Source organism: Lonchura striata, chromosome 5 (assembly GCF_050655825.1).
Source record: "Lonchura striata isolate lonStrDom1 chromosome 5, ASM5065582v1, whole genome shotgun sequence".
NCBI lineage: Eukaryota > Metazoa > Chordata > Aves > Passeriformes > Estrildidae > Lonchura > Lonchura striata.
The window spans coordinates 56910229-56982317 of NC_140707.1; the positions used below are offsets into that span (position 1 = coordinate 56910229).

The following is a 72089-nucleotide window of genomic DNA, read 5'->3' on the forward strand; positions in this document are numbered from 1 at the left end:
AGAAAATGGGGGGGGGGGGGGGGGTGCGGGGGGAAGGGAAGTGGATGTTATAGTTTGTTAACCTGCTTTCTAAAAAAATATATGTAGGTTGTCCTTCCCTGGAAAGAATGTGCTTGTATACTATTATGTTTAGCAGAACTGAATTCCAGCCCCCAATTATTTAAAAGTAAAATTCAGCACTGTAGCAACTACCAGATATTGCTGAATTTAGCTTTTTCTTCTTACAGTGAGAATGATATTTCCAGCAGATTTGGATCGACAGCTCTGGACTTTGAACCGCAAATAACGCGTTTTAAAATCACATTGCAGCTGGAGGCTGCTTCTCTCTTCCCTAAACAATTTCCCTTCGACTACCATGCGCTGGAGGACAGAGATGTAACACCTCGTCGGGAAGGGAGTGGGTAACCACTCCTGTGAAGAAGGAGGTGCCCTCTTTTGGCAAAAGGCGCTAATTTTTATGGCTTTGATGAGGGGCGTATAATCGGCTGACGGGTTCCATGCCCGGTCTGTGAGAGGCCCGGTTGCCTCAGGCGCTCCTCGGCCCCGCAGCCCGGGGCCGGGTACCCGAGGGCGTGAAGGGGGGCAGGCTCCGCGGGGCAGGCCCGCTGCCAGCCCGCCCTGCCCGCTGCCGCGCTGAGCTCCGCAGGCGGCGGCCGTGCCTCTGCTGGGAGGAGCTGCCCCGCGGGCACGGCCCGGCCCGGCCTGCGGCTCCCCCGAGGCCATGGTGCGGGCGGCCCGGGGGACCGGGCGGCGGAGCCCCGCGGCCAAGCGGAAGGGAGGGAGGGCGAGCTGCCGCCGGTCCCGCCTCGTCCCCCCCGGCAGGCAGGAGGCGCCTGGCGGTGCCTGTCCCTGCGCCCCGCTCCGACGTGCTCGGGGCGGGGGCAGGAAGGGGATATGAAAGTGGCGGGCACGGGAGCCCCGCGCAGCGGGCGCTGGGGCTGAGGGGCTCCGCGAGACGGGACGAGCGGTTCCCTCGCCCTCAGGATGCTCGGCAGCCCGAAGCGCCTCCGCCGCGGGGCCGTGCCGGGGCCGCGCCCTGCCCTCGGGGCGAAGGTGCCGGCCGGCTCCCGGGAGCGCCGCTCGCCGCCGCCGGGCTCCGCGGCGCCCTGAGCCCCGGGCCCCGCGTACGGCTGGCGGGCGGCGCCGTGATGCCCGGCGGCGGTGGCAGGGCCCCGACGTAGCGTGGCGGAGCGGCAGCCCGGTCCCGCGGGCGGAGGATGGCGTGTCGCGGCGCCTGCTGCTGCTCCAGCGCGGGTCGCCTCAACGCGGACAACGCGCGGTTCCTCCTGCTGGCGGTGCTGATCGTGCTGTACATGCTGTGCGGCGCCGCCGTCTTCTCGGCCATCGAGCTGCCCACGGAGCGGGAGGCTAAGGAGCGCTGGGAGGAACGCCTGGAGAACTTCACCCGGCGCCACAACCTCAGCCGTGCCGAGCTCCGGCACTTCCTCCGCGAATACGAAGAGGCGAGCGTGGCCGGCATCCGCGTCGATGACATCCGGCCCCGGTGGGATTTCACCGGCGCTTTCTACTTTGTGGGCACCGTCGTTTCCACTATCGGTGAGCGGCGTGACGCGCGGGCACCGGGCGGGCACCGGGGCCAGGGCTGGGGGCCGGGGATGCGCTTTTCGTCTCATCCTCGCCTGCTCGCGGGCTCACAGCGGGCTCGTGTCGGTGCCCGGGCATGGTCCTGTCTCTTCGCTGCTCTCTTTTTTTGCCTTCTTGCTGTCCAAGAGCCGCTGCCACGGGCGCGCCTCTCGCGGGGAGCGCTCAGCTCCGGGAGCGCCGCGGAAGCTCCGGCAGCCCGGCCGGCCCTAGGGGCCGAGCTGCGGGCAGGCAGGGCAGCGGACACAAGGATGCTCTCCGCGGCTGTCATTCGCCTGCGCGCATCAACCTGTGCTCGGGATACGCTGGTAGACTTTGTGAGAGACCAGTCGCATCCGAAGCCGAAAGCTTTAAACAATCCTGTATGTCTTTAAATTCTGGGAAATGTTAAAGAAAATCTTAGATCTGGCGGTTTCATAAGGCTGTATGATCAAAGCCCTTTCTGAGGATCGTCTGGTCTTAACGAGAACCCTCAAACACATTTTGTTGTGTTCAGCTGCGAAGTGTACAACTTGGAAAGACTGAGTTTCAAACCACTTGGCTTTTTGCTCCTTCAGGCTTTTCAAGGCAGAACCATCAAGTCGATGGGCACAGTTTATTGCACCTGTGAATAAACCCAAGTTTATTCAGGCTGAAGGAGCCTTCAGGGTAAGGTGATACTGAATAGAAATTCCGAGCAGTCTGACATGTGTACATTAAGATGAAAAGGGATAGCACCAGGAACTGACATAAGCACCCCAGGGAGCCCATGGGTGTCAACAGAAAGGCTTCATTTAGGCATCTGCAGACAGCTAAAAGCCTCAGAGGAAGGGAGCTTTCTTTAGTTGAAGACAGGCAATCTGTATGCAGTTATCACTGTGCAAATGGGATCACTAAATCTTATTAATGGTATAGCCAGTTCCCATCAGTCTCTCTCCACGAGTGAAATGTACATTGAGGTATGGTTGTTTAATTCTTCAGGAAATCTCCACTTACAGGTTTTTGTTTTTTTTTTTTTTTCTGAAGAGGAGATTAGAGATGCCTTGCTTTATGTGGAATGTGTAAGAGTTTGCCCTGTCCTGCAGCACACTTCTCTCCAATGAGGTTTTTTTAAGTCTGGAGTTATCCTATTGTTAAAGGTGTCATTGGGCTGGTTTTGTAGTTCCTCAGGGCTTCAAACTTCGAGTGGCTTGTGTCCTTAGACTTTAAGACCCAAGAACTGTGCTTCAGTGTTCTGCTGAACTGGCAATTGAAAGTAATTTATAACATTGCTAAACCCATTTTTGTGGATTGCTGTAGTTTGTTTGCCATTTTAACGTGTCCCTTGAAGTGTGCTTCTTGTATGATTAAAATAAATAAGCAGAGTTTATGTGAACATTTGCTACAGTCATAAAATCGTAATAAAAAGATCATATCAGATTGGACCAAATCTCAAAAGTTCCACCTGCTTTCCCTCTATTCCTAGGTCAGTTATATGGGACTTTTTTTCGTGATGTTTGTCCAAGATGCCATTTCAAACCTGCAGTGTTGGAGATTCCACAGCTTCAACATGGAATGAACCCTTGTGCATTGTTACCCTGAGGTTTTCCTGATGTCTGCCTTACTGCAGTTCAGTGACTTGCGTTATTTTTGTCTTGCCATCCTTGTACTCAGAGAATGGCCTCTTAGTTGCACAAAGACCATTGTCAGTGTGTCCCTTCAGCCTTCTCTCAGTTCAGAAAATTACAGTGTTGTAACACATTTTGCAGGGATACAGTTACTTTTCACAGGTGTCAACTGATGCCAGTATTTCTACATAATGTATGTCTTATATAAATAGGATTGTTAGGGAGAGAAGATCTGTGATCCTGTTAACTGCAGATGATCCCAAACACAAGTATCCACTTATACACTCATACTTTTTAGTAATTTCTATGACTTGCTGATTTCCATTGCCCACATTTTACAACTCCTTTAATGTTTCTGCAGAAATGTCCTCAAGAATCCATTTTTCTTCAGACTGTGTATGGTCTGGAGACTTTGGCAGTTTACATCCTGTCCCTTCTTTTGACCTGACATTGCTTTTCTCAGTCTTATCAGTGATGACACTTTCTCAGTGGGTTTTATGAATTGTGTAATTCTTCCTTAATCTAGTCAGTGGCATTGCACTCCTTCATCATATCGATAGCATGTCTCTTTTTTAATCTTCTCAGTAGAACTTCTGCTTTGTGGGACTGATTGTGCATTTTAATGCTTTAACTTAGCTTGTGCTGCAGGCTGGGCTCTCTGGGCATTCTCAGGCTTGTGCTTCGACCAGGTCTCCTCAGATCTGCCACTCAGGAGTGTTCTCCTGAAGGCAACCACACTCTCATTTGTATCAACCATATTGGCATCCTAACAATAGATTTTGTTTTACACCTCTGAAATCAATACTTTGTCTCTCTTCGCAGCCCTTTCCAAATGGTTCGTGTCTTCTTTCATGCCCCAGTACAGTGCTCCAATATTAATGTATTATTCTAGCTGCAACCTTGCTAGATCTGAGGAAAGTATGAAGGCTTATTTCATGTGTTTTTCAGTCTGTACTTCTGGTTGCTCTGTACATTCCTAAGCTAAACAAAATTTGATGTCTTCAGTTAAAACCAGTTTTTTAGGAATAGGTGCTTATGACATGTTCTTAATATCAGCTCAGCTTCTACACTCAGTATTGTGTGCTGGTATAGAAGCTTTATATTTAGCAGGTAAGTTGCTGTAAAAACATTTTTTTTAAAAAACTTTATGGGGTTTTATTTCTCTTTTGCATAATAGGAATTATTTTGCTACTCCACCAGAATAAATTTATTTCTTTTGCAGTAAATAAGGTGAACCTAGCCATTTTGATTTACTGCTAAAGCATCAGTCAAACATTACTTGTCACATCAACTGCATTTCTACTTTAGCTAGAAAGAAATACCATAATATATTTCAGAGGAAAGTAGAGTGTTGCAGTAACTCAGGAAATAATCCTGTCTTTCTAATTAAGATTTGCATTAAATGTTTGACACATGGATTTTGGAACATAATATCAGTGCATCATGTCAAGAGGCCTATTTTCATTTGTTAAGAAAATACAAAGCTAAACAGAGCTGAACTAGTACAAAATAATTAATTTCTCAGGTTAGTAATTAAAGGGTTTGTTCCATAAGGGTTTGTTCCTATCACTGCTCAGCCTGTAACCCCTAATCTTGATGCATCTTTTGAGCAGTGATGTCCAGAGCATCCCAGTCCTAAGGTTTCCTTTGCAGTAAGGGAAATGTTAGGAATGAAGGAACATAACCACAAATACCTGCCCAACTAGGAGTCTACCTAGACTGTCCAGGAGGTGACCCCAATGAATTAGATGGTGTCAAAGCCTCTCAATCCCATTAAGGCAGGTGCCTAACTAATCCACACATGTCCAGTGGGCTCCTCCAAAAACTCACTTTGCTTTCAGTCTACCCTTTGTCACATAATGTAGTGTCCTTTTTGCCTAGAAATCAAGTGGTCAGAAATCAACTTCTTTCTCAGTCAGGATTTAAAGCAATTCCTGTGTCTCATCCAAGTTCCCTGCCCACTAGTCTGGGGAATAATTTTAAGGTGGGACTCTCAGTGTTTTCTGTTGAAACTGTTGCACTTTGCATAGTCAAATAAAACATCTGCAGACCAAAAAATAAAACAAGATCTAAGTGCCAATTTGCACTTCAGTGAATGTTTATGTATTTTATACAGAGACATACAGCATTAGGTAGGCTCTGGGTGTTCAGCAGCATCAGACTGTAGGCTCACAGTCATCATTAGGTGCTCTGATATTCAAGGACTTCTGTGGTACCTTGGCACAATAGTGCCTCCAAGAAGTAGGGAGCTGGAATAAAATGTATCTTGTTAAAAACACATAACATGAAGCAACTTCTTAAATGTACTTATGGTATTCCTGCCCTTTTCACAGGCTGCTGGAAGTTGGAGGGGATCTCTGGAGATTGTCTGGTCCAACCCCCAAACTCCAAGCAGGGTCAGTGACAGCTGCTCAGGGCTTAATCCTGTTGGAGTTTGGGTATCTCTCTTGATGGAGACTTCCACAATCTTTCAGGACACCTTGTGCCAGTGTTTGACCAGCCTCACATTAAAGAGGGTTTTTTCCTCCTATTCAAATGGAATTTCCAGTATTTCAATTTGAACCTGTTGCTTCTTGTCTTCTCTGTGTGAACTGTGTGAGCAGTGAGGCAAAGGAGGAAATTATATCATCTTCGCAAAATGAGATCACATTTTCTGGATAAATTGTTAAAATTTGCATCCATCCTCTGCAAAAGTTTGCAGCAAATCAGGCTGGAGGTGTAAAGTCTTCATACAAGATCAGAAAATAAATTTGTCAACTGATACATTACCTGAGGCCCAAAATATAAAATTGCCTGGAGTGAAGGCTGGGATTCTTACAATAGACAGCAATGAGCAACCACATGGTGCACTGTACTGAAGGGATAGAAGGAGTCATAGCATCTTCTTTAAGCAGTCTCATAGAAAGGGTTGCTCATGCAAGTGTTGTTTGCTAATGGGAAAGTCTGTATGGGGCGAAACAACCACAGTGTCCATGCTACAGCCGTGTCATGGAGTGAAGGAAGGAGTTCTGAAAAGTGTCAGAAAGTGCCTGTTTCCTCATTTTCACCTGTCAGTGCAGTTCCTGCTAAGTGGAGTTACAGCTGTGCAAAAGAAAAGTGTGTGTGATAATGTCCAGCAAACCACCAAAGTTGTTAAACCCAGAGAGGTGGACTACTGCTTGTAGCCTTGAGGTCTCCCTGTCTTTCCTGTGTACAGACTGAGCAAAGAGTGGCAGCTGCAGTAAATGCTCCACCTGAGGCCATGACCAAACTTACTCCTGGTGTCACTGAGACCAAACGATCTGCCCTTACCTAACAGTAACATGCCTGAAGTATTTAGAACCATAGAATTGTAGAACATTCTGTGTTGAAAGGGATCCACAAGGATCATCAAATCCAGCTCCTGACACTGCACAGGACAGCCCCAAGAGTCACACCGTGTGCCTGGGAGCAGTGTCACACATTTATTGAACTCTGTCAGGCTTGATGCTGTGACCACTCCCCTGGGAAACCTGTTCCAATGACCAACCACTCTCTGGGTGAAGAACCTTTTTCTAATATCCAATCTAAATCTCCTCTGACACAACTTCAGGCCAAGCTCTCATTCCAGTCATTGCTCATGAGAGTGAAGAGATGAGTTGAGTGCCTTACCCTCCCCTTCCTTTCACAAGGCAGTTGTAGACTGCAGTGGGGCCTCCCCTCAGTCTCCCTCCTCCCCTCAGTCTCCTTCAGACTGAATAGACCAAGTGACCTCAGTTGCTCCTCACAGTTCCCCTCAAGGCCCTTCATGATATTCATGGTCCTCCTTTGGATGCTCCCTAATAGCTTAATGTTTTTTTAATATTGTAGTGCCCAAAACTGCACACAAGCTGCAAACAGCTGTAATAATTCAAAATTGCCTGCTTTAGCCATTGAGCCATAAGCAGAGCAAAAAGGACATCTCTAGAGCAAAAGGCTTTTTAGGGAAGCTGCAGGTAAACCGAGGCCATTTACTTGCCTTACAGAGACTACCATGTAGTTGTCAACTCACTGAAGTTGTAATTGTAACCAGCCTTGGATTGCATCTGTTAATAAACTAGAACATTGCCCACCTCTGAAAGACGAGTTTGATGGTTTACTCTAACTTTGCCAAAAGCTTTCTATAATGTATGGCAGATCTGTATAAAGCAAAGATGTAGAGAAAACGTGAAAAGGAGAACATTGGTTATAATGATAGGATTGTCACTAGTCTCTGCTATATGCAGAACAGTGTAGAAAACTTAAAGCAAATCATGTTGTAGAAAGGAAGTACAAAATTAAGGCAACCTGGAAATCTTGTAATAAGCAAGATCTAAAAAAGGTACATGTGTGATAGCCTAGCATGTTCTCTCTTGAACACTGGTTAAAATAAAAGTTAAGCCATATGGTTATAATCCACAAGGCTGGGAGAAAGGCCAGGTCCGGTCTCACATGTAAATTTTCTTACTTCTGTTACTGCAGTAAAACTGTTACTACAGTTTTACAGAAGACATCTAAAATAAATTACATTAATTTATATGTCTTAATGTGCCTGTTCCCTGACTAGAATAAAATAGCTGATGTGTCAAGTGCAAAGGTTCATATTTCTACTATTAGTGTTGAAATTTTGGTGAAATAAATCCCACCCTATCAATCTACAGATGGACACCCAGGCAGCAGCAGAAGCAGATCAGCATGCCACTGTTGGCAGTACTGACTGTAACTTGTGCCACAGGTTCTCTCTCTCTCTCATTTAAAGAGATCAGTAAGTAGATAAAAGCACTTAACTCTGTGAAGGAAATCATGTTATCAGTTACGCTCTTTTAAGAAGATCGAGATTTGGTTTTTTGTGAGGAGTTGGCATTTTCCAGGGCATTTCTTTATAATAATATGGGGGTTTCTCTGTTTCCAGGTGAATACGCTGGGACCTGAGCACAAATTCCCTAGTAACTTTCTGAAATATGTAAGCAGCTTAAGGAAAAAACCTTTCTGGATTTGACTTTAACCTAGTAAGCGTAGAAGGCAACTTCTATGACCGTGCAGTGGCAGAGTTCATTATTCTTCAGGGGGAAAGGAAGAAGTACAGAAAACCAGGGGATTTTGAGAGCAAAGCTTTAAATATAGATCTGCAGTTTGGAATCTCAGAGAAACCAAAACTAAAGAAAAATTATTTAAGGGGGACTTTCAGTTTTCTGGATAAAAGATATGAATTATGCTGGCTCAAGGGATCCAAATGTGAAATATAGAAGGAAGACAGGAACTATAGTAAAAGACAAATGTATAAATTTTAAGTTAATTTCTGTCACAAGAAGAAAGCATACAGAAAAATGGATAGAAAATTAGATCAGTGAAGACAAATAAAAGGAATAAAATGGAAATACACAATCATATTCAAAATCGTGCTATTAGCAAGGGGCATCATGCTGTTTCATCAGCAAAATAGTGATGAGAAAGACTAAAAAAATATTGTTCTGCTGTACAGAAAAGAGGAAGAGCTCTCAACAAATGATTCTAAGAAGGCTGAAATGTGTAATGGATTTTTCTGTATCAGTCTTCTGAAAAGGTCAACTCTGAACTGTTGTATGGTACAATTAACACTTGTAAGAAAGGGGAAAGTAAAATAATAGGTTATAATCCCTAAATCTGTCAGATCTTTTATAATCATTTAAGGTAACTCAGCTGCATTCTAGAATATTCAAAGAAATTACTAAAGCAATAAGAGCACTTTTGCAACTCATAGAAGGGTTTGAAATTCCAGGTAAGTTAAAATTACATTTTGCCGGACTTTAAAAAAGGAATGATGACAGGAAGAAATAAAAAAGAATGGGCTTAAATTGCAATAAAGATTTTGATTCTATATGAAAAAAAGTTTTCTAAATTAAGTGAAACAAGTGTGTAGTCTGCCTAGGAATGACATAGAGATTTCATCACCAGAGTCCTTTACACTCAGGTCAACCAGACACTCCACAAGAATTATGCAGAATCCGTAATTCCCTCATTGTGCAGTGAATGGATATGATGACATTTTTTAGCCTCTGCCAAGGGCTTTTTTTTCCCCCAGGTTCAGTCATAGTATGTGTTCATTATTCCTGTTTTCCTTAATTAAAAAAAAACTCAGGGTGTTAGTCACACTGCATATAGAGTCTTGTTCTTTGGTCATTTTTTACCTGTATTTTTAAAGTGCAGTTAAAAATAATTTTTTGACAAATTTACATTGAACTTCTTACTTATTTTTTTTTACCATCGGGTAATAAAACAACATTTTAATATTAGGGTCAAACAGGCCTTGAGATGTGTCATTATGCTACCCTGGTTGGTATATGTCTCAAATTAAATAAACTTTAAACCAGCCCAAAATAGAACTGATCATGGACTGAGCAGTACTTAATTAAAACAGTGAAATCAGATATTACAATATCTTTACTGCTGCTGGAATGAAAAAAACAAAACAAAACAAAACAAAACAAACCTGGATGAAAAAATAGTAATCAAGAAAACCAACTAAAAATAAATAGAATGTTACTTTGAAGAATTTGGTCCTGCAAGGAATTAAGTACTTTGCTGGAAGTCTCTGTTCTGGCAGCTGTACCTCCTTCTTCTTGATATACAAGTATGACTTGGAGACAAAGAGCATGAGGAAAGTACTGTTATTGTCCATTTTTTGCACAAAACACTGCTGGAAATTGAATTTAGTCTTTCAGGTGACATGCAGCAGGGACCATGTAGAAGTCCTGTATGTCTGAATGAAATGTTTCCAGCTTCTGGAAGGAGCCTCCATCCCCAGGCTACTGCACTGCAGCCCTTGCCAGAAACGGGAGGAGATCAGGGACTTTGCAGAACCCTGGCAGACTGGGCATACAACCACCAGGCCAAGGAAAGCTCCAGGAGGTGTTGCCTTCCTCCAGATGGGCCAGCTGGAGAATGCATCCATTCCCCAGCCGGGCCACTGTCCAGCCTACCGACGTGGTGAGCTGATAGCCCTGCTATGATCCTACTGCTGCTGCCGAATACTTCTAAGGTATCTCTCATTTTCCGAGCCAGATCTCCCTAAGGAGCCTGCTGCAGGCTGAGCTGGAGATCAGTTCTACAGACTAGCACTCAGCACGTGAGGGTTTTCTGACTAGTGACACAATTTTCCTATTTTCTGGAGGACAACTTGCTTTTTTAATTGCAAGCAGGAGTTTAATCAGGGCTGAGAAGATTAGGCATGCCATGAAGTGGAATAAGTAGAATGGAGAAAACAAAAAACACTTACTTAAACAATTACTTGCTGGTTACGGGAGCAGTCTTAATTTGGCCCATGGATGAATTCTAGGAACAAAGAGGGTCTGAGTGTGCAGAATAGTGAGGCTGACAAAAAAAAAGAGACTATATTGACTTAAGTGATTATTAACTAGTTAGTTTAAATAATTATATATTTTATAGTTATTAATATAAAATAATTATTTTGACATGGATTTACCCACATATACAAAGAGAGAGAAATTTGTCCTAAATTATATCATAAATGCTAGGGGAAGGCTTGCAAACTTAAATCCCATTATTGGCTGTCTTTGACTATCTTAACTGAGTTTTAGAATAATTTGGTCAGAATATAAAATACTGAAGATCAAGGCTTTGTTACTGTTTATGTTTACTCATAGATAGTACTTCTGTCCAGTGGAATTATTTCTGCTCTTAAAGATTCAGGTGACTGGTATACCAGCTGTTCATATATTAAAGCTTTTTCAGCACATAAGGAATACTAAAACCAGAATAGTTTCACTGTTAAAAATGAAAAAGAACTATTGTGGCTAAATGCTGAAATATTATTTTATAATTTAAATTGCCAGAAAAAATATTCGCTATTATAGCATGGAGATTTTTATAGCATTCATGAGACTAAAGTGTTCCATTGATTTCACACTGCCATCCCTGAAGGCAGAATATGGCTCATGGAAGTGTTTCAGACTTCTTGACAAGTGAAAATTCAATATATCAGTAGGTACTGTTGATTGCAAATATAACCCAGGCTTTTTGCAACCTCAAACCTGTTTTGAGTTTGAGGCGGTTTTGTTCTCACTGTGAGAATATTAATAAGACCCTAAATGTGATTTTATTCACACAGAACTAATATGCCTATTTTAAGTGTGACTGTTTTTAATAGAAAGTAGTTCTGCTGAAAATCTGTTATCAGTTATTGGAAAACTAAAGAAGTGGAAAGCATGCATTCCTTTAGTGTAAAAATGTAACATTGCAAAAAAACTCCAAACTGAGTAGCAAAATGCTGAATTTAAAACTACTAAAGGCAGGTGCAGACTTTAAAAATCCCAGTTTCCTATTTTAAGCGTGCATTTGCATCCATTTTGTACTTTTGTGCAAGACTCTTTTTTTGGTACTTGGTCAGAACTTCACAGCAACAGCTGTCCAGCCTTCTTGCTAAAATAGACTGTTCCTCATGCACATCTGTGCTGGTGATTCTCTCATTCATACCTGCCTGTAGGGGCAGCTGAGCTTTGTTGATTCTCTCTGGTAGAGGATAATACCTACCAAACAGGCACAATACTGAATTCCATATTCAATACTGAATTCCATATTCTTATGCACACACATGAACTTATTAATATAGTCAAGCTCAAAAATTTTAAACCACTTAGAGCAAAACCATGTTCCATTAATGGCATGGAAAATGAAGAAATATTATAGTCCAGTTAGGGGCAGAAATATTTTTTTTCTGAAGTTATTTCCATAAATCTATAAATAGAATAGTGTTTTTAGGGTAAAATCATCTCTATATATGCCAATTTTCTTTCATATTGCAGAACAATTCCTTTTTATAATATGTCTTCCTTTTGTAGTCTTCCTACATCACATCTCTTTTCCATTCCCTGTATGCTATGTACTGGCACTGTTTTGCTGTTTGTTCTAAGAAAAATATTTTATAATTGCCAGTTTCTCTTATTTTTCTAAGTAGGAGTTAATCTTGTTATACAGGCTGCTCTTCTTCCTTTCATTTTTCATGTATAATGCTTTAAATAGAAATTCTCATCTGCTCAAAGAGCTAGAGTCTACCTCATCCCTCTCAGGCAGCAACATTCCTAGTTTGTCAAGTCAGCATGTCCAGCTGGATTGTGGCTTAATGAGAACGTTCTTAAGACTATCTGTATGCTTCAGGGAGCAGTACTGGCCATTCTTTCCTCTTTCACCAAAAATATAAATATCCTTGTGCTGAAGGAGATGCTGCCTTTCAGACAAGCTGTAAACCAAAACCCTGCAATATTAGAAGAGTCCTGGCACCCACTGTAAAACTTCAGCCTTGCCCATAAGTTTAATTTTTATCCTCCAGGTAAAGGTACATAAAAGGAATTTTTGCCATGTCTTTGCTGGATACTGAATTCTGGCTGTTCTCTGACAGAGAACACCCATGTTGTACTCCATGGGGTACAACTCTCAGAAGTTACAGTATTGAAGTATTGCAAAAAGAAACGTATTTACTCATGGGTGTCCATTAGTGACAGTTTCAATGTTTCTACATTTGTTCCTTCCAATTTCTTTGTCTGGAATCCAAAAGAGCAGAACAATAGAAGGTAGCAGGTAATAAGCTTGTCATAACAAAATACTAAAATATTTTGTAATTTATGCAGATGAAACTGCATTAAAAAAAGCTTTGAAAATTGTCCTTTTATAAGGAGAAAGGTTCCTACTAGGGATGTTTTTTCTCTATTGTTCCCCTAGAATGAATTATCTCCTGCCTCAAGAGCTGATTCAGAAGAGTACTGGAAAAAGAAATTAACTGGATGAGGTTTTATTGTAGAAACTTTTGAACCTTTTGAACTTTTTCCTGATGTGTTTAAAATTGAGCATATAAATAACAAAGTGGGTGAGTTTCAATCACTTTAAAAGCCATCTATTGCACTGTACTTCTATACAGATTGTAAAGTGTTTCACTACTCAAATCAAGGACAAAATACTGAGTTTGGAAGTAAGATTTTATTTAGTCTTCAAGTCTACATCTTATCTTGGAACACTTGCACTGAGGTTATTGCATATAATTTTAAGATTTTTTTAATCTTACCAGCATTCAAAGGAATAAATACTGTTTCATACAACCTGTCTGCAGAGCCTTCTCACCCTGAAAAAAACATTAGTATGACTCAAAATACACACAATCTGCTATGTTTCTAGGCAATTTAACAGTCACGTTTTATAACAAACTTGCACTTTTAATTTAGTTCCCATTAAATAAAAACATCCAATATCAACCATTAATACTTGCTCATGTATTTGCTCTTCCTAAACTTATTTCCCATTATCACTGAAGCTCATCAGCCTAAATATCACATCATGAAAGAAGATGTAAATACTACTTTCAGTCTTCTGTCCATGTTAAAGGCAGAGCTGCAGTTATCTGGATATCATCACCCTTTTTAAGCAGACACCTGGGCAGCAAGCTGGCAGAAATTAGGAGGGAAGAACAGGTAGAGGTGATCAAGGCAACTGCAGACAAAAAGGACCTCCCTGTAATGGGCCAGTAGACAGGCAGGTGTTAAGGATGAGGATCACAAGCTTAGAGCCACCTGCTGAACTACAGCAGCAGCGCAGGTACTCACTATGCCTTGCTCAAACTGAAGTGGTCTATCTGCCACTGAATATTATCCAGGTTAAATGTCTTTGTCCCTCATTCACAGGTGCTTCAGATATTTTGAAGACATAGGCCTGGATAAAGAGCATGTTCACTGTGGACACTTGCTTTTGACAATGAAGCTGTGCTCCAAAACCTTCTGGCTTGTGTATTCCTGGACTACTTGCTGTAATGGTTTAGTGGTGCCCTTGGCAGTGTTTGGTTAACAATTAGACGCAATGACCTTAAGGGTCTTTTCCAACCAAAATGATTCTGTGATTATATAATCAGTCCTAAGATAGATTTTTGTCCCTTACACATGACAAGTAGGGCATTGGACAGGTGCTTGCTCCTATACAACATTTAATTTCTTTATTAATTACCTTGAGCTTGAACCTTTGTTGCTGACTTTCTAAAGATGAAAAGACCTTTAACATAATGAAAGGATCCATTCATTAATGATGTACTTTATTTCACACAGGAAATGCCTGTTTTATTCTCATCATTTCAGTGGGAAGTGTTTTAATCCCTTAGAGCATTTGCACAAAATATCATCATTTGGAGTAGGTGCAGTTTGTGTTTTCTTTGACTGTTGCAAATGCTTAAAATTGGCATAATCTCATTGTAAACAAGAGCTCTGAACTTAAAACTTCATCTACATGTAGAGAGAGGGGAGACACCCATCCTATGGCTCTTATGAGAATTTCTTGAACAAGGTGCTAACGTGATCCAGGAACATATTTAGGATAAAAATTGTCTCTCTATATACATCACTTCACTCTTGTCTCAGCTTCAGCCTGGCATTCCTGCTGAGAACCTTCTCCTGTGGTGTCCTGAACATGCTAGGAACCTTCCTAAGGATGTAGAAAATTATGCAGAATTTCTGCACAATCCTTGTAGCAGAGATACAGCTGACATTGCTGCAGCTACACCATGAGTGCCACTGGTAGGATCTCTCTTGATGGCAGAAAATTCTCCTCCAGGCTAAGGTAAATATCTGAGACTTCATTTTTGAAGTGCTACTATACTCTAGTGCATAATACAGACCAAGGTATTAAATGAAAGAGTTTCTTAGCAGAACTGTTTACAAAGCAGATACTCAAGTTACTGAAGGAACTGCTGGTAATTGGTAACTGGCCCAGAAAAGTCCTCAACTCTGCAGCTGTTGCAGGGCACAGTGTTGGTGCTTAGAGTGCCACAGGACAGTCTGCAATAGCACTGTCTTCAGAGGAGTCGCAGGAAGCAGGTGACCTTATGGAGTTAATTCAGGCTCAAGATACTATTCAGATACAGAGACTCCAAAAGTTTCTACAGATCATACACAAAAAGTTATCTGCAGGAATTTATGTTTCTTCTCATTTTTCAAAGCAGCATGGAGCAGAGAGATATGTAATGTCAGGCATTCTGCGCACTGCCAGGTGTTCCAAGGCCTCCACTTGCTGAATCTAAAAAGGAGAATGCTTTCTGGAACCCTTCTGGTACTGGGACAGTTGGGGACCTTTTCCTGGAATAAGGATAGTTTCTCCCCATGCCAAAGGGAGCCTGAGAAGTGCTGTGTCTGAGAACTGTCAGCACAGCTGGGCAGTCATTAACCTTTGGCTCTGTGACAAACTTGTGCTGGGTTTATGAGTTACTTGTGGCTGGACAAGCCACAGAGTGGGGCTATCCCTGTGCCACACACAAGGAAACCAGGGCTCTTTAGCAGATCTAAAATGGTGATGGCTGCTCAATTGTCAGAATCCTGTTTCTGTTTTGGGAAAAATATGTCAAAACCAAAATGTTTCTGTGAATCACTTGGGTTTGAAGCTTTTTTATATCCCATAAAAAAATGCTTTGTTAGAAAATTCCTAGTTTATTCTATTACGCAGAAACAATTCTAATATAAGTAATTTTCTTTCTTTGTTCCCTTATTGTTTTTCATTTTTCAAAGATGCTTTGTTTTTAGAATTAGAAAATAAGCCACTGGCAGCATGGGCTTTTCTTCACGTCAAGTAACTATTATGAGACTTGGTAAGAAGTCAGTTTGTTCTGCCTGGAGTCTCTGGTGGCCAGCAGAATCTTACTTAAATCCAGAGAAAGCAAACTAACTTTTTTGTTTTATAGAGGATGTCAGAAACCTCTGCCTTAAATACAGCACCAAATTCAAATTCTCCTTGGCAAAAAACCCAACAGTCTTGATCAACATGAATTTAAGAAAGTGAAGTCAGCCTTCACCAGCATTTCTGAGGCTTGTGCTCTTGCAGAGCTCTAACTCAGACTAGATAATTGAAACCAGTGATAAAACATGGATGTAGACCTGCAGAGAGGTGTGTAGCTCCCTTCCATAGCTTTAACAAAGCTTTGTCCAGAGCAAAGCAGTAGGATCCTGATACATTTTCAGTATTTTGAAAACTTGGCTTGTAAGAAGCATCCTGGGAGTTATGAGTTATGCAGACATTTAATCTCTTCATATATAATTGCCAGTTAATAAAAATGTTAAAATGGAAGAAATAACTTTACTTGGCTTGAAAGAAGCATTGTGAGAGTCATAAGTTATGCAAACATTTCATCTCTTCATGTATAATTGCCAGTTAATAAAAATGCTAAAATGGAATAAATAACTTTACTGATTGATGCTCCCAGGAGAAGTGAGGCAGAAAATGTTAGGGTTACAACATTGTGTTAGCATGCAAGAAAGGAAAGTGGTAATGACAAACTAACAATATGCTTTGTGTTAGATGTAAATATAATTGGTTGTCATTACTTCATTAATTAGGAGGTGATCAAAAACCCTATATATAGAGAGGAGTGAAAGCCTCAACTACATCAAAGACAGTTTTTAAGTACTGGGAATACTAATCAATGTACAGCAAAAAGATATTCAGCAGAGTAGATGCATAATCAAACACTGGATCAGACTCAGAAATAACATAACTGGTTAGGTTTTGTTTCCTAAAATAATGAAATTCAATTTCTGTGTCAAATAGCAGCAATAGTAGTAGGGTTTTTAATTTCAGAAATTTATTTCTAAAATGGAGAATGTTGTATTTGCCATTAGTTTGTTTAAAGGAACATATCCCTCTCCGAGCCTTCCTGGGTCTTGCTTTTGTTTCAGGACTCAATAAAGCTGTGGGGTCTGAAGTCAGCAGAATGGTTTTTCCACTTTATATGAAATGGCTTTTGACAGCCACAGACTTTGCCCTCAATCTTCCTTTCCCCCCTGTCGTTTACTTCTTCATTTTTTTGTGACCATTACCTTGCCCCTGATGACAACACAGGCATGACTGAGGGTTTCAAACTGTGTTGAACTGGATCTTGGCTTCCCTGAAGAGTGATTTTATAGGACAGAGGTCTGGAGAAGATCCCTCAGGCTTTACCTGAGCCAGCTGTCTTGTGGAATAAGCTAGGGGGCAGACAGGAATGTTTTTTCTGGAAGCAGATTCATGTGAAGAACCTAATTTTCCTAGGGCAGAGATGAAAGATGACTCCTTAACCGAATTTATAAGTGGTTATAGTCAGTGCCAAAATTTTGCTATACAGGTGAAATGAAAGGGGAGGCAACACAATCATGACCTTCTCTGGCAGCTCTGTGTCTGTGTCTCCTCCCATGAAGTTAGCACCATGGCACAGGTTCCCTAAGAAGGAACAGAAAAGGCTCAGTCCCAGCCTTGTGTTCAAGTTGGTTATTTAGGTACTGCTCTGGGGAATGAAAGCAATGCTTGAAGCCTCCCTGTGGCCAAGCAGGACTTAGAGCTGAAGCTTCTGACTTCCCAGGTGTTTGGTTATTTCAGTCCTTGCAATACAATAAATTCAGGCAACACCACTAGTGCTTTTGAATAGAATCCATAATTGCCAGTGCCTAGTAAAGTCAACAAATATAAGCCAAAGATACAAAGAGAGTTTGGATATCTCTCTACATGACTCCTGGCATGCAGGATTTGAATAGTCTGGCTGAATTGCTTCAGCTTATTCACAGCAACTGATATTTAGGTACTTTGGGGACTTGATGGAGGAGCAATAAAATGCAGTCTGGAATACAGTCCAAATTAATGCAAATGCTTAATCTTGTGCATCCTTAGTCATAACCCTGAAGTAACAACTACTTGTTTTCTTACCTGGGGTAAATAAAACATATAAATAGGTCTCTGCAGAAATGAGTTTTAATTTTTTCCTTCTGCAATTACATGCAAAACAAAAATGTAGTTAAAATTTCTTTTTTGCCTTTTTTTCTCCACTAATTTCTTCACAGGACAATGAAATATTGCTCATTTTCTTCATACTGGCATTTTTACAGCAAGGTGAAACAGAAGAGGAAGTGAGGTGTTCTGTAAAACCTGAATCTCTGGAGAAAAAAAGTAGCTATTTTTTAGATTTATTAATTTCAAGTGTTTAATTTTACATTTAAAATTTTCCAAGTATAGTGGCAAAAATATATAGACCTGAAGTTCTGATGTGTGAAGCAAAAGAAAAACACCAGTACATGCTCTTGAGTAAATCCTTCTAGTGTTGGTCTGAGGACTGCAGAATCTGCCAAAACATCTTACAGCAGCACCATGGGAACCTTTGGGACCATTACAGGTTTCAGTGATTATTTTAAAAATATGGACAAATTAGCAATTAAAATAATAACCCTGCAGCACTTGAGAAATTATTGTGTCCTTTGAACCTTTCTGGATTGCAACTGATACCAGTTTAGTTTCGTTAAATCAAGAGCATTTTGTTGGAAAAACTGTCATTGTCCCCTTTGACATAACATAATAAACCATGGCAATAACAGTTTCATGGTCATTAGTCAAAGCCTTTGCCTGAAGTGTGAAGCCTGAACTGGGAGCCTTTCTGCCCTTATGTCACAAGGCAACGTGCTGCCAAGGGTGCCTGAACGTCTCACCAAGAGACAAAGTGCCAAGGCCACCGTGCCTGCATACTGTGCTGATCTGCAGGTGTAGGGCTGTGATTGGCTTAGTCTTGAGCAGAAACTACTTTTTTCAATGCATCAGTGCTTAGAAATGAAGATTTTTTATCTTAGAGATTGCTTCCTTGCTGAAGTTACAGAGAAGGGCTGCCCAGGCTGTTGTGACACCTCTGTGTGAATGTGTATTTGATACGTGCTATGATATAGAAGACCCACATTCATTTACACACCTACACAAGAAGGTGAAATGATACATAAAAATGAACCAAACCTGCAAATCTGCCTTCAAATTTATCAGTACTTTGTAGGTACAGAGTTTCTGGTAATTGGGAGTGGGGCTGCAGCCAAGCCTCCTCCCCAGTGGGTACAGCTGTGAGAAGCAGGTGAGCAGCACTGACAGCAATGAGCCAGGGAGTGCCCAGGTACTGACCAACCACCAAAGGGAACAGAGAGCACACTGGTGCAATGCATGAACATGAGGGGTGTAAAACGTTGGGCTGAAGAATAAGGGCAGATGTTTGCAGCCTTGTAAATGGTGTGATGTTGCTCTGTATAGGTAGCTGCTTGACACTTTCTGGTGGGGTGTTACTCTATGGGTGAATGCTTAAAGCCTTCTGAAATTGTGTGATGATACTCTTGTGTATTGTGGCCGTCTCAGCTGCAACATATGCTGTGACAATACTTGGTATGACATATGCTGGTTTTCAGATAGGGTGTTTTCATGTAGAAACCATATACATTGTGTCGATGACTTCTGTATTTGTTAAGCAATCAAAATGCAAGAGTGATAACATGTATTGAATGTGAAAATGTGTGTACTTGGTCAAAGTCATACAGAGATTAGTAATTACTGTCAAATCCCTGTAGAGGGGCTGAGCTTAGTGATTTTAGTTCTATCTGTACCTGATGTGCTCACACATCTGGTAATAACCTCAGAAAAGCAGGGTTGTAACTCGTGTTTCAACTGGACTGTGGATGTGTTAACATCCTAAATGGCCTGATGTTTGTGAGAATCTACTGAAGCTTGATTAAAATTATATTGATTTGATCAGATTTGCTTTTAAATTTAACTTACTTGAACTGAGTTTCCTTTGATTTATTCCTTTCATTCCTTTAGCCAACCTCCTCTACAGAAACTGTTAAGAACCTTCTGATCCCCTTCATTTCACAAAATTCAGCACATGCTGTGTCTTAGGAAGTTACATTGCTAAATGCTAGGCAATGTGCATATGCTGATCTCTGTCAAACATAATACATAGAAGTTTTATCAGACTGCTCTTCTTTTACAACATCATGAATTAGCATCTCTGTCTGTCACCTAAACTCATCTTGTCAGAAAATGGGTAAGATCATAATTATCTTGGAGATTTGATAGAGACGATCAACAACTCCAAAAATTACTGAAGCATAGTATGACTGACAGATAATCAGAGAGATGGGGGCAAGTGGACACATAAGCTCCATTTTATTGCAAAGCCCGAGTAATACTGCAAATATGCTTTTTTTTTGTTTGTTTTATATGACATCAGTACTGGATTTTCCTATACCAGGCTTTTCTTTAGATTTCTGAAAGCTTTGAGCTTTGCAACATATTTGTGGGTGTAATTACTTTTTCTAATACAAAGCTAGGTGTGAAAATAATAGTTTTGCATTCACATGTAGTATATAAATGTACAACATAGGTTCAACAGAATTATGGGGGGCTTCTCATGACACTTAGGCAGGGAAACCATGGTCTTTGTTTTCTTACCTGGGGTAAGTAAACAAAGACCATTATTACTATTATTTACTTTTGCTTTATAAATAATAATCATCTAAACACACTAGAATATAAAGGATAAGGAGGAAGGATATAGACTAGATATTCACACATACTTGGATTAAAACTTGAACAACTTCTGAGCTGGAAGCGGGAATGGGTAAGATGAAACTGAAATCTTTTATGAAAATGGCTGAGATAAAACTTTACTTTCATTTTTAGAAATCAATATACAGCATCCTTATTGTTACCTTCATCAGTTTTTCTGCTGAAATATTCCATTTTTCCTCATTCTTGTGGGACTATTAAAAATTTGCTGTGTATAAATGGAACAACTGTGCTTCTCTCCATAAAATCCAGTGAATCATCTTTCACTCTTACACACTGGTCATGATCACATTTAATGAAAATCAAGAGTATGATGGATCTTCCTCAGCAGTTGTAAGATAGGAGTTACTGGAGAATGCAGGCTTTGAGTCAGTTGAGGGAAATTCTGTGGGGGAGATTTTCGCTCTTCCATCCCCCAATATAAACCTCGGGCTCATAAATTACCAGAGCTTTAAGTACACAGTAGGAAAAATACAAGACAAATAATAAATGCTGAAATATAAATAATTGAAAAAAATACACCAATTCACCCAGATATTTATAGTTTAAAAAATATGGAGCCACCATTTAGAACCAACATAACATACCAGCTAGAAAGAACAGTATTGCAGGCATAGGCAAGAAAGCCTGCTGTCCTTGTAATTTTGTCAGTTGCTAGGAAAAATCACTGCTAATGCAGTGCTAATAATATGAGTGTATGAAGCTGAGTTTACACCTCTCAGGTGCTTGCTTCCATACTGAAATGCAAATCATTCTTACACTTCTGTCTTCACTTCATGAGCCATATTACAATGAAATTAGTTGCTCTGCCATTAGGGAAAAAAATGGTGATTGCACCTTTTACAATGGTAATGTTTTTGCTTAGCACATAGGGATATGAAATTTGCTGTTAATGGTGATTTTAGTTCCTTTTTTATAGAGGCAATGCCACTGATTGTCGCTGGGCACTGAATGTGGTTTGAGTCACATGTCTATTTACTTAGATTAGAGCCTGATGGTAATTACCTGAGCCTAGAAAGTCCTGAATTTGAGAACTCAGTAACACTTTTATTTCTTGCTCGTCAGTTTATTATAGGTAAGGAGAAAAGGACATATCTCAGTTTCTCACCTACATGGGTTTGGATTATGTATTTTTTCCTTACCCCAAACTCTGCATTACTGGATATATTCCTTGAGGAGTGGTGCTTTGTTCTTAAAAATAAACATGGATCTGGAAGGAAAGAAATATATTTAAGGAATGGGTAACTTAATATTTTCATGCTGATGCATCCAGTTGTGTTAGTTGTGGTGATTTGTATTTAGTCCTGAAATATCTTAAGATTGGCTCAGTGCTTTGGAATGGGAAACATGCCAAGAAATCAGCAAGCTATACTTGCCAGATATTGCTCAAAGGGGTGACTTGATTAAGGTCTTTACAATACTGCACACAGTGTCATCTTGCTAATTTGCCTTCCTTAACAAGGTGTTTTAAGTAGAAAATTAGAGTAAAATTTCCCTTTTGGACTATATGGACTTGATTATCTCAGTACAAGAGACTAGACCCTAAAATTAATTCTCACACGTAAGCAGATGTGGCAGCCAAGATGTTGCTGTCAATTTGTTACAGATGGTCTTGAACATTAAAATTAAAGTGGACTATGCTATAATCTGAATTTCAGTCACCTTAGAGTTCCTGTTTATATAAGTCAGAAAATATTTGCCAGCTACTGAAAATTAGCGTTTTGTTATCTCTGAAGTAATGTTTTCCTGCAGATCTTCCTGTTTTTCTAAAATTGATCACATACTACAGTGATATTTGGGGCATACTCTTCTCAGAGTGAAAGCAATGAGTGCCTTGGCAGACAGAAGATGGTGATATGGGTAGGGTAGCAAGATTTCTCCACACCTTTTAAATGCTGCTGGATCTTTACATCCTGCTTCCACAGCAACCATGCATGAATAGAAGGAACACTGGCTTAATGTCTCAGCATGAGGCCTTACAGAAATGTAGCAGGAGTAAAATGCTTGTATGATTTTAAGATATAATATATAAGAGATACATAAGATATTATACATATGTATGTGTATATATTGCTTATGATGCATTTGTGAGAGGTGAACATGTGGCTGTTATATGCCCATTCTTCATGTTTTGCAGCATGCATAAATGCTGTTGATTTAAGCTCCCAGACTTTACCACAGTAGGATTAATGGTCTGCTGGTGTTACTTTTCCCTACTTTCCTATAAGCTCTATAACAAATAGAAATCATCTGTGATATTCTGCCAAGGTAAAAAGAAATCAGAAGTGTTCATCCTCATGAGGTTGTCATCCCACATCTTCCCATGCAAGGATGAAGCATTTTTTCACAGTATGCTCTTAAACAACAGGTAAGAAGACAAATTGGAGCATTAGGAGGTTTGCTCCTTACCTGTTGTGATGGCTTTGCTGCTTGTCTCTTAATCACTTGGAAACTAAAGACAATAGAAAGAGTGTGAAGTTGTCCACTGAAAATGAGCAAGTGCACCAGAAAATTAGGGGGAAGGTATTTTGTGATTGTTCTAGAAGACAGACCATGGAGTCAATCTTAAATTCTCAGGGAATGGCTGGGCATAGTTTGCTGAAGAAATCATTCTCTAGTTAAAAGACTTATGTACACTGATACATTAAAATAGGGGGTTTTATATATTTTATGCTGCTTCTTCCATATATATTTTCCTTTTTTCCCTCAACAGTCTGATGATTTTTGTTTCTTCAGGGAGACTCTTTACTGAACCATTCTCTTGGCAAAATATAAGGTCCAATTGTGGTCTCCCTGGCCAAAGATAAAATCAGGAGCAGAGGCAGTTCTTGTATGCAGTTTTAGACAGAATCAGGTCCAAATGCTGTATTGAAACTGTCTTGAAAGCTGCAACCAATGAGGCCATGGGTTGGCAATGTTTATCCACAAGGGAAAAGTCAAAGGTGGATAGTAGAAGTAATTAATATATAAAAAAAGGGTTTAAGTATCTCTGAGATGAGGACTTGTAGCACTGCAAAATCCTGTCTTAAATAATAGGAATGCTTTCACACTTGCCATAGTAACAGCAAAATTTCTAGAGATAAAATTAACTCAGCCTCTCTATTTTGTATTATTGCCATTTTGGCACTTGGTATGCCTTTTAATTTTGCCCATGGACAGAATATATAATGAAATCAGAAAGGCTACAGTTGAAGTAGCCCTTGTTAGTGATTGTAGCACATAAATATGAATGGTGGTTTGGAATAGATACTTAGAAATAAAGTTTTAATTCAGTCTGTCTTCATTAGAAAAAAAACCCTGAAAAAAAATTCCATTTAATCTATAACACAGGATATTTGGAGGGATAAATTTACTGCTGTTTACCCCTGAAACTCTGGATTTTGGAGTGTCACCACAAGCTTTAACAGGGACCTGCATACAGACTTTTCTCCTTAGTGCTTGTTAGAGCAGCCCTGAGTTAACTCTAACAGATAATTGTTCAGAACATGAGCATCAATGGAAATTGAGTTTTAAAGCAAATAAAAGTATTTATTTAGCATGAGTTTCCTAACAAATATCTTAATGTGATTATTGTAGGCATGAATACATCACACATTCCAGTAATTTTGAAAGAACTCTGAGGAATCAAAGAGACTTTTACAGACTTCTAAAAATAAGCCCACACTTTTCTAAGGAAGTATTTTCTTTAAAATAGAACCCAACAGTTCCCTTCCCTCTCTGAGTCACAATCACTAGAAGCACTAATGGCATGTCTTCATGATAAATGCTTTAGTGGCAAGGAAAATGCAATTATTTTTTGCAAGTCAAATTATGTATTTCTACTGTACTTCTAGAAACCAGGAAACTCAGTTATTGCTTAGTCAGTTCACTGAGTTTTGTGAAGGTGACAAGGAAGTAGAGGAAAGATGTCCTTCTCCTTGTTCTGCAGATGTCTGCACTCAGGAGCTCTGCCTCCCTCATTTAGCTAGTGGGGTAGTGCCAGCCCTCGTACTGCCTCTCTAGCACAGAGCCTCTCTAGAAAACCCTCAGTTTGATGTACCTTGAAGCCTCCTGGAAGCTTGTTTGGATACCAGAGGGCTGCACAGGGTTTGGCAGTGGAGCAGACAGATCATCTGCCACCATCCCTGTCCAGAGCCAGGCAGAGGAGAGATAAATGGTACCAGAGGGTGGGCAATGAGCTGGGGCAGCTCCCCACTTCAACCAGCCCCAACCAGTTCCTCACACACCTGGCCAAAGTGGAGGAGGCTTTTGGGGTCCTGAAGTACTTTTTCATTACTTCATCTGGGTAAACACACAGAGCTTTTTGACTATGTTTTTTCCTATTGTAAACAAAATTGTTACCAAATAAAGAGAGCTTAAGGGAGAGCTATACTGATTTCCAGCAGGTCAAAGTATGAATAGATGTCAGGATTTTAAAAAGGCAAATATTAATTGCATGTTAAGAGTCTGTTATGTAATAGCCTGTAAATATTTGATAGTACAAGATAAATTGGTGACAATCTACAGGTATTTGAAAACATAACCTTATGGGAAGAGCATATTTCATTAACTTGAAAAAGCATGATTAATAGTAATGGGCTAATAAAAAGCAAGAAAACATACAAGATAAATATCAGGGAAAAAATCAGAAATTTTATTAATCATTAGATAGCAGACTGTGGTTTTGAATCAGCAGTGGTCTAGAAGTGTCACAGCTATGTGGATTGTCTGTTAGGTCATGGGCAAGTCAATTAAAATTTCCTTAAAAGTTTTTAATTGTGCCAAGCAGAGTGTGAGATGGACTACAATTACAGATGCTGAGAGAGCTGACATGCTCAGTCATAAGCAGAAGAGGCACCTACATAACTTCTCTTCTAGTAAGATGCAGTTCTTGCACAGGAAAAGACTCTTGATTATGTTATGAGTCAATGAGGGATATTTTGTTAGATGTTATGCAGATCCTACTGCATCTTACATTTTAGCCAATTTAATAACTTCAGTGAGTTAGAAATCTTGATATAATAAGAATTCTATTTTAAATACAGGAATGCCATGTAACTTTATTTTAACAGGAAAGCTAAGTCCAACATGTAGCTTTCAGAATATTAAATCTTTTCTTATTTTTCTATGTAATACAAAAGCAATGTAGCTGAAATACTATGTAGCTTATTACTCAACTAGGCTATTGAAATTATTTGAGGATTTTGGTGTTTTCCTCCCATTTTTGTCAACCTTATGAGATAATATTTATTTTGTTTTCTAGACACTGAGTTATTTGTGCAAAGTTTTGCATCAGTTGTTGACAGCAGATTTATATGTCACTAAATTTTCTATGTTGATGTCTGACTCACCATTGTGTTTCCCCAGTGTAAACAGATTTTTTGTAATGGAGTTACAAAGGCATAAGAAAGAGGTGACATAGCATAGACAAACTCTATGGCTGGTGTAAAACCTTCCTCTGAACATCTGTGCACCGTGGATGAGAATGTATACAAATGGAGTTAACCATTTTATAAGTTGTGTAAATAGCTGTGCTTTGTGGGCTAAACTCCTCTCTAATTGAATTGTCTTACAGGCAACTGGCAGCAGTTCTTCCCTTTACCAAGGCCAGTCACCTGGTTATTTTCAGTGGTGGGAAACACCATGTTGGGCATGCAAACACCATAATGCCATATCTATAATTCCCTGGGAAACCAAACACTCCAGTAGCACTGTAGTGGTGAAATAGAAAACATGATTTTGCCTTTTTCATGCCATTTACAATCTTTTCCAGCTGGTGACAAGGGGCCCCAGTGCTGAGCATATTGCCTTGTACTATGTAGCAGGCAGAGTGTCTGACTGTCAGTCCCTGGGCCTCTCTTAGAAGTGCAGAAGTACTTAAGTGGTGCTAAGCTGGGGAACAGCACACAGGGGTGGGGGCAGCCTTCTAAAATAGAAGTCTAAATAGTAGAAAGAATGTTAGTCTGATGTTGTACTCTAATTACCACTCCATCTGCTACATTATTGTAGCAGACATGGTGATTATTTAATAGAAATATTTTTAAAGCATCCCTTTTTTGTAGTGTTTACATCCCAAATATTATGGCATTGTATATTGCTGCCCAGGAATCTGCCCAGATGTAAAAGCAGAACTCACTTTCTTTCACTAACTGTAAACTAACTAAAAAGAATCCTCTGAAGAGCCACAGATGGCAATTACTGAAATGCTTTCATCTTTTTGTTTTTCTCACTTCCAGTAGTCTATGACTGTGCAATTAACAATGAAGAAGAAAAATGAATTCTTGAGGTAGTTTTGATTTGTATTGTAGAGAAAAACTTACATTTGAGAAAACCAGTTATACCTCTATTAGGATTGGCTTAAGCCATTAAAAATAAAGAGCATAGAAGATCAGATTTCTGTATCACTGAAAGAAAATTTTAGTTCCATCCATTGTAATTGAAAGTGCAGAGAGGAATTATCTGTGGGATTGAATGGCCATCCATCGGTTGATTCATTTCTTGAAGCAAAGACCCATGCACTGCAATTTGTCATGGCTTCAAGCCTGCAATTTCTCACCATAGGATAAACTAAGTAAATATGCAATTTTTTGAAAGTAGTGACAGTATTTTCAGTCATTCATATTTTGTTGAGAAGCTTAAGAGGAAGTCTTTGATATTCCACCTCACTGTGCACATGGCACACCTTATCTGCACATGCCAACAACTGCTTTTCCTTCTAAAAAGCTGAAGTTCATGTTTCCTGTCTTCACTTTTTTCAAGGCATAAGCCACACACCATCTGTACACATTCCATTGAAAGGCTCTGATTTCTATCTGTCAAGCTAAAATGAAGCATCCCTTCATAGCAGTATAATATTGCTTGTTGACACTCAGTATTCATCCTAGAAGTCAGGAGAAAGTTTTGTCAGAAAAAGAGAAATTTTAGAATGTGTGAAAAGAGCTCAAAAGTATCCATTGCCCATGAAGAGACACTTAACTTTCTATGAAGAGTAAATTTGGCAATTTCTTGCATCTTATTACTTTAAATTGGCAAGACCAAGCTTGCATTGTTAGAACAGTTTGCTTGTTTTACGGTGGGAAATGTTAGCAATTATTGCTTCAATATTGTTGTCAATATTGCCTTTTATCCAGGATGGTGAACACAGCACTTCATCTGTGGATGTGCATGTGCTGTGCATCTGCTTCGAAGGGCAATCTTATTCTGTTCTGTATTTTGTGTAAGAGCTGTAATTATCCCTTAGTTTACCTGCACATAAATAGTAGGGATGAGAATCTTAAAATGTGAAGAATGTGAGATTGTTGATTTCTAGCAAATTATGCCTGTATCAAATGTAAGAAGAGAAAAAATAGGAGCAGGAGAGCTGAATGTTGTATTCAGGTAGAATTGCATCTACTTAGAAGCTGTTTCAGGTTTCTATAAGCTGCTAGCAGTGTAGCAGTGCTAGCTGCTAGCAGTGTCTGTTTAATGATGATGGAAAATGTTTGGAGACCTGAAGATGTGACAGTTTCTGATGCAATTTAGTTCAATGTATTGGAGTTTGGCTTGGTAAAAATCATCCTTTATTGAAAAAAATGCAATGAAATATAAACTGTCAATGACTGTTTAACTTCTTCAGAGAGCTTCATTCTATCCTCTGGGAAATAGAATAAAATAAAATATGATATGATAGACTTCCTTGCAAATTTCAGGATAAGTTCTTGTTACTCTTTGAAGTGAATTTCTTGTCATAGAAATAAATAAACAAAGCATGAAGCTCAAAGCTGCACATGAGTAAGGCCTGGCTGAATAAGATCCCAGGAGACTTTTGTCTTACTTAGGTTTGTTAAAAAGTATGTAGTTTGCCATACTTAAAAAAAGGTTGATTTAGCTGAACTGTCATCATATAAAGCAGAGGTAGATGCAGTCTAATCTAAACAAGTATGTCCCAAAGAAGACTATTTGTGGTAATGTCCTAGTTTCTCCCCCTCTTCCTGAATGGCTTGGACTTGTGCCAGTGAAGTGCCTAAGGAAAAATAAAACAGCCAAGCAAGCTAATCTAAGCTTTATCTTGAATCTGGGAAAAGAAAGGAAACAACAACTGGACGGATTATTAAAATAAGAAAAATCAATTACCTGATTGTCTATGTGGCCTTTGGGATGGAATCAACAGTAATGCACTTCTGGTTCCCCTGCACCAGTATCCTCAGGGGAGAACAGGACAGCAGGAAAAGGCAATCTGGAGGACACAGAGGAAAACCACTGTCACAGATTTCCAGCAGTAGCAGTAGCATTGACATACATACCTGTTACCTTGCTTTCGCTGAGCTTTCTGGCTCACTGCTTTAGTCATGGAAAGGTTACAAATCTGAGGCATTGACCTGTCCATCTTACACTCATAAGTACAGTTGCAAAAGAACTGGAGATAAAAGTCAGCTTTTAAACTCAGATGTATAATAGCTGTTTCTGCTGTTTTGTGGTAATGGAAGGAATGAAAACTTTTCTTCAATGGAGGATTTCACAGAAGGGTAACCTGCACTTTTCCTGGACAGCTGAACTGTTCAGGTTAGACTGGTTTGTACAAATGCTTGTTACATACACTGCAAGAGAAACTAAATTTCTCCAAAAAAAATTTAAAAAGTTAAGAAGTGCCTTGTTAGATGTGAGGAAGGTAGTAAATTGACATCTGCAAATGTCAGCTTCTCCTTGTCTTTCACAAGAGGAGGGAAAACAGCAGAGGAAGCTGCAGAGCTGAATGCTTTGCTGTGCCTCTGCACCTCTCTGTCTGCTCCCCACCCTTAGTGCCCTCATTTTAGAAAGGATGAAAACTCACATGTACTTCCAGGAGCAATAGAGTAACTTTTAGACTGCTGCCACATTGGCTGTAGTTTTTTGGAATTGCTAAAGACTGCTTCCGATAATGTTTTATCAGCATTTACAACCTGCTCTGATAGCTGTTCCTGCTGTGCTGTTGTTTCTACTCTGCTCCATCCCCCTGGGTTTCCCAGCCTCTGCCTATGTTCTCCTATACACAGCTGCTCATTGCAACACCCATGAAAAGGCCCCCAGTGCTGTCATCTCCCCCAGAGGACAGGACAGGAGCTCTGGAAGTGCCAGCAGCAGCACTGGCAGAAGTCAGCCCTCTCGGCCTCCCCTGCTAAGCAGGAGTGAAGGAAACATGCCTCCAGAGAGCAACAGTTTCCAGGAATGAGAGGGTGGCGTATCCCCCACCAAAAGCATTTAATGAATCTCTTACCTACAAGGAGCTGGTGGGAACACCCTATCCCTGATGTTCATCAGAGTCAGGGCTGCACCCCGTTGTCCCAAACCCCTTCCGCACCCACAACAACCTCCTCTCTCACTGCCTGCTTCTTGTGGGATTGTGCAATTAGCTGGATCAACACTGAACTGCTTAAAAATGCTCTGACAAAAGGTTCCATTTCAAACTGGAAGAGAGTAGGTTTAGATAAGGTATTGGGAAGAAATTCCTTGCAGTGATGGTGGTGAGGTACTGGAACAGGTTGCTTGGAGATTGTGGATGGCCCATCCCAGGAAGTGTTCAAGGCCAGGCTGAATGAAGCTCTGAGTAAGTAGCGAAAAGTGTCTCTGGCCATGGCAGAGGGATTGGAATGAGGTGGTCTTTAAAGTCCCTCCCACCCCAAGTCATTCTATGATTTTTAACTTCTCCTTCTTGTAATTAGAAATCTTGGAACCTTCTGAGCCATACAGTGAAAATGTGAGCCGAACTCATCCTTCCTGCCTATGTAGAAGATAAGAAAAATAAATTGCATCAGCTAAAATAACTCAGAGGTCCTGTCTCTAACTTATTCAAAATTCCTTTACAAATCCTCACACCAAAGTGAGCACTGCTGCTAAGGGTTGTGTAAAATGGGGAATGCAGAAGTTTTAAAATTACATGTTCACATTTTACAAGCCAAAGAGTAAAGCATGTTTCATTTTTCAATACATCTATACTCTATCAGTTGGTATCATTGTGTTGAGGAAGACCTGATCCTTGAGCAGACTGTGTTGGCATGTGCTTACTCGTACAGCACTGGAATAAATCTGTCATTTCCTCACACCTGCTTACATCAGTAAGTTATGACTATGCTTAATCACCTGCCCTCACACTGCTGAGTTTAAAAAACGTCATTTCAGCCTATTTAAAATAAAATAATTGGGGAATACCATAATAAAAGTTCAGAATTTATTAACTGAGTAGAACAAATAAAGCAATATTAAATTGTACTAAAAGAAGCATAACTGTACAGTTAAGCTCTTATGCTTCTTCTTAAAAGGATGCTTTTTATGGTGATATATAAAAGGTAGAAGTTTGGGTTTTTTTGAAGCTGCATTTTCTAATGTACCAAAACTAATATACTATAAGTATATTGTACCAAAAGTAATATGCTATGTTTTCAGTAAATCTGAGGTGAACAACATCCCTGAAAAAAATCATTCCATGTGCTGAATGGGCTGCAAAGCAAATGGTCTTTGCCTGTATCATCAGAGATCTCCTCAGACACAATAGTTCCAAGGTAAAAATGGCAAAGTCTTAAACTGAAATTGTGAATTTTTTGTAGAAAGACAAGAGTGGAAGAACTGCACATCCTCTTCCCCACAAGCTCCAAGGCCTCAGCTGTGGCAAGACATGTGGGAGGTAATCTACAGAGCACTCTGTGTTTTCATAATTGAGCTGTGAATAAAACTGAAATACGTGTAGTCATTATTGAAGAGAAATATGTGCCCTAATAATGAAGGGAGAAAATACAGTAATTTGCTATTCAAACTATATATTTTTAGGCACAGAATCTTGTTCTCAAATTTAAATTGTGATGCAGTAAAGTAAATCTGGTTTGCTAATATCCCTTAATAATTTTATGAGAACAGATTGGTTCTCACATCAAAACTTGTCTGGGAGGAGGTACCCAAAATTCAATCATGTGCTTGATGTTAGTTAACCCAGCCTTCCTCATATCTTTGGTTTTTATTGTGTCAGTAGGTATGTCATGGTTAATCTCTATGAAATGCTGTAAGCTGATTAATGAGATGTTTCTAAGTTTCATAGTAGTTTTTTTCTAATATACATGCTTTATTAAGTAATGAAGCAAGGTAAAAATGATTTTCTGATGTTGAATTTTTGCTAAGGAACATAATAGAAATATGACATCTAACCCAAAATGAAAGGAGAAGATGGGAGGGAGGAAGGACAGAATGTGCAGCAGAGCTGGAATAACATGCAAATCCTGACAGAGCAAGCAGGGAAGCAGGGTTCCTATAAAAACTAAAAAAATTCTCAGCAAAGCCAGATCAATGCTCCCCTTAGTCCCTTAGCCATTCCAACAGCAGCAGGAGGTGATACCATTTGGGGGTGCAAGCCAGATCAAAGTCATCACTCTGTTGCCCTTGTATGCCCTCAGCTCCACAGTCCCTGGATGTGGATGTTAGAAGGTATCTTCTCTGCTTGTTGATCCTTTGTCCAGCAGCAGGTCTTCTTCAAGACAAGTTTACTAGACATGGAAATGGAAATTAATATGACTTCCAATAAGCTCACCTGTTCAGTGAAGATCTAACCAAACACAATAATCTACAGGCTGCATCCATACCAGGATTTGTGAAGGAGGTGGAAGTACTCCTAGACCTTCTGCACTGCTAAATACTCCCTGGGGTATGTGGTAATGACTCACAGATTGTCAAGCGCCTGGACTAGTTCCTGAGGTACTTCTTGAATCCAGGTGCCAGGGTTTTTGTGAGTTCTGTCTTCAGTAGAAGGTCTGCTAAGACATCTTCAGCTTTAAACATTATGCTGTCAGTTGTGAGTTTTGTAAATGGATGTTGAAAAGGTCCTGATATTGAAAACTGCAGATTAGAGGCTAGAAGGAAGAGAATGAGAATTGCCTATAACGTGTACATGAAATAGCTTCCGTTGCTAGCCAAAGGTTGTTCAAGTACTTTCAGATCTTCTGTCTGGTGACACCTCATCATTGGTGTTATATATGGGCAATAACAGATCTTACACAAAAGAAAACTTTTTTGGGGTGGCAGAACATCTTAATATCCTCATCTGTCACTGCACATTCACTCAGATGGATGGGGTTTAGTTTGCTATTCACTCATGAAAATATCTTCATTCCTCTTTCCCTGAACTATGCATGCTCAACCAGAATAGCCATTAAATGTTCAAACAAGGATGGATTTTATGTTTGATTTTGCATTAGATACTTTAAATGCTTTTTAATAATGGACAGCATTGGATGTTTTATTTCTTAACCAGAAGGATTTATCATATCATAGAATCACCGAATGGTTTGTGTCGGAAATGATCTTAAAGTTCACGTAGTTCCAATCCCCCTGCTATGGGCAAGAACATTTTCTCTAGACCTGGTTGCTCAAAGTCCCATCCAGCTTCGTCCAAATATTTCCAGGAATGGGGAGTCCACAACTTCTCTGGGTAACCTATTCAGTGTCTCACCACCCTTACAGTAAAGCATTTCTTCCTAATATCTAATATAAACCTGCCTCTCCTTCAGTTTGAGGCCTTTCCTCCACGTCCTATCCCTATATTCCCTTTTGATAAGTCCCTCTCCAGCTTTCTTGTAAGCCCCTTTTAGGTAAGACCCTGTAAGGTCTCCTCAGAACCTTCTCCCTGCTGAACCACCCCAATTCTCTAATCTTGTCTTCATAGAAGAGGTTTTCCAGCCCAGTGATCAACTTAATGTCTCTCCTCTGGGCTCATTCCATCAGGCCCATATTTTCTTGCGTGGGGACCACAGAGCTGGACACAGCATTCCAGGTAGAGTCTCGCAAGAGCAGAGAGGCAAAAGCACCTCCCTCAACCAGCTGGTTACTCATCTTTTGATGCAGCCTGGGATCTGTTTGACTTTTTGGACTGCAAGCACACATTGCTGGGTCATGTTGAACTTTCCATGCACAAACACCACCAGGTTTTTCTCCCCAGGGTTAATCTCCATCCATTCTCTGCCCAGGCTGTATTTGTGCTTGGGATCCTGTGATCTGTTCAGGTCCTTGCACTGGACCTTATTGAACTTCATAAAGTTTGCACAGATCCACCTCTCAAGTGGTCATTTGAATTACCTAAAGTTTATAATTCCAGTTCTTCTGTTAGGAGAACTATTAGCAGTGCATTTTGAAAAAGATAAATCATAAATATGTCAAGATTATTATATAAATATTTATATTTATATAATATATTATTATATAAAGCCACATTTTAGCAAGCCCAGACATACATCTGGTAAAGAATGTTGCTGTCATTTTTGTAAGCAAAACATCACTCTTGGGACTGCAAAACAACAGCTGGTGGCTGGTTTTATGTTTTTGCTGTTTTTCTTTAACCATTTTTCAGAAAACATTTATTGTGGCACTTGAAAAGCAAAATTTTATTCAAAGTCAAACTTCAAAATCACATCTTTAAATATATAAATATATATATGTATGTATACACACACTTATAAATACACTGAGTAAAAAGTACTTCAGCCAATTTTTATTTTATAGGAGGCCAGAAAGGAAAGGACAGTGGTGGGCTTTGTCAAATCCAGTATGTATGATACAGATTTTCGTGTGTTCCCAAAGGTTCTGGAAGGTAGCAGTACAGCACACAGCAAAATATGGCATCACCAGAAAAAAGCCAAAGTTTTGAAAGCCATAGTTTTCATTAAAGTATCAGCATCCCAGGAGCTCTAATAACCTTGATGAAGCAGAATATTTTGGAATAATTACCAGCCAAATTTTTAATCCTTTTGTTATTTCACAAAATACTTTTGTACTTTACCAGCTAATTTGGTCATTTAACATTCTAATGTCAATATATGCATAAGTCATGTTATACTCCTGGCAACAATCTGGTGTGTTTTTTGTTTTAGGGTGTTTTCCTATATTTTGCACTTGAGGGAGTTTGGCAGGTGTGGTCTGCCTATGCTGCTGAAACAGGGTTAATTTTTATCTGTCTACACCATTCTTCATCATATGTGTTGAGAATTTTTTTAAAACTTCACATAAAAGAATAATATTTTCCTCTTCATTTAAAACTCATTTGGAGCATGTGACTTCTCTACCTGTTAGAAAAGTTGCCGTGACTTTGAAACCATTAATTTCTTCAGCTCCTGGCTGGGTGATTTTTTTCTATATAGTTCAAAAACTTTTCTTTCACAAATCTGATAGACTCTGTCTCTTCAAGTATTTCACTTACAAGTTTTTATTTTAGAAGAGAATACTTTGTGTTACAGGGTTTTGTACATATTTTTCAGCATGTACATTATATGCTGTATCTAAGCACTACTGTCTTTTCATGTATGACAAACTGTTTTGGACCTAGCTTCCAGGAAGCCATTATGGAGAGACAAAAGTGCAGAAAGAACTTGATAAATGGCCTCAAAACTTTCAGATTTCTGTTTAAAGAGTTAGCCACTGGACACTTAGAGTCCTAGGAAATCCTATTATTTAATTATGTGGTTCTTTTCCAAAGCAAAATATGCTGTTCAGCTGGAGAATAAGTACTGTGAACTATGAGGTTAGAAGCGTATAAATCTATTACAAGTACAAGTGGCATCTTCAAAACTTCTAAAAAGAGCCAGGACTATATTTTGTCATTTTTTTCAAGGGTTATTAAATTTACAAGTAAATTGTAATTGTTATTAATTCAGTTAACCCACTTGCAGAGAAAAATCTCATAAAGCAGAGAGAAAGTAAAGAAAGATTTATTTAAATAAATAAATATCTTTAAATAAGTATGTCAAAATTTATTATGGGCCATTTAAGCTTTAATCAAAAGTGTTTCAGAAACAGTTTCACATTTTTACCTCTGAAAGGATTCACTGCAGTTTTATCTTTGCATATATGAACATTTCTGTTTCCAGACATAATTAAAGTATGATTTTTATTTCCACAAATCCATAAATATCTGACTGGAAAGCCAAAGATCCCTGTTAACCTCTAGATGAATTTCCATCTGATGGGGCACCTACCATGCAAGGGAGGCCCGGCTAAGCAAGGGGGCTGGACTGACAAGTCTCCAGAGGTCCCTTCCCACCTTAGCCACTGTCTGATTTTGGGATGCCCATAGCACATCACTTGTTCAGTTATATCAGGAAGTGCCTAGCTTTGTAGCTTTTAACTAGTCCTTAAAATCTTGCCATAGTCTCGTAATCTCATTCAGCTCTCCCCGCCTCTGCATGCCTGTCTTGTCCTTGTTTAACTGTTTGCGTGGGTAAGGCAAATGCTGAGACTTTGAATATGCCTGATGCACAGAGAGCAGGACTGATCATCACCCAGATAGGTGAGAAGAGATTCAGCCCTTGAAATAGGTATTGTCTTGTGGGTGTTTTTACATTTGCAATGAAACATCACTTAGACAGCAAGCCAAAGCTACTGTGGAGGTTTTGGAGTAGCAGAGTATTGAACCACCTTGTCATAATTTACAAATGGCCTCCCTGTTTTACATAAATGTTTAGACCTCTTAAAATTATGTGAGTAGATTTGATCACTGAATTTATGCTTGTCTTACAGACATTTGCCATTAGAGCTGTCATTTGCCATTGGAGATGCCATTAGGCCATCTCTAACCTCACAGGAAGGGCATATGCATTAGATTTAGGATATCCATGAGCCAGGCACTTAGAAAGTCCTTTTATATTTTGAAAAAGCCAGACATTTCAAAAACAAAGGTACACACTTTGCTGTTGTGTGGATAGAAGCCAGCACAAGGTTTCAGCAATGGCTTACTCTCTTCACTGAGCCAGAATTCACTGTGATGTCTACTGTTGTCACATCTCTTTGATTTTTTTCTTTCATTATGGTATCATTAGTTTGTCTTGATATTTTGCACCTGGTGCCAAAAATGCTTTTTTTTGGTAGGTGGTATTGTCTTTGGAGAAGCCCAGCATTATTCAGGATTCAGGTTGAGCAACCTGGTCTGGCAGAATGTGTCCCTGGCCATGAGAGGAGGACTGGATGAGATAATCTTAGAAGACCCCTTCCAACCCAGACTGTTCTGTAATTCTGTGACTGCCTGAAAAACTCAGATTTCTTCTCCAAGTGTCCATCCATCAATGCCCCCCACCCCAGAATAAATGTTTGCTTGCAGAATATATAAAAAAGGAGAAATAGCCTTTTCCCCCTTCATAACTTCTGGCTTTTGAGACACAGATTAATGGATAAGAAATTCAGAGTTAATAAAACCAAAGCTGATATCATCATATGCTCATCACAACCACTCTCAGATTTGTCATTTCTCCATAACCAATTGTCCAATTATGAATATTCACTGAAATCTCTGATGTTGTATGTCATCATCTGTCAGTTTTTAAAATTTCCTTTACAATATTAATATCTGCTTCTTCTTTTATATAGAATATTTCAAAATCCTTGTTACACACAATACCAACAACCTTTTCTATATGGTGTGACCTCATGGGCTCTACTTCATATTTTTAGTCCCTGCAGCACCTGCTTGAGCACTATGATTTTTTTTCCTTTATTCTTTGCTTTTTGGGGCTTTCTGTCAGTCTCCAAGAAACTAAAGCAGTATCTGTACTGTTTTTTATGCCATGGTATTTTGATCTGTCCTTTAGTTTGATGCATCCAAGCATCAGGCCAAACTAATTTTCTGGGTGAGATTTTTATTTCCTGGGAAGTAGTGATCCTAAGGCCCTTGGTACATGGTGGTTCTGGTAGCAATGGCTACCAAACTTCTCTGACATCCAGATAAGGCTTGACATTGGTTAGGAAAATGTAATCACACACAGACACACCTGCACATACACTGTTTCTTCAACTTACCAAAAATAAGCTCTTATCTGTGTCCAGCATCCTTACAGTCTGTAATACTGCAGATTTATTTTTCTTTACTTTTCTTTTTTGAGCTTAATACTCACAGCTGAGCTATTTTTGTTTCAGTTGAATCACAAGTGACATTGTTGCTTAAAATTGTTGATATATAAAGCCAGGGAAGAACTTGAATTTTACAAAATCCCCTCCACTGAGGTTCCCCTAACAGTATGTCCCCCAGCTCAGGTTACCAAGAGGATTCAAACAGGCACCACTTGTTTTTTTTATTCCTGAGGGGGCCAAAAGCCCTGCCTTATTTTCCATAGTTTTACCCCTAAATTAGAAGAAATGCTGAAACTTATTCCAGAGAAAAGCTGTATATGTCAGCAGTAAAGTAACAGCAAGCAATTTTAAACTAACCTTTGAAAATTCTTAAAATACAGGCAGCTTTGTATGATTTAAAAAAGAAAACTTTAGAGTAGATGAGCTTATAGCTTAATGAGTACACAGTATTATGTTCCTATTCCATGATAGTTGAGGTTATTATGTTTACACAGACTGAATGATTGCAAACAAACCCTTGAAACGGTGTTAATTTGATTCACAATTCAGATAAACTACTATCCTGCCAAGATGAATTATGGTTTGAATTTACTGCTATTTGTTAGTAAGGTAGACTATTCAACAGAAAATAAATGTTTCTATTCAACAAAAAAGAAGGCTTCCATATATGTTTATATATCTGACTCTCATATAATTTTGTATATTTTTCAGTTATGAACCTTGTCCACAGAACTACCACTTGTCAGTATTACTGTAAACATACCAAGGCAGAAGCTGGTCAACACATTTGAGCACAGGATATCAGGTTTTCTTGGAGCCAGGCATATGCAGGCATAAGTGCCTTTTCATACAACATACTAAAACAAAAATATAATTTTTTATTAAATACAAAAATTGTATTTAATATTTCGTTTATATTACTTAATTAGATAAATGTTTATATGTTTTAAGGCTAAATAAAAACCTTTAAATAACTGTTAAACAAGTTATGAAGTTTGAAAATAGTAATAAGTTATTTCAAAATGGAACATTGTTCTATCCCTATAGTACCACAAAAGCTGTACAGAGGTACAAATCTATCTAGGGGTGATGGAAAGGCACTAGACCTAGCACCTCCTGCATCAAAAGCTACATAAAAATTATAAACAGAAACCTGAAGGTAGGCATAAAACATTTATACATTGAATTTATGATCACACAGCAGCTGTAAAAGGTTGTGTACATTTCTTATAGAAGACCTCATGTGAGCTTTAAATAAAATATAACCTTAATTATATAAAACAGATGGCAAGGGTTCCATAAATTATCTTATGTGAAAATTTTGCAATAATGAAAATTAGTCATGTATTCTTTAAGGACCACACAGACATGATAACAAAGTTGTCAACAGACCCGTCAAGATGTCTATTAAAACAGATTTTTTTGATGACATTGTCATTTAATGTTGTCCCTTTAGCATTCTTTTTACTTATGTCTTTTGGATTCCTTAACATTGGAAGCTTTTCTTAAGGTAGGTTTCTGTTTGAGGCAGAACCTGCAGTTCCCATATGTGAAATGAGAGGAGGGCAGTAACAGGCATCCAGCTCTCCAGAGAGGGTTTGACAATGGCTCTGTGAGCTGAACTTTGCTGTGTTAAATAGAGACATTGCCTCACACACTAACACAAAACCAGTTTTTCTCATGCCTTCCAGAACAAATCAGTGAAAGCCCAAGGTTCTGCTATTTCTAACCTTGAAGTCCCATTCATACACTTGGTGTGGCACCAACCTACATCTGTGTCACAGCGTTGGGTTTGCAGAAGCCTTTTCTCAGAGGGCAAGAAATGTTACACCCAATCTCTTAGACAAGGCTTCTGTCCCAGTGATGGCACAGACCAAGCATGGCATCCATGCTGTCCTCAAATCATTATCTCCAGCCAGCCCTTCAGCCTCACTGAAACAGCGACCAGAGTGCTGTCTGTCAGGTGTGATGAGTCTCCAAACAAGTTAGAGAGGGGAAAAAGATCTCATATGTGTATTGTTTCATCAGTACATCCTACACCATAAGTTCCAGCATCAGTGTTTGTCTTTTTGGAATGGAGTGAACCCTGCCAGGAGGCCTGCAGGAGGTTACATCCCTCTCATCCTGCCTCTGCATGACATAACAGGTGCACACTGACACAGATGGAAGCAGCAGCAGCAGCAAGGCAAGGCAAGCAGGGCAAGTCCCAGCTCACCAAGCAGCTGAGCACTCATCATAGCAGTCTGCAGTTATGACTCAGCTCAAATAGCCCTGGAGATATTTCCAGGTTTTACAGATCTGGAGTGCTGGAGATGCTGGACAGGAGGTGCAGAGGTTGCTCAGGCAGACAAATCTGGGAACAGAAGAGCATAGAGCACAAAGGAATGCCATTATAGCCAGGTATCCCTGCTTCCCTGGGCAGGATGAGTCTTTCCCCACCACTTAGCCATCTGCACAAGAAAACAGCATTGACAACTAAATAAATGATACCATACTCCAGACTGTCATGATAAAATATTCTTTTGTCAAATAATTGTTGCATTAAAGGAAATTTTCATGGCTAGCTCATTCTCCCTTCCTCATAAGAGACAAGATAAACATATTGAATTAATGTTTAAGACAAGATGCATGGATGTATGGATGTATGTCTCACCAGCCAGCTGCACAGTTCAGATGCTGATCTTCCGCTGATGGGAAATCAGAAGTGTCTGTGTGCATGTCTGTGTGTGTGTGTGTATGTGCACTTTTCTGCACAGACTTAGCAAACTCAACAACACTAAAGACATTTTTTCATATCAGAAACTGGACCTGATTTGTCATCAGGTAAGTGTGACAGCACCATGCCTGGTTCCATCGATGTGTCCTCTCATACAGTGTAAGTCTTCACAGAAATGAGTCTTTCTTCTCTTTCTGGAAAGAAGGACTTCATGTCCTCCTTCCTTTCTGGAACAGGAAGCTTTTACAAGCTTGCTGACACAGCTGTGTCATAAGGACAGCAATGTGACAAGATTTGAGAGTCCTTTAGGTGTTCCTACAAGAGTCTCTACAGGAGAAAATTACTCCAGAAGAAGTTGTTTAGTTAGGAGTACTTATCCTGCTCAGAAAGCACGCAGAGGATCCAGAAGAGAATTTTACCAAAGTATTGGTGTCTGCACACTGTTGGAACAGTGTGAAGTACAGGACATTTTCTCAATGAAAGTACAGCTTCTGTTAGAGTTGTTTCTTCTTTCTCTTTTAGAAGCACAAAACATCCTCGTGTAGATAGTTCAGTACAGAATCTGTTTGAAAAAAGGAGACTCAGCATCTTTGCAGATATCTAAGTCTTCCTGTATTTCTCTTTACTAATTACTATTTTCTTGATTTTTTTTTTTTTTTTTTTTTTTTTTTTTTTTTTTTTTTTTTTTTGCAGTTGAAAGTCTTTGTCTTATTTAGTTTGGTTCACATCTATCATGAACCTCAATTATTATCCATTGTCTATTTCACTGGAAATTCGTAATTTTCCCAGTGTCTAAACTGAACAGACAGAGAAAAGAAATAAATGTAAACTACATTAGGAATACAGAAAAAAACATCACAAACCATCACAAACAACTCTTATTGTAGGTTAAACTGGAGCCTGTTTTGTGTTGATATTTATATTTCTAACATCACAGTGACTCACTGTTGCCCCATCTTTCTACCTACTTCCTCTATGTGGGAAGGGAGGAGCAGTGAACTGCACACATTCAGAAAGGAAATGAAACCTCTCAGAAAAAAGAGATATTTTTCAGAACAATAGAAAGACCCAATTGCATGATCTAAAATTAACTGTGAAATCTCTATGTCTGTCCCAGTGTCCCTACACACATGCTATATGGGGTGCCCCAAGATTCATTCATGAGGGATTAGGACTGATGAACTATTTCTCATATTGAAGTTTAATTAATGTAACTTGTGAATGAATGTCAGGACATCCAGAATTAAAACACAAAATGCCAAACCATGTATCACCAGGCAGAGGGAGATGGGTGTGGTAATGACCCACGAGGTACACTTACAGCAGCTGATAGCACTGGAGCTAGTGAGTTTGCAAAAGAAAAGATGAAATTACCTAATATTGGCCTGGAATAGGCAGTTGATGCCTATTTCCTCTTGTTTGATTTAAAAAATAGGTTTTTACTGTTAGATTGAGATTAATACTTGATGTTATTCACTATTTGCTGTTGGAAGAATCTGCTTTAAGGGAACTTCCTGTTGGACCTCAGTGCTTCTTAACAAAATGGCTGTTGATAAGAATTACAGTTGCTTGCTTTTCTCTGTTTATAGCCAGTACTTACTCCAAGAAATAATGAAACATGATTATATTATACTGTTGATGTGATTTCCCATTTTAGTTGTTTTTTTATATGAGTGTATACTTTTGGAATATCCACACAATATAACCTGAACACACAGGTGAATTTTAGAGTGCTTTGCAGTACCAGACTTCATAATAGAAATTTTGCTGCCGAAACAAAATCTAAAGATTTGTTTTCCATAGGAGGTGTGCAGTGTTTAGAAAGATTTTGCGGACTCGGAGTTAAATTTCCTCCAGCTTCTAATAAAGTAGATCTGCTACAGAGAAACTCAGAATTAAAATGAATATTCACCAAAAAAACCACAGAATTCTTGCTTAAGCAATAGCTGAAAAAAACAAACCACAATATTTGGAGGAAAATTGAAACATAAGGAATGTACTTGCTCAGTTCAGCTGAATATTAAGAAAGATGCCACTAGTTTATAGAAGTCAATGGATCATGGGACAGAGGCAAATCAGTATTATTTCAAAATAGGATCCTGAAATTTTTACTAAGAATGCTGCCTTCATTGCTGGGCTGGTAAAGTCAGGATTTGTCATGCATTTCTATCAACAGTAGTAATCTAATGCCATATCCGCAGACACATCTAACAAATTCATTGAAACACTTTTTAGTACCTTAAAAACATTTTATTTTCCCAAGCCAGCATGATCTGATTTCCACTTGATTAACTATAATCTCAATTGTTACTTGAAACAGTGCTTTCAAGAAATGTCATCCAGCATGTAAAATAAAATTCAGTAAACTTAATCAGGATTCTCTCATACCATAAAATTACCAGCATTTTTTTCCTGCAGTTTTGTCCTTTTTTTTCCTTCATCATGAGAAGCAATTTTGTACTTTCAAATAGCCTCCAAGTGTCAGCCACTGCGTTTATTTCCTCTTTTACATGATTTTATAATTTTGTTTTGTATTTTCTTCCCAATCTGCAATGTAACTTCTTGCTCTTTTGCTGTTGTGCTCTATGGGTCACATCAGTGCTCTAATTGCTCACTAAGTCATTTTTTCATAGTTCACCATGACTCCCTGGGATGCCTATTGAATGCCTTTGTAAAGCCTTTGCTAGTGGGTCGCAGAACAAACCCAGCAACAACATCCAGTCAGTAAAAATAACAACCTGAGGAGTTCAGGCTCTGGCCATGATGCCAGAGTCAGGATCCCAAGAGGATCATGTAGGAAGCAGCCCAAAGGCACAAAACTGCTCTGGGAATGTGAGCCTTAACTGCATTTCTCATTCCAGGGCATTTGCTTTATGCTGTAGGAGATACTTGCCAGTCCCTAAATGCAGTTCACCCTGTGCCAGGGGCTCCCCACCTTTCCATCTCTGCCCAGCCTACATCTGCTTCTCCTTTTCAAGGAACAGGCTGGGGCAGGGACATGGCAGCTCCTCACTTCCCTCCCCAAAGCTTTTTTGGGCAGATCTCACCAGCTGCTGAGATTCCTCTTGTCCATTGTTTTTTTTGTGTCTGTCCACAGGGTGGAGGTCATGACTTGCATATAAGCCAGCCTGCACTGAAAATAAGCATTAAAACTACAATTTTAGAGGGATCAAGTCATGGAACAGAAAGGGAAGATAGAAAGCAAGAGGAAATATTTATGTGCCAAAGGCAACAACAAGAAAAAGTTCTTGTCGTGAAGAACATTTTGTCTGTGGTTTGTCACTTGTCATGTTGTTTTCCACACCACAGAGCTGCAGTCCAGCTCTCCCTAGCACAGAAATTTAATGAGGGGGCTGGAGCCTGCTGTAGGACCACTTGATGTTTGATTGTGGATGCAGGCAAAAGTGCAGTGCAGACCCTGGAGAGCCCACGCTTGCAGCTGATGTTAGTGGGGCTCGAGCTGGAGGGGTGAGAGTGAGGGCTGACACTTCACAGTGTGAGGCAGGGCCAGTGTTAGAGAGGAATCTGTGCTGGCAGCAGGTTGCTAGTGAAGGGAAGAGAGGTGCAGTTTGGCACTGTTGGAAACATGGTCTTTACACATTGCTCTTTTCTTCTCTTTGAAGTACAAGTGACTATATACTATATATATATAGTGTGTATATATAAAGTATGTATATATATACTATATACTGATTATATTTTCCTTTGTTTCTCACAAGCTTAATGTGTTTATTTCATATTTGGAATTTCATGCTTACAAAGAGAAAGAAAAAGTCTTGTGATTTTTCTGTCCTGTCAACAAAAATGTTTTTGCTTAGTTGGTCACTTATGTAGTCCTTTAATAATCTTAATAAAACACCAGCAAAGATTTGTCATGAGTGTTACTCCAATTTGCTCAATGATGTTCTGGACATCTTTTTATTCTTTAGTAATATCTTTTTAAAGCAAGATTGTCTTATCAACAGCCTTAACCAAAACAAAATTACTATTTTCAGGCTTTAGGATGGGAAATATTTGAGAGTAGACTGAAGCATCTCTGGCCTGAAAAATCCCATGACAGGGAATCAGAGTAGAGGAGACTTTTGATAAGACCCACATGCAGAATTGAGATATAGAGTGGGACACAGAAAAATAGAAAAACTTCAGCAATGCTGATTTGGAAAGGGGTTGATAATGAATGACAGACAGCCAAGTCAGATGCAGGGCGTCTTTAACTCCTACTGGGATGCTCATGATGATCCTGTCACGGGCTGTCATCTGATGTGTACTCCCAGCCTGGGCTTCCAAAGCCAGGCTACAGTGAGTGCTGAGTGCTGGTTGATGTGACACCTGCACAACCACCAGGAGTCAAGTGAGTCTTAGAGAAATTTCACCTTGTATTCCAAAGAGTTGGTGCAGATGGATCTCTGGAAGGCAAGAGCCGCCCCTGGCACAGAACTATGGTGCAGAAAAGCACCATCAGACAGAAGAAAGCAGCTGCAATAACCCCAAAGCCTGGAAGCAATCCAAAGCACAAAGAGAGAAAGAGTGAATCTAGCAATCAGACCAAAATTCAGGCCTCATCTAAACTCTCTTTTCCTGTCCATGTGTTTAGTTCTGCTTTTTGTTTCATTCTGATTCTGGAGAAAATGCTGGCATGTGTTCCTTCCCCTTACAGCTCAGACATAGTCAAGCACAAGTGGGTGACATCTGGGGAGAAGGTATTTTTTCTCAAAGCTGAGCTCTACCACAAGGATTTGCTATCAGTTTATCTGTCTTGCACATGATTAAAGTCCTAACATGGTACCTACCAGTTTATTTTTTTCAACTATTCTTTTTTGTCTTCCAGGGTTTGGTATGACCACCCCGGCCACCGTTGGAGGCAAAATTTTTCTGATATTTTACGGCCTTATAGGATGTGCAGGGACCATTTTGTTCTTTAACCTGTTCCTGGAGCGCTTGATCACTGTCATAGCTTATGTCATGAAGTCCTGCCATGAAAGACAGCTGAGGAGGAAAGGGGTTCTCCCTCACAACGGCCGGCGGGGCTCGGGGACCTCTGAGGTGGACAGCCTGGCGGGCTGGAAGCCCTCTGTGTACTATGTAATGCTGATTTTATGTGTAGCATCCCTCATCATTTCCTGCTGTGCCTCTGCAATGTACACACCAATTGAAGGGTGGAGTTACTTTGACTCACTTTACTTCTGCTTTGTGGCCTTCAGCACCATTGGTTTTGGTGATCTGGTCAGTAGCCAGAACATCAGGTATGAGAGCCAAGGCCTTTACCGCTTTGGCAACTTTGTCTTCATACTCATGGGGGTGTGCTGCATCTATTCCTTATTTAATGTGATCTCTATTGTCATCAAGCAGTCCATAAACTGGATATTAAAGAAACTGGCCTGCAAGTGCTGCCACAGGTGCCAAAGGAGATTATTTCGTTCGCGGAGGAATGTGGTGATGCCAGGAAATGTGCGCAGCCGGAGGAACATCTCCATCGAGACAGACGGTGTCAATGAGAGTGACACGGACGGACGCCGTCTGTCAGGAGAGATGATCTCCATGAAAGACTTCCTGGCCTCCAATAAAGTCTCACTGGCCATCATGCAGAAACAGCTGTCAGAAACTGCTAATGGGTATCCAAGGCAAATGAGCTCTAACTCGAAGCAAAATGGATTCTCTGGTGGGGTTGGAGCCCTGGCAATTATGAATAACAGACTGGCAGAGACAAGTGTGGATAGGTAAAATAATAACAGTAATAACAGTGAAACAGTGTGAACCATTTCAACAGGTATTGAAACAATGTGAATCAAGTGAAATAGCTAGGGAGAGAGTACCACCACAGGGTGGGATGATATGAAGAGCATACCTCCTGATGGAAGACCTCTTGACTTTTTTGGGGGCTGTCACTTAATGTTTTTGCATTGTACCAGTCCCAGCCTTCCTTCTTCCCCATCATTATGCTCCTCAAGCAGGTTACTGCAGGAGGATTTTAATTTAGCCTTCAGATAAAACTTCCATGTCCTGTTCTTCTCCATTATGTGACATACAGATTTCAGGATAAGAAATCTGTGGAATGGGAGAAACCAAGTGTGTCTACTGAGCACATTCTTAATTCAGAGATTGTTTGGAGCTTTCTGTCTTACTCTGATCATGCCTGTTTCCTGGAAGTGACTTATCTGAGACCAAAAGATGAATCAGCCTTTGTGATATTTCAGATTGAATTTAATGGGAAATAGTATGAAAGTTGGTAGATATATTCTGGAGCTATTGTAATGTGAATGGGGAGAGAATTTTGCCTTTAGAATTTATTTAGTCTTTCCTATAATAGGATACTGTCAAAAGTGATAGAATAAAAACTTATCCTACTTTTGTTTTCTTTTCTTCATTTGCAAAACATGATTCTTTTCCAAGGATACTTTTTCTTCTGGAATTGAATCACTGTGTCTTTCTGTTTCAAAAATGTCAGATTAAATCAAAAATGGACATACTGATGAGTGGTATGAATTATTCCACAATAGCAAAGACTTTCCAAATTTCTGTTTATATTTGCCTCAATTGTGACTAAAGTACCAGCATTGTGTAATACAACTACTAACTGAGTTTACACAACAGGCTTTAGTATGCAATTAGATTGCCATGCCAGCATCCAGAGTGTTATTATAAATGACTGTGATAAAAGAATCACTTTGGCAGTGTCCTTTTTCATGTAACTCTGTCATTCTTCCTCTGTTTCTCTGACTTTCAGTGATAATAATGAGAGGGTCTTGATTAGGGAAATAGAAAATGTTTTCATTCCTTGTTTTTGTCAATGAGATGCTCTGAGTGCTCATTATGACTAGAAAGGAAATTTCAATGAGAAGAATAATAACAGTGAGAGGATCATGAAAACAGGGAAAGAAGTGATCTTTAATGACAGTGAAGTCATCCTTTGTATTAGGTAGCTAGAGAAATGAGGAATTAAATTAACATAAAATATAGCAATAATTTAAGGAAGACTGGGCTAAATTCCTGATTCTCCTTTAAACATGCAACATACTAAAGCTAAACAATATATGAGAGTGTAAATAAGCAGAACTGGTCACAAAGGACCCCATCCCCCGGAAAGAATAGTATATGCATCAGGACTAAGTGTTTTCGCACAGCTGGAAAGCCTTTCAGACTACTGCAATATTAGGAAATTTAAAACATCATGATGTAGTTCTCTCATATGGGACAATGCAGATAGCCTCTTCAGTTTAATTTGTATTAGGAATTAATTATTTTTCTTCATTCTGGCCTAAATTCTTTCACTTACATTTCTAATATTGTAGAATAACATTTTTATACTCATTTTATCAACATTTGAATTTGAAAACAAAAGCTTGGAATCCTTTCATACAATAAGCTAACCCAAGATATTCAAGAAATGTACTTAACTAGTAAAAGAATTGCAAGCTTTTTTTACGTTATTAGGGGTAAAAATCCCGATTTAAAGTTAAATCCTGCTGTTCCTATTACAAGGAAAGCTTCAAGCTGAAGTCATCAATTCAGATTCTGATATCTGTCAACTCATCTGTGCAGCGATGGAATAGTCTTAACACTATCCCTTCACATTTGCATCCATGTAAAACCTGGATCAGCTTCCAAACCTAATTCCTCTGAGAAAAAGAGTTTTATTTGGTTTTTTGGCAATATTAGCATAAATTACCACCGAGCTTTTTCAGATGATCTATAATATCCAAGATCCATTGCACTGTTACACTTTTTTTTTTTTTATCCCAAGGCCTTCTGTGTCTTAATCGCCCTGAATACAAATACTTGGCTATAAAAACAGAGATGTACTGCTCTGTAGCCTTCTTTCCAAATTCATTCAGAAACACCTCTGTTCAGTGCCTGTATTCCTAAGATCTCATTGTTACAGATTAATTCCTCTGCCAACTAGCAGAAATAGTATAGGACTTAACCCATTGTTTCAGCAACCAGTAAGAGGGTCTTCAGATGGTTTCAAGACATGAGACACTTGTGTTGCTCTGTTCCATTCTTTCTGGTAACCAGTGCTGGTTTCTCATCTTTATCCAAGTCTGGCAAGGCTGTGAGGGATCTTTGGTGTACACTAAATCTGTTTTCATTGATCAGTCCTGACCTTCTGCTCACTCAAGCACTGCCTTCCTCATGACCCACACCTGCCAGGTGCAAGATCTCTGCACTGGTTTTGTGGTTGGATTTCTTGTGCACTGAAGATAATGAGGGAATAGTTGCACTAATTGCCAGAGATGAAGGACCTGCATGTTCTGTCCCTGTGCCATCTTGTACCATGACATCATCCTGTCCCTAAGAGACCTCTGACTTTGTCATTGAGCTCCCCTTACGGCAGCCACACTCAACATTAAATGAGCTAACTTTGCCAAGGAGAGTGTAGAATTCTTAGAGAATATCTGTGGATAAAAAAGATTTTTAATATCGGAGAGAGAAATTTCTGACTACAGTCCCATGGTACAACTACAGTTGTTTTACTAAAGGCATTGAAGAGAACAATCCCCAAAAGCTCTGATTATAATGAGCTCTAATATTATAGTTGAATATCAAGATATTAGATTTGCAAAACAAGTGGATATACAAATGTACACATACAAAAAAAGGAGCAAAATTTAACACAGGAGTGACAAATGCCCATCCTGTGTGAAAAGTAAATGACAATAAAAATATAACATCACATTTCTTGCATTACTTTTTAAAGTAGCAATGAGGAATTAAAGGAGATAGTCAGGGGTCTATTTTCAAAGCTGTGTAGACTTTAATGCAGTATTGCTCAGCACTAAAATCTCAGTCAACAAGACAGAAAGCTTTCAAAAGTACTGTTTCTCTGTTTCCTGCCATGAATTATCATGGTGGCTATTGAGATATAGGGATGAGGTTTTTAAGGCAAAAGTGCTTGGGGGAAAACTTTGGATGCATTGAGATTCTGAATATGCACTTTAAAAGGTCAGGAGTGCCACTAAAATAAGTGGGTTAAACTGCAGGTTGCAGCCTGCCAGTCTGAAACTGAAAGTCCTTAATGGAGTTGTCTGCTGAAATTTAACCTTATAGTTATGCCACAACTTAATAATAGCATTATTGAACAGTATCATTATTTTATATTTAAAGGAATATCTAGTGCTAACCAAAATACAGTCAAATAAAAGTAGAGGTAGCTCTTAGGGTTTTCTTGCTAGTTTAGTAAAATGTGTGCATCTGGCATTTGCTGGTAGGTAGATGTGAATGAAGTTACATTCATTTCTATCCATGAAGGACATGGGCTGCTTTTTGCAAGGACATGAACAGACTCTTCAAAGGCATTTAATTCCTGCTGGAAGTCAATTAACTTCCCACCACACACCAGCTTTCAGTGGAAGTCAGGTACCTGATTCCCTTAGGCAATTTCAGAACCCCAGCCATGTATTAGGTTTTGAATCTAAGATGACCTGACAGTGCCCTGAAAAGTTCAAAGAGTTGGAGCAAAGTTTCAGTGCTGCAGCACTCTAATAGCTGAATTAATTTATCTAAAAGCGTTTCATAGTGAAAGCTTTATATCAACCAAATAACACAAACAATGTTTACATTTTGTTTTATTTAATCTTGGCCTCTGTCAGTTTTAATTGTATTTGACACATTTACAAATTGAAAAACAAAGAGAAGGTTGGGCTAGGCATAAAAAATAAAGCAGCTCCATTTCTCCGACTGAATTGATCAAGACAAAGAGGTTAGGTTGGGAAGAGAGCTTTTTGATTAACATTATATTTTAATAACATTTATCTGGAGGTGAAGGGTATTAAGTTGTTTGGATGACTTCTCTCCAATAGCTGTGGAAGTGGAACTGCTTGTGTGACCCTCTGATGTCCCCACGCTGGGCACAGAAGCTCAGTGAGCTTTAATTTAGAGAAGGGTCAGCATTTCCAAGCAATACAGTTGGAATCTTCTGTTGTTTTAATTTAGGCTACTAATGCTGGGATAACACAGCACTTTCTTAGATTCTTCAAGAAGTAATAAAGTTATTTTATATAATGTCACATACAAGCTGTACATGGAGAATCACCAAATGTTTTCTTTCCCCTGGGCAGAAAATACTGCCAAATACAGAAGTACAATGTGTCTGTTTGAGAATGTTCACAGTACTTTTTTGCTTAATCCAGGAAATAAGAATATAATCCCTTCCCTACTCTTTATTTTCCCAACATCTATTGGCAACAATATCTACCCAATACTCTGCTTATGACTTAAAAGGTCACATTTCACTAGGAAAATGAAAGCCATTTCTCCTCAAGGTGGACCAACATACTCTTATCTTTTATTAGATTTAAGAGAAACTGTGAATGCAAAGAAAGACACTTCATATCAAAGTAGTCAGAAGCTTTTTGATATAGCCTGTGTTTACAGGGCTGTTTTATGTCAAACCACACAAAAACCTCATCACTGCAGACTTTTAAGAGCATAAGTAAGTCTAAGAACAACCTTATGGAATAAATACACTATGTTATATTTTGGTTTTTTACAGTTTCACTCTAATATAGGCCTTCAGGCTTCATTATTTGAAATTATTTGTGATAATAGAATAAATATAAATTTGCAAAGGTTTTGAGAGGCACAAAAATGAGACATGTTTTAAATGAAATATTATTTTCCACAGGCTGCCTAGCTTTCTATAAAGGGGAAGTTTGATGAAAGGCAGAATCAACTCTTTCCAAGCAAGGGTGCAATTTCTGGACTCAAATGGATTTCCTATTAGGTACAAGCAGAAGCTCTCAGAGGAGCAAGATGGCTTAATTTTCACAAATGTTATCTTTCTAAATGCTTTTCAAATCTATTTCCCCTTTTAAAGCCATGGAACACTGTCAGTGTTTTCTGTTTGTCTTATCTGAGAAAACTTACTGTTGCTTTTTTCATATCTTTAGAAGAAAATATGCACGTGAAGAAAAATGAAAATGACCTTACATAACCTTTACATGTATTGCTTGGAGCTGCAGAAATCTTCCTCTTTATCCTAACTCATGTTTACATCAAATTTCTCCAGCTCACCAAAGAGGTTTGGTATTGCTAGTGAGTGGTCACAGCTCAAATAAAAGGACTTTAAAGCTGTATTTGTTCATCTGTTAAATGAGGCAATGAGCTGATGGTCTGAGCACTGGGTGCTGTTCTAAGTTTGTTAGCATTGTTCTCATTTCTGCAATGGTCAGGCAGACCCTGAGTAGTGTGCAGAAAAGTCCTCAGTGCTGCAGTAGCAGCAATTGCTGGCCATTAACCTCTGGGTGTCCTGCTGTCTGCACTGTCTGGCCCAGGGCCAGAACTAGACAGTGAGTATGCCCAAAACCACCATTTCAGAGATGCACAGAATAATTCTCTATGGAAGATGCCTCTGGATGCCATCCTGTCACCCTTTTCCAAAGCAGGCCTAGCTAGTTCCTGCCCATCTGTAATCTGCTGGGTGAGGCTTCTCCAGCACTCTGTTCACAGAGTACTGACAGTGCCCTTCTTGCATGAGGTAATGAACAACACCCCTACCAAGAGCAAGTGACAGACCTTCCTCTGCACTGTTACATTTGGGTAAATACTTAGCTCTAAGTTAAACAAATTTCTTTGTAAATAGCATCCAGACTGCTGCTTTTCTCAGCCTCATACATAGCAGATGGGTATTTTGATCCCTAGGTATCATTATTGTTGGCAGTCTTATTTGAGAGGGCAGAGACTGAAAAGGTCAGTCTGTCTGTCCTAGGTTTCTAGGCAGGGGTATTACTCTTTTGGCAAACAACCCATGGCACTTTGGCTCTATGCCTCGGATTTGGCTGGATTCTTGCTCAAGAATGGATTCTGCTCTGCTAAAATCAATGGAGACTTTGCTTCTGGATTCTTTATCTGGAATTTTGCACAAGAATTAATTTCACTTTATAAAATAATCCAAAGAAATGTGACTAGCCTTTTGCTTCACTTTTACCACCAATTGTGCAAATGCTATTCTACTCATGCAGTGCTGTGTTCTGCAATAAGTTATTGACCAGGAACCATTTTTTGGTCAACAAAATAATAATCTACTTCTAAAGAAGACCAATTTAAAATTGAAAGTAGACAGATTATTATGTCTAAGAATTGTCTGGTAGTCATTCATTTCATCAGCTGAAAAAACCCTAACAACACATTTTCCATGAAAATTCCTACAGTTTTGCAAAGGTAGATTTTGCTCTGTGCTGACTGCTTGTGTAAGCTTATTCTTTCCCTCAGCTTTTTGCCCTCAGTCCACACCTGCAGCACCCTTCACCCTCTTTTTTTCCTTTCCATTTGTCTTTTTTCTTAGTTCATACAATTCTTCTGTTGGCCAAATATACATGGTATATATACCACACAAAGCAAGTCAGGAGGAAAAGCAAGTGAGGCACAGAGAGTTCTGAATGCCCCATCAGCTGAGAAGGTGTCAAACAGAGCTTACACCTCCTCAGATTGCAGCATAGATGCAAAAGGTAAACAGCAAGTGTTGTGATATTTTAGCATCTCTAAAAAAGAAATCCCTTTAATCTGCCAGGATTTTAACTTCTTTATTCATGATGCTATCCCTACCTTTTGCTTTTTTACCTTCTTTGAATGCCTAAGGCTTTAAGGCCCTGTGCATGAACAACTGAAACTACAGAAATGTAGTTTCTGTAATTTTGTTTTCCCAATTTTCAAAAGATTTGGTCCTTGTCTGGCACCATGTAATAGGTCTGTGCAATAGCAGGAATTAGAATCCACAAACCACAGCCCATGATGATAAGAAAATGGAGAACTTTCTCATGCTTCTAATGAATTTCCAGCATTAGAGATTTCAGTTTTCCCAGGCAACCTACTGCAAACTCATTGTAGAGCATCTTAATTTTAAACGTTTTCCCAGACACTAAATTTATATCTCCCTTGCTACAGCTGAGGCACATTGTTTGCATTTGAGCCCTGCTGAATACAGAGAACAGAATATTCCCTTCCTTTTTGAAAGGAAGGTATATTTTTACAGTATCACATCTCAGTCTTTGCTATCTCAGGCTAAACATGTCCCCTTCCTTATGTGACATTTTTTCCATTGCTCTACCATTCTCCAGATTGTGCTTCATCACTTGGTCACTTTTCAAGTACAGTGCTCAAAATTATATACAGAGACAGAGAAAATATATTGTTAATAGAGCATGGAGCAGCATAATTATTTTCCTTATCTTACCTACCTATCCTGTTCCTGTTTCTGGACTGATGCTTGCTATTTTAAAACACTGTTGATTCATCTTCAGTTTTTCATATAATATCAATGCCAAATTATTTTTTTCAAAACTGTTACCTAAACTATAGTGCCTCCAGTTATGCAGGTGATTATTGCAATGTACCATCTTTCATGGATTGTTATTGAGTTGTTTCTGGTTTTTTCAGATCTCTTTCCCATATGCATGCTGGTTTGAATCCTTGTCTTTCAGCATCTTTGCTACCCTGACTGCCTGGAATAATTTTCAGACCTAAAATTGTGTCCTGTATTTCATCATCCAAGTTAGTAATAAAAACACTGAACCACTATTTTTGCAAAACCCAGTCAATACTTTCTTCCTGTTTGAAACAAAACTGTTGGTCTCTACCTACTGTTGTCTGAACACTGTTTCACAATCAATTTTACACTCATTTCATGTTGGTTTCATCAAGTGTAAATGACAGTAAGCTGCAATTGAAATATTTTTATTCCATGCTGTCAGATATGAGCTTAAAAAGATTCAGATTTCAGATCCCAAGGGAATTTTCACAACTGATTAGTGGATGGAAAAGTCAAAAATTGAAATTATACAAAAGTAAATCTTGATTTGCCAAGTCTCCAACATAAAACTCCAGTCTGTCGTCTTACAGTTGCATATTGTAAAATAGTTGTGTTCCCAGAGCTACTGAAACAGATCAAACTAAGAGAAAGATCACCTGGAATTCAGGCTGAAAAATACAAAAGTACTTTGGCAATACATGGAAGGATTTGGGTCAACTTTTACACATTGTCTTGGTTTGAAAGAGAGGCATCTGCCAAGGAAAGTGGGACGCTCCCTTGGAATGGAACAGAATGGAAAAAATATGACCCCTTCCCTCGGAATGATTATAACTTTGAAATTAAGAGGCTCTTAGGCAAAGATATGGGAAAAGGAATAACAGCTCTTTACTAGTATGCTTATTGACATAACAAGGCGAATAAACAACTACGGCAGCAACACCAAAGCAAAGCAAAGCAAAGCAAAGCAAAGCAAAGCAAACCAAACCAAACCAAACCAAACCAAACCAAACCAAACCAAGCCAGAGAAACCCAGTAAAACCTCTTGGCCGCGGTGCTTCCCCTCCCCTGCAGTTCCGGTCACGGCCAGCAGGGGCGCTGCTGGCTGCCGGCCGGGCAGGGCGGGTGTGCTGAGTCCTCCGCGCCTGCAGGGGGCGCTGCGGCGCGGGCTCGCCTCCCTCATGCGGCGGCGGCCGGGCTGCGTGGGGAGATGGAAACGGCTGCAGCCGGAACCTCGGAGCGGGACGAGCAGAGCCCAGAGTAGCAAAGGAAATGTGTCAGAAACTCCACACCCGCAGCAGGAGCCACGGAGTGCCCCGGCAGGCAGCGGGTGTGGGTTTGAGTGTGGTGAAAAAGCGCGAGAGAGCAGCAGGGCTTGGCAGCAGCAGCCGGGCTCCTCCTTGGCAGCTGTCGCACGCAGCCAGGGAAACGCCTCCTCTGGGAAGGGGGAACGGGTTGGGGTCCTGGGATTTTGCCCTGAGACACCGGAATAGCTGGTGAGGGTCCCTTGCAGTCAGAGTGGGTCCCAGTTCGACAGCTGCTCTAATGAGCAAAGGCTCACTGCGGCAGCAGGAGCAATGGGATGACAAAAGCTTCATCGTGGCAGCGAATCCTCGGGGCAGCGCCCACAGACTGCCTGTGCCTCCTCCAATGCTGAAAGCGAGACCCAGCCCATCACCACCCAGCCAAAATTTCCCGGTATCTTTGCTTTCCTAAGAGAAAAGCCCCCAGGTAAGAAAGTAACCAGCTGCACCTTCCCCCTCCTCTTCTGTTCTCTTAAAAACAATAGCTATTGTTTCTTAGCAACAGATGGGACAAAATTCCATGAGAGAAAGAAACAAGAGTAAAAATCCTAATCCCCAACACGTGTAAAACACAGCATGTATTCCCATTCTACTGATTAAAATCCATTTTGAAAAAGTCAAACATCAGCATGGAATATTTTTCCATTAATATTATTTTAGTTTAAGTTTATACATAAAATCCTATTTGAAATGGAATTATGCTAGATATATTTACCTTACTGGCTACAAGTACTGAAACAACTATTTTTGTGTGTGTGATAAAAAGGTTTTTCAAGAATATTCTTCCCTTCATGTGTTGGGCTCTTTATTATCTTTTTCAAACACTGATCTCCTTAAGAACAGCAGGAACGTGTGACCAGTAGGTGATAGAAACTTCCTTGCTTCAATTCCCAAACAACCCTTGTGGATTTGTAATGTATGTGCTGAATGTGAGCAAGTTAATTGTTCATTAAGATGTCTTTAGCATCTTGGCTTATTGTCCAAGCAAATGCTCTTCTGACAGAAAAAAGAAGGTATTAAATATATTTAGTGCCCCTATCACATACCCATCGTAAGCAAATCCTGCTTGCAGGAAAGCTGGCTTGCTGGAGGGAAGTTATGCTGCTCCCTCTCTGAACCCTGGAGAGTTATACATTAAATATACAAATCAGCTTTGTATGAAATAGGTCACTACAGTAAAGTCATCACTCTCTTGATTTAAACAGCTTTAAATGGGCTCATAAGAGGAGTTGTGCCACAACTGTTTGGAACAGCAATAACTACAGTAAGCAATTTCCAGCACAGAGCTAAATGGGGCCTCTGGAGGCAAATATAGGTTAATAATAATAACAATCAACAGAGACCATGTAGAACAGGACTACAGAAAGGAAAGTGATGAGGTTTGACTAAATATATTCCTCATCTTCTTACTACCATCAGGAAGTGACACTGGATGTTGAAGACTGGATGCACATTGGGACTTTTAGAAGGGAAACACTGGTCTCCTTTCTGATGGCATGCTAAAGTGGAAATTTTTAGGCCTGGTTTTTAAGAAATGTGTAAGCAAATGCATGGTAATCCCATAGCTGTGGTAAATTGCAGCCGGAGAATGCATGATAATCAAAGTGTTTGAGTTGTTATTACAGAAACAGAGTATTCTTCTGAAGGGAAGAAAAGGACTTGAATATCTTAAACAGATTAGGATCCTCTCAAATAAAATTTCCAAAATATGTAGATAATTTAGGTGCTTGAACTTGAAATAGTTATTTTCAGCCAAGTTCCATTGGTTTCCTTAAAACAGCAGCTATGTTTCCAGCACCAGCCCACTCTGACAGTTCCCTGACACCACAGCTCCACAGAAAGGGGGAGTGTGCCCATGCCACCCCAAGTGCTTCCTTTGAAAGGAGCACAGACACTACCTGCTTCCCTCTCTGCACAGAGACCTGGGGCCTTTTCACATCTGGAGGCTTTCAAGGCATGCCCAGCCCATCCCATGAGTGCTGCAAGGGTTTTCCCCACTGTTGCAGTTTGTTTTCATTGTTACGCAGCCCTGGTTTTTCCAAGGAGCAGGCTTTCCAGCCAGGCAGCCACTTGTCCTGTGGGCTTCCTTGGCACCACACCCTGAAGTACCCATGCTGGGTACAGCCACCCACCATGGCAGCAGAAAAGGCTGTGCTTTGGGCCATCTGCCCAGTCTCTGACAGAGATTTCACTGTCCCACCAGCAATTTGGGTGCTGAGACCCCTGCGTGTTTCTGGGGCAGGTTCTCCATCCCCTTTCTTCCTATTCACAATGACAGCCTAATTAAATACCTCACTGGATACCCAATATCCAACATTCAGCAGCATCATCACCAAATTTGTCTCCTGCAAACAGAGAAGCTATGAGAGTATTAATAGCATGCAATCCATTTATTTTTTTTGCCCAGAGATGGTTTGTAAGTTATTCATAAATTAGGATACTGATAGTTTTCGTTTCAATAAAAGGTGATGACATTATCACATGTATGGATTAAGTATTTTTTCAGGTAAGACTGAGCAAAATGACCCCCTGCTTAACACTATAATCCAGCAGACTTTAGGGAACACATTGGGGTTTCTTCCAAAGACCTGTTTGGGGTGTTTAAGGAGCTTGTCTGAGCGCTCCCATGGTCTCAGCAAATGGCTGGTTGAGACACTGGTCCCTTCTGATGTGAGGCACCGCACCCACGCGTAGGCTCCATGTGTGCTGTCTGCCCAAAGGCAGATGCTTCTGCTCACTGAAACTCCATCGCTATAATTAAGATTATTTTTATGTCTTCAGTTCTATTTTTTCCAAAGCTATTCTTGTGTCTGAGTTTGTGCTCCTGACAAACACTATCGGCGGTGAGTGAAGGGAGAATTCATGTCCCCCATGGGTAGTAAATGATAATGTTGTTCTTGGAGCATAACCTCTGCATTATGTTTTACAGATTCTTTGTGACTGGATTTAGTCCCCTCTTCCTTTGCTTAGCATAAGATAAATCCCATAGGAAAATGCTGGCATTGGCTTTGTGTAAACAGACAACAAATATTCAGATTGAAATTCCTGTTGGAAACAAATGATCAGTTTTTATTCCTCTAAAGAGCAGTGTGCTACACACCAGGTTAGTGTCTTAGTCACAGTATCGTGATCTGTTTTCTTTAGGTTATATCTTACAAAAATTATAGTATAGAACATTTCTCCAATTAGTAAGCGGCAAAAAAAAATCAAATTATTTAAAAGGAAAATTAAGCAAACTTGTGGGGGAAAAGTCTGTTAAGGATGCTTCCATGTACGTTTTGGTTTTGTTTTTTTTTTTTTTTTAAACCAAAAGAGAGTTTGTTCTAGGACCTAAAATTATATGTGATATATTTTTGTAAATAGCTGGGATGGTGAAGGACTCTGCTGTGTTAGGTGAAAAAAAAGCACCATTTTAATCCTGACTGCAGCACACTGTGGCATGCTGGACTGATAATATAGCAGCTGAAACAGGACAAACACATGTAAATGTCAGTGTGAATCTTGTTGTTCTTTGCTCATTGACTGTCAGTACCGTTGAACTTAATATTATTTTCATCTTACTGTCCCTGTTCCTCATTTCCAGTGCAATCAATACCAACCACCAGGTTGCTAGAAGTGTGCTGTTGTGTTTTACCCCGAGCATCAGGCTCATTTGATGTTAAAAGCATTGAGTATATGATGCTGGTTTATCGCTGCCTCATATTGCCCTTCCTTTATATCAGTGCCAAGGAGACTAGAGGAGCTTCTGGAAAGCTACAGTTTTGAAGATTCATGCTCTGCCCTTTTACTCCCTTTGATATGTTCAGACACACAGTCTAGTATCCAGACTTCCAGATGCTGGGTCTTCATCCATTCTGGTCAACGAAAGGGTCAGAATTGAAAGCCTGTCCAAATGATTACATCTGCAGACAAGGCGTGTGCACTGCCATGAGAATGGAAGAGAATAGAAGAGACTATGCTATGGATTTTGTACTCTTCATTTGTTTGCATTCTAACCTATATTCCTTTAGTCAGCAACCTACTTTGCTGTTTATTTTTTTTTTTATTTTTTACAGTTTGTGAGTTCAAAAACTCTCAGTCTTAAGATGTAATAATCACAAATTCTGACATATTTTCTCTATTCAAAGTGTTACTTCTGACATTTTTTGGGCGACTGATTTCTCTTAGTCCTTATTAATAAAGTCCTAATGAAGTAGTGAGGCAAATTTTTGATGGTTTTTGTTCAGTTTATATATTTTCTAGTTGGTATGTTTACTCTAATCCTGCCTGAAAGCCTTATTCCTACTCCAAGGGGTAGTGAGGTCGATTAAACTAATTTTTGATTAGATAATTTTTATACCAAAACTAGAGCATCTGAGGGGAGAATTGTGCTTCATGCCACATTTCACACTCCCTGCTAAAGTTGTCCTCTTTATAACTTTTTAGACTTCCCAATTTATTGATTACTTCCTGTTACTTCTGATTGCCTCAGAGGTTTTCATAGCATGTCCATGACACTGATTATTTAAAACCACTTGTTGCTGATGAATATAGATGCAAGTAGTCTCATTTCTTGACCATTATTTTTGATTTGAATGTCAGAAGCTGTGCTCAGAGGGAGTCTACATATGTAGATTGATAGAAATCTAAGGACATTCATGGAAATTTGCCACTTAATACACTGGCAGTTCCTCTGCCTTTATGATGCTCCCTCTTCCTCCTGCATATAGCAGATGTGGCACCCTTATGAATTAATTATCTAATATCCAGGAGCAGAATGAGTTTCCATATATTCCTGTACTTCAATCTTCTGCTTCCAAATTAAAATGTTTGATTGAAAAAGAGATGATTGAAGGTTCCATTTCTCCCTAATTATTACACCAGGGTTCTTGTAGCCTGTTTAAATGGAGTTTGTGATGGGACATATGACCTCAAATAGAATAAGGAAACATGTTTCTCCTTGCCATTCTTTATTTGCTGAAAATACAGAATACTTCATTCTGTCTCCTCTGGGAACAGCTTCAAGAAAAAGTTATTTGGAGTGACAGGATTTTACCTCAAGTATTTTGCCTTAGACAAAAGTTTAGCACTTTTCTTTGGAGTTGCCAGTTAATGTCTATGCCATTTTGGAGTGCACATCTTTGAAAGTCTATATGCACACAGTTCAAAAATATGGATGCATTTGTTTGCTTTCTGGAAGAAAGTAACTGCAACAGGAACAACACTGAGGAGATCTGGAGCAGGTTCAGGAATGACTGCAGTAGGGAAAGTACCAGAATAAAGATCTGACAGTCTGGGTTTTACTGTGAGCCAAGAACCATAACACAAAGTGCCTGGGGATTCTACCTGTGCAATTGCCCTATGTACAGGCAGTCTGATAATGTGTTTATGGGTTGTGCTTTCATTGCTATTGTTGTCCAGACAGCTAATTAACAACTAGCAGTGGATTTACTTGCAAGTGGTAGTCATGCTACAGAAAAAACAATTTCTATATGTTAAAGTCCCTTGAATTTATGCAACTGGATTTTCTAAGATTCCTGCAGAAAATAGTCCTGTTTAGCTTATTTGAATTAACTCCTCCAAGGTTTCACCTTTATTTTGCAAATATTTCCCTTATCTATGTGCTTTTCCTGGGATGGTAGCCAAATCTTGAGAGAATAATACTAAATAGATTAAACAGCAGCACTATGTAAGGTTTCTCATATTCTCGGAAATGAGGCTGAACTGAAATCTCCAGTATAAACTCACAGACCAGAATGTGCAAGAGGAATAATTGAGATATGTCTCAAAGACATATTTAACTAAACTACAGTTGAAAATTTCATTATTATATGTCTTGCATATATGTGTGTATTTTATATTAGCTCTAAACAAATTTTAATATGTGCATAATCTTTTTTTTCACTTATCCACTATTTACTGTTATGTATGTCTCTTCCCAACTTTGAGAATTCTTTTCCTCTTAATGATTTGGTAGCAGATAAGTTTGATGGTAAAAGTACTTAAAATTACTTTATAATTTCAAGTCCTGAAGATAAAAGTAACAGAAGTATCTGTAGTAGGAAAAGTGATGACAGTGTCACTTACCTGTAAGCTTTTTAACAAATCTATGTCCACCCATCTTGTGCTCATCACCATGCGTGTCACAGTCATCTGGGGCTTACCTTTCACTTGAGCAATAGGAGTGAACTTTGCTCCAGCTCTAGGAATATAACACAAAGCTGAGCAATTCCACTTGCAACAAAAATATAAGAGCAAGTTCAAATGCAGTTTCCAACATCAAAAGGATATTAAAAGAATGACATCTGGCCATTAAGTGTATAATGAGACATTTTCTGTACACAATTATCCCTAATGCAGCACTACTTTAACTACAAATTTTTTAAAAATAGCTTTAATCTATAATAGCTCTAATATTCTGAGAATATGTCACAAAGCTGCAAGGTTATTTGTAGATATTCAGCTTCTTGCAAGAGTGTTTAGACTAGCACCTGCTTTAAAAAGCACCACAGTGCAGGTGGTTCTCTGGTGTTTTTAATAAAGACATTTATCTTTTGTTGCCACTAGGTGCTGTCTTGATGAATGAATCTCAGAATTCTGAGAATATTGGTTCTTTACCACTTTACCTAACTTCTCTCAGGGAGTGAGGAATCAAATTTGACCATGGGCAGTAACGAGTTACATCCACACTTGGATAAAGTGTATTAAGTGGTTTGCATTTGCGTCATAATGGTGTTTCTCTGGAGTGACCTGTGGTCCCATTTGGTAGGGAATCATTCAAGCCAACAAAACTATCAATCTGAGGAAATTAAATCAAACTATGCTTTTAGCATAGTTTTTACACTGAATATAGGCTGTGGGTAGGAATGATAGACAAGCCTGTGGTTGTAGGGTTATGGAGAGTGAACAGGAAAATGCTTTTAGACATTAAAATTAAAGGTCATGTCAGCAAGAATCAGAACTTGAAACAGCCAAGTGGTTCTGTGCTAATCACTGTACTAGTGCAAAGACAGGGACAGGTTAACATCCCTAGGTCTTGTCAGGCCACCTCTTCAGAACACGAAACAAGGAAAATTCAAAGCTATATTGAAGCCAGTGAGCTATAGAAATTATTTTTCTCCCCAGCAGCCTGGACTCTCTTTGCTTATCAAAGTAAGATCCTGCAATTTCTGTTCACCAATTATAGCAAATACATCTCATCCTGAAAAGACTCAGAATTCTTATCAATCTTAAGTGGCTCAAGTGAATATTTTCATGGGGAAAATTATCTGAGTATAGAGAAAAAGACAGAAGCCTTCAGAGAGCAGCTTGGCTGTGATAAATACAAAATGGAACTCATAAGAGGAGGGTGGTAATTTCGACTCTTACTAAATCACTCATTTGTGGTCTTCACTCCTCAGATGGACACTTCAGAAGGAAACTGCTGCTTGTCCCTTATGGATGTTCCATTAAGTAACTGGATCTTCAAATATGTGTTCTAAAGAGGCAGCTGCGCTATGGTGATGAGTGCTAGACTGTCTATGATTAACCCAGGCAATTTGGAACTACCAGTTTGAAGGTCTTATTTATTGATCAATTGTACTTCTTCTGTGATGCCAGTTGTAAACACTATTTTCTGCTAACTGTGGTGAAACAGTAGCAGCTGACTGCTTCAGTTCCAGTTTGTTCCAATCAACAGGTGTGCCACCTCCTCTCCTTCAACTGTTCCATACTTGTGCCAACATTTCGATCCTTCCCTGGCCTTGCCAACTACAGACCACACCTGCAGAAACCCTGTAGTCCAGCTGTATTCTCAACATGTTCCCAAGTCATGTTCCCAGCTCTAATTTGTGTTGTGCTGGCAACATTTGTCATTCACAGCCTTCAGCCCCACCAGCTTCATTGCCCACTTGAGCACTGTTTGTGCTCTGCCCACACACCTCCTTCTGGGAATGCTCTTCCTGATCCTGCCTCTGCTCAGAGCCAGCTCCTGGTGTCATGGTGATCTAGGGCTTGATACTTACTTTTTCCCTTGATTTTCTTCTCAGATAATGCAAGCTTAACAGAACAGTACATTGACAAGGAAAAAAAGCCACCATTTTAATTTTCTTAGTTATAAGAATCAGACGCTGATTCAATGATCACAAGTAAGTAATAAAACCCACCAAATTTCTTACTGCTAGCCTTGATTGTGGGTTATAGTTCCTATGGTTACAACACATGGTTTTTGAAAGAGGTCTAACTTTATGTTTCACCTGTATCCCAAGCGTTCAAATTGTTGATTTCTTCCTTTTCCCAAATATATTGCTGATAATTCATTTTTCATATACAGACACTTTTTTCCTCATGAATGGGATTTGAAAACCTGGTATTTCACACGCAAGGTTGCCTAAGAGATCAAGCTGTTGCACTATGACTGTTCAAATATTTCATACAAATATTAAGATTTAATACTGCTGCAATAAAACAAAGGGAGAAAAATGTTTACCCTAGAGTGGCCTGCCTTCTGGAAATCAGGTGATGCTCCAACAGAGGGGACATCTGAGGCCTCTGATCTTCCAGAACCACCACTTCTTTGTGAACTGCTCTTCAGCTAGGTATTGAAAGGTGAAAAAAAAGTTGATTTACATTTTGTCTCTACTTTGCCTTTTCCTTAATTCACTGCTGGACATGATGGAAACGTGCTTAAAGGGCTGCAGCTCACTGATTCTGAGGTCTGCTATCAGTTCTGTGACTATGATCACTGTAGCAACCTCATTCCCACTCAGCCAAGTGAGACTGAATGACAATTTCAGTGTAATCATTGTGGCATGCCCTAGATGCAAGAGTTAATACTAAAGTTTTCTGGCAGGATTGTGCAGTTAGCGCTGGTGCCTGTCATAGCTTTGCTTCTGTTGTTACTCAATTGAGCTGTAAAAAGGCATCCTGGGCATGATAATCCCATCCAACTCCAACAGACGCATGTCTGGTTTCAAAATCTGTTGTCATGCCAGTCTGTTTCTTAAAATAATATCTTTCTGTATTTTAAAGAATGTCAAGATTTGGTTAGGAAAATTTTATCACAATTTTCTTCTGCTCTACATAAAATCCCATTTCCAGTACCTTTAATGATGGAAATTCTTTGGATGTGGTGATAGGTTTTGTGTTTTTTGTTTTTTTTTTTTTTTTGTTTGTTTCCTGAAATGTAGTTAAACTATTTCTATTTCTATTATAACTTTAATGCATTTGAAGTAAAGAGGTGGTAGGGAGCATCTTGAAACAAAAACTTAAAAAACATAAATTCTACAAATCCTTGTATCATTTCATATATTCACCCCTTAAAAAAATCCAAAATAAACAACTAGAACTTTATTTTATCTTTATGGGGAGAGAAGAATACAATACTGGAGTACAGATGAATGGTGTCTCAAATCTATGTCTGTCAGTAAGCAGTGCAAGGTGCATTAGAGAAGAGTGAATGACTTCTATTAATCAGCAATTATGAAATAATTTGCTTATCTGGGAGCTGTCTCTTTAATGTCTTTCACTTAGAAAGTAGCTTATTTCCAGGAACAGTACAGTGTATATTGCTTAGAATATTGCCCCATCTAATATCAAACTGTCGTGTTCAGATGGATGTTACCATTTTACTTTGTTCTGTGTAAACCTTATATCAGAGTTTCATGGGTTGAGTGGAACATTTTAAACATCTATACAGAGTACACAGGAGAAAAACACTTCAGAATAAGGCCTGTGCTCCTAAAACTGGGATGTTTCAAACATTTCTAATTAACATTTTTCTATATGCCTTTCAGCGAAACATTTTCCCAAGTTGTTAACAAAGTAAGACAAGAAGACATATGGTTACTACTTAATAATTGATAGCAGCACTAGTAAAAAGAACAAAGATATTTCATTATCTTCTAAGGCATCTTTCATATTAAAAAACTACCTAAGTTTTATGAACTCTGACTAAATTATTAATAATTTCATTTTAAGGTACCTGACAGTACTGCGTATTTCAGTTATTGCTTTCTGACTTCTCATAATAAAATAGATGCACACCCTTCATGCAAAGGACATATTTATTGCTTTGAAACTGTCTTTTCTGCATGTTCCCATTCTGTCCCAGCTTAAGCCTAAACTTAATAGCATGGTGGGCATGAAACCATTAGATTTGTGTGTACATCAATCAGCAATACACTGTTTGATGTAACCTTGCAAGTGTCAGGAGAATGCTGGAACTTGATTTTGATGTTTATACACTTCGCACTGGTCAGGTTTCCTGATGACAAATGCCACCAGAGTATTTGAGAAGAGAAAAAAGGATCCTCCTTTATGGCTGGATCAGTGCCTCAGTGCCTACAGTGAGTGCACTGATGAGCAGCTCAGGGTCACTTGCAGTCTGAGGATAATGGGACTTGACCCTGAAAAATCCTCAGCCTGAAAGTTTCATAAAATTTTTTCATTACAAAGCTGTATGACACAACCATACATTAAGTAACAGTAGGGCATTGTTCCACATAAAAAGGGTGCAGGTGACCCATTTAGAGGGATGTGAAGATGTTTATTGCTCTTGGAGAAACCTGTACATCACCTGTTACAGAACCTCTTTTGTCATCTTTGGTGTTACCCTGGAGCAATAAAAAAATAAAATAGGTAGCTTTTGAGCACTGTCAAGAAGTACAGAAATGTGTGTACACATACACACTGTGTGGGTAATTTAGGGGCTGAAAGACTGACATTCTAGTGTGAGACATTCCATGGTACCACAGCTTTGGAAGTTGTGTCAGGCACCAACACTTGCAACACTGGTGTGCTGGGTCAGTCTGCCATCAGTACTTGGTTTCAAGAAAGTTTTCTCTGCTTTGGCTCTTGGTCTAAGAAGTTCTTAGTAAAAATATTTGCAATTCAGCATTATTTCTTCTGTGCTATAAAGTCTCCTCATATTACTACTCCAACAAGACATGCTGTTCTAGGTTTTGTTCATGGCTAATGAAATCCGCAGATGACTAGTGTTAAGTTGAACAAGAAGAATTTAAGCTCCTGTGGCAGTCCTTGGGAAAGACATACAGCGATGTGTTTCCCCTGAGCCCCAGCAACTGTATAGTCATTGCTTATCACTTCAGCTTTCCAATTTTAACATGTGGGAAGGGGGTGGTTTTGGCACTTGTTCATTAAAGCTTAGTCCCGTGTTTGCAGTATGTCACAGTTTATTGTATACAAAATCATAAGTGAGGAGTGTTAATGGGCAATCATCAGTGTTGCAGGTTGATACTCTGGACTTCTTAATTTTACACCGTGGGCTCCCAAACTGTCTTTGTGTAGCAGTCACAAGCAGGAACTCTGCAGTATAGGGCAAGCGCTAGGGGGAGTGCTACAGATGTCACAGAATATTTCTGAGGAGTGTATGGCAGAAGCAACCACAACCTGAGGGCAGAAGCATTGAGAGGGGTCAGGCTGTCTCCCCCTAATCCCAGGTTCTCTGGAAAGAGCATCATGAGGATTTTTGCCTTGCAGAGAGTAAAGGTAGCAGTTGCTCAAACAGAACCAACCTGCATTTCAGAAATAATTCTAAGACTACTATTTTATACTTTTTGTTCAATACAAGAAAATGTGTGTATCAGGTGTCAGGAGTGATTACAGCAATTAAATGAATGATGACATCAGGTCAATGATTCCAAAGCCTCGCAAGTAGCTTACTGATAAAATAAAAAAAAAAAAAAAAAAAGAAAAAAACAAAAATCAACCCAAAACTTTTCTCCCTGTGGCTTCCAAAAAAACTGTCTTAGGGTGCAAATGCAAGATGTGGCTGGGGGTGTGTATTCCATTGCCATCTGTTAGAGGTGGGGCAGTTATCTTCTGTTAACTGGGCTGCCTGTTAAAACCAGGTGGGGCAGTTTTCTTTATCTCTTCCACAACCTAGCCTTCCTCTGGGGAGATATCTTCTGTTAATGGGCCATTGAGTCTCACTGCATGACTGGTAAAATTACATTACATTGTGAGAAACTCAGCTCAGTGGGAGGAGCCAAGCATTCCCACCTGGATATAATCTGAGATTTGGCAAGCCACAGCCAGCCTTTTCTCTCTGGATTTCCAGAGGAGCAGCTTTCTTTTTCACTGGATTCCCAGAGGAAGACCAGGTCCATTTACACCACAACTGCACCTTCAGAGGAAATCTACACCCTTCTACAGGATCACTGCTTCAACAGAACCACACCTGTCACTGCGGGAGAGCTGCAGCCACCATTCAATTGGACTGATACCAACACCCTGACCAACTGGGTGTAAGGTTGAATTCTGACTTTGTCAGTGTTGTTTTGTATTACTGCATTTTTATTTTTCCTAATAAAAAACTATTATTCCTACTCCCATATCTTTGCCTGAGACCCTCCCTTAATTTCAAAGGTATAATAATTCTGATGGAGATGGCTTACATTTTCCATTTCAAGAGAGGTTCCTGCCTTCCTTACCAGACACTTGTCTTTTCAAACCAAGGCAACAGCTGATATTTTATGTAACTGGATTCCCTAAACTTGGGGGTTTAGAACCTACTCACCTATCTTTAAATTAGAGGAGATCATATAAGAGTATCCCAGAATGGTTTTGGATTGCCAGGTTTATACTGCACAAGGACTGTGCATGTAACACTAATAGTGTGCAGAACACTTCACAGTGTATTAACTCTGACCTCTTCACTGATGAAAACATGGAATTGTACCAAGTCTCTTTTCCTGCATTTTGATGGTGAACCATGTCTCTTAACAGTTTTCAGTCTGTTCTGCATCACCTTCAAGCAATATAATTTGGACCACATTTCCTTAGATTACCTGTGAAAATATTGTGGAAAGATGGCATCAGAACTGTGTAAAGGTGTATGGTTTCTACCTCTTCTCCCTTAGTTAGAAGGGTCCCCTCTTGAAGAAAAGAGTTACGTTGCTTTGCCACAACTTGTGGCCAGCATACCTAGGCAGGTATTCTTCATCTGCTTGGAGATGAGAAGTGGGCCTGCTCTTTTTCTTTATAAAAATTTTCTACAAATACTTATGGGAAGTTTGCATTTTTATTTGCAAAGAAAGAATGGTGGTTGGGGCTATTGAACTCTCCCAATATTCAAATAAAATAAAAAATTGTAGGCTAATGTACCTGATTAAGGAGACCAGAGAACCCAGAATTTCTAACCATTCTGTGCTTAGCTTAGCAGTTCCAGTGATATTCAGTTATGTGTTTTTAAATGAAACTTGCCTTAGACATTCTCCTTTAAAAGATACTCCAAAGCACAAGAAGTGGGGATTTACAATGTAATGCCCTTTCTCAGATTTGTTTATGTCTCAAGAAAATTAGAAGAATAACAGGACAAAGGTATTTTCTCTTGTCCAAGTTCCTCACAGGTTAATAAAAATAACCAAGGATAAGTGTTATCTTCTCTGAACAGGGTATTATCCCAGATTCTCCTGCTTACATGTAAACAGGACAGCCTAGATGAGATGTAATTACATTAATAAAAGCATTAACAAATCCAGCCAAAATGGGACTGACTACCTGTGTGTACCAAAGCAGGTCCATTTTATCAACTGAGCTTACAGTGAAGAACTTGAAAGTCAAATCTTCTGTTGACATTCTCAGTCACTCTTATCATAAGGTAGCTCAATACAGACCTTAGAGTGCCCTAAAATGAGTACTGTAAAGATTGCTAGAAAATAATTATTTGTCTGTGTGCATTTCTGAGAATCTAGATTTTTTTCACTCAGTTGTAGGGCCAGTGCTCTTTAATGACTAGACCACATTAAATATTCTCCCCAGTCTCACTTCATGAGCCAGTGTTTGGTTAGTGAACACCTTTAAGATATGGAGAGGCCACCTGTAGTGCTGACAGGTAAGGCAGACCTGATTTCAGGAAACATCCTTGCTCTTTCAGCTGCACCCAGCCCCTGCTCACAAACACTGTGTCCCACCAGCAGGTGACCCATGGACAAGCTAGGGCAAGAGGTACTTTGACCAGGGCTGCACAAGGAATGAATTGCAGCCTGATTGTCCTGGCTCAGGGAACACTGTCCTGTTTGTTCAGCCACTGCCGGACACCTTCCAGCTGCCTGGGGCATGTTGGGTGACTAAGAAGGACAGAGACAGGAAAGACTTTCAGAGAGCCCTGGGGCAACCTTTCTCCAGCTGCAGATGGTGCTTACAGTGACTTCCTTTTGAGCCTACTAACTGAACTATTCACCCTGCTAGACACATAAACAGGATGGATGGTTTTTACACTATTGGGATTTCAGTTGAGAAGCTGCTAATTTAAGGAAGGCAAGTAGGGAGGTCCAGAGATAGAAAATCACTTTACTTGGTTGTTATTTATCCAATACAATTATTTTTCCCTGTGATAACTTTAATATCTTTGAGCTAAAAAAAACATAGGGAAAAAATATACTGGTACCCTAGGGATAGCTGGAGAAAGAACTAAATGTAAGAAAGAGCATACCCTTCCCCTGCAGCCCAATTATACCAGTTCTTCCTGGGAGGGGGCCAGAAACTGCATGCCTGGATGTATTTTGGATTTTGAATAAAACACTATCAGAAGCTATAAAATAGGAAGAATTGGTATTTCCCTCCACAGCTGAAGGTGTTAAAAAACTAGTTTACTCAAAATCAGGATTAGTTTCTGCTCTATTTCAATATTCTGCACATTTTTAATTTTAATAATGTTTCAGTTAGTTATGTAAACAGTTTTAAAGCATCTTCTTCCTATGAGTTTTAAATACAATTATGGAAAAAGGGTGCAAGAAAGAAGCCAGAGTTTGTGACAAACAAGAATTTTGGCACTAAGCAGGCAACTGAGGGCCAAATAATGCAACACATTGATGCAGGTACTTACACTGTTTAGCAGACTTGTACATCAGTAGCCATTTGGGCTGTGAAATTTATGTGACTAGTAAGACCCATATCCTGAACTTCAGGTACCCGATTTATTTTTTTTCCTATATGACATTGATTCTTGGGGATGAAATTGCATGTTGCCCTGTGAAGAGAGGACAACCTCTTGCCCGGGCTCAGAGCTAGCTGGGGAGACACAGATGCAAATATCAGTTGGCAAATTTCTCTCACACAGCCCCAACACATTTATCAGCCATGTCTTGTAAGTTTGATATGGGTGGAAATATTGTTCTGGAGAGTAGGAAGGGTCTGCCAAAGGATCTGGACAGGCTGAATTGAGGGGCCAAAACCAAATGTATGAAGTAAAACAAGATTAAGTGTCAGGTTCTGCCCCTGGGTCACAAGAACCCCACAGCACTACAGGCTGGGGCAGAGCAGCTGGAAAGCTGCCTGGTGGAAAAGAACCTGGGGGTGCTGGTTGACAACAGTTGGCCATGAGCCAGCAGTGCCCAGGTGGCCAAGAAAGCCAATGGCATCCTGGCCTGTGTCAGCAATAGTGTGGCCACCAGGACAGTGATTGTTTCCTGGTACTTGGCACTGGTGAGGTCTCACATCAAGTACTGTTTCCAGTTCTGGACCCATCAGTTCAAGAAAGAAATTGAGGTGTTGGATTGAGTCCAGAGGAGGGTAACAGAGCTGGTGAAGGCTCTGGAGTGCATGTTCTATGACATCTTCCTGAAAGGAGGGTATAGCCAGGTGGGGGTCAGTCTCTTTTGCCAGGCAACCAGTGACAGGGCAAGAGGACACAGTCGTAAGCTATGCCAGGAAAGGTTTAGGTTGCACATTGGGAGAATATTGGAATGGGCTGTCAAGAGAGGTGGTGAAGTCACTGTCCCTGGAAATGTTTAAGGAGAGATTGGTGTGGCACTCAGTACCATGTCTAGTGGATGTGGTGGTGTTCAGTCATGGGTCATACTTGATTATATCACAGGTCTTTTCCAACCTAATTGATTCTGTGATTTGGTAAGGTCAGGAAGCTATGCAGGAGCAGCCCCAAGCTGACATCATGGCCCCACATAGGGCTTGCAATACCTCAAGAGTGTCTGACAGTTTTGGTGCTGATATTCCTGTACTCTTTATAGCTAGTGTTAGGTACAATCTCATAGGATGTAGAAAAACTTAATGAAGTTAATGTAGAAAAACTTAATGAAGACTGCCATAATCATTTCCCAAAAAGGATCCTTTTCCCAGGCCTGTGACACTGCATTGCTCTTAGCTTGTTGGATGAAGGCTCTATCAGAAGTGTGGGCCAGACAGTACTGAAGATGCTGCATGCCATGCAGCCTTGGTTGTTGTCCACATGCCCAAGGGCTCTGTGTTTACTATACCTGTTTAATATGTCCCCAAGCCCTGGTACTAAAAGGACATTCATTCTGAGAATCTAAAGTTTTTATATAGTTGTCTAAAATTGACATTAATTTCTGTGTGAACCTAACACTAATAGCTAATTCCTAACATTAAAACTTTTTGAAGTTTCTCCCAAGTCCCTAATTTGGCTTTGCAGTTCCTTGTAATGGTTCTGAGGATTTCTAAGGACAACTTTTTAAAATGACCTAATTTTTGAAAATCTCAGTTATTCATTGTATCTTGACAATGTTTGTAAGTACTGAAACAACTTAATTGCTCATACATAATATGTCATAAGTCTTGTCTGCTGTTCATGCATTATACAGCCTAGTGAAATGTTTCTGCCTCTCAACAGGGGTGTTTAGAAGGACTGTCGTCAGGATAATTAGAAAGCAGCCCCAGAATCTCCCACAACATGCTTGCTAATTTAGGACCTCTGAGGTTCTAAGGAATGCCCCTCTGGACAGCTCCCAGACATATTGCTTTATCACAAAAACCTTGATGCCATGGATGAAGAAAATGACACACAGCCGCTATTCAGCGATGTCAAGGGCTATCAGTGGAACTAGAGAGAGTACACAGCCTTCCTGACATTGCCAATAAACAGGGGCAGGCCCTTTCACATCAGGGATCAGTTAGTTTAGACATTATCTCTTTGTATAGCCTAAAGTGACTGAGACTGGTTGATGTGTAATCAATGCAGAGGACTAAACCTCCCAATGTCAGCAGCTGGAAGTTACCAACTGAAAGACGGATCATTCCCTGTAAAATCTGACCCAGTCTCTCAGGATTTGGGTTTTGTCAGTCTGCTGATTTTTAAACTGGTGATGAGGTTCTCAGATGCCTTGGCAATGGGCAACCTGCCATGCAAGTAACTGAAGCAGCCAAATAAATGGTAAGTCAAAGAGTCTCAATAAAAATGAAACATAATGACTTAAATCAAATTTAGCATCCAAATACTTCCTGCAAACTGGTGCAATTGAAACATGACATAGAAACAGGAATGACTTTGTCGGATATGGGATATATCAGGTTCTGAAGCAATGCAGACTGGATTGCAGGATGCTAATTAGGTGATACAGATACAAGCTCTGTGTGCTTGGGAAGAAGCAAGTCTTTTCCTTTAGAGAAATGCATCCATGACCCCTTGTTTAGCACAGGCAATTTGTTCTGTGGCAATTTGAAAAAGGGGAAATCTTGTCCTCAGACCAATACACCAAAATGCCCTACACTGATGACAGCTTCTTTGGTAAGGCACAGCAAAAGCTGTATTTGCTTTGGCTCTTAAT

At 39.6% G+C, this 72089-nt stretch overlaps 1 protein-coding gene across 3 annotated transcripts; it reads left to right on the forward strand.

Moving 5' to 3' along the window:
- The first annotated feature begins 688 nt into the window (after window positions 1-688).
- Window positions 689-53556, forward strand: KCNK13 (potassium two pore domain channel subfamily K member 13). 3 transcript variants are annotated; one of them, XM_085580646.1, is made up of 3 exons: window positions 689-1557; window positions 5522-5584; window positions 44873-53556. In XM_085580646.1, exons 1-3 carry the CDS (start codon window positions 1218-1220, stop codon window positions 45763-45765), a joined length of 1296 nt encoding a protein of 431 aa, XP_085436772.1. In that variant the 5' UTR covers window positions 689-1217; the 3' UTR covers window positions 45766-53556. The 3 variants fall into 3 exon arrangements, 2 of the variants coding, with proteins under 2 accessions (XP_085436772.1, XP_021387600.1); XM_021531925.3 differs by lacking the exon at window positions 5522-5584 and having other exon boundaries at window positions 718-1557; XR_014955730.1 differs by lacking the exons at window positions 689-1557; window positions 44873-53556 and adding an exon at window positions 2236-2250 and having other exon boundaries at window positions 5522-5724.
- Window positions 53557-72089: the final 18533 nt, after the last annotated feature.

Bases quoted from the DNA above. Each gene is read 5' to 3' on its own strand.
- KCNK13 (XM_085580646.1), top strand. From the start codon at position 1,218: ATGGCGTGTCGCGGCGCCTGCTGCTGCTCCAGCGCGGGTCGCCTCAAC. The intron at 1,558-5,521 runs GTGAGCGGCGTG...CCCTTTTCACAG, and splicing joins CACCGTCGTTTCCACTATCG to GCTGCTGGAAGTTGGAGGGG. The intron at 5,585-44,872 runs GTCAGTGACAGC...TTTGTCTTCCAG, and splicing joins ACCCCCAAACTCCAAGCAGG to GGTTTGGTATGACCACCCCG.